General features: G+C 43.7%; 2 protein-coding genes across 7 annotated transcripts; one reads left to right on the top strand and one right to left on the bottom strand.

The window, feature by feature from the left end:
* Nucleotides 1–13697: 13697 nt before the first annotated feature.
* Nucleotides 13698–24912, top strand: LOC121552664. 5 transcript variants are annotated; one of them, XM_041865661.2, is made up of 11 exons: nucleotides 13702–14104; nucleotides 14243–14288; nucleotides 18269–18338; nucleotides 18437–18503; nucleotides 18596–18723; nucleotides 18870–18939; nucleotides 19067–19276; nucleotides 23243–23398; nucleotides 23509–23604; nucleotides 23723–23914; nucleotides 24062–24912. In XM_041865661.2, the coding sequence occupies exons 3-11, from the start codon at nucleotides 18330–18332 to the stop codon at nucleotides 24274–24276; spliced, it is 1143 nt and encodes a 380-aa protein (XP_041721595.1). In that variant the 5' UTR covers nucleotides 13702–14104; nucleotides 14243–14288; nucleotides 18269–18329; the 3' UTR covers nucleotides 24277–24912. The 5 variants fall into 5 exon arrangements, 4 of the variants coding, with proteins under 4 accessions (XP_041721595.1, XP_041721594.1, XP_041721593.1 ...); XM_041865660.2 differs by having other exon boundaries at nucleotides 14228–14288; XM_041865659.2 differs by having other exon boundaries at nucleotides 14198–14288.
* Nucleotides 24913–28259: 3347 nt separating this feature from the next.
* On the bottom strand, nucleotides 28260–71581 carry LOC121552203 (atypical kinase COQ8A, mitochondrial-like). 2 transcript variants are annotated; one of them, XM_041864936.2, is made up of 15 exons: nucleotides 71472–71581; nucleotides 57577–57759; nucleotides 52934–53311; nucleotides 52768–52834; nucleotides 38088–38162; nucleotides 35107–35232; nucleotides 33097–33182; nucleotides 32664–32804; nucleotides 31840–31921; nucleotides 31372–31465; nucleotides 30212–30353; nucleotides 29818–29925; nucleotides 29547–29612; nucleotides 29366–29452; nucleotides 28260–29166 (listed from the first exon to the last, which is right to left on the bottom strand). In XM_041864936.2, the coding sequence occupies exons 2-15, from the start codon at nucleotides 57739–57741 to the stop codon at nucleotides 28885–28887; spliced, it is 1899 nt and encodes a 632-aa protein (XP_041720870.1). In that variant the 5' UTR covers nucleotides 57742–57759; nucleotides 71472–71581; the 3' UTR covers nucleotides 28260–28884. The 2 variants fall into 2 exon arrangements, with proteins under 2 accessions (XP_041720870.1, XP_041720871.1); XM_041864937.2 differs by having other exon boundaries at nucleotides 38100–38162.
* Between the last annotated feature and the right edge of the window lie 508 nt (nucleotides 71582–72089).

The following is a 72089-nucleotide window of genomic DNA, read 5'->3' as shown; positions in this document are numbered from 1 at the left end:
ACAGTTTTATTTGAGACGACTTTACAACCATCTAGATGAATTGTCAGATTTAACAGAAGATCTCTTTGTTTCTTGGGACCTAGAACAAGCATCTCTGTTTTGTCCGAGTTTAAAAGTAAAAAGTTTTCAGCCATCCACTTCCTTATGTCTGAAACACAGGCTTCTAGCGAGGGCAATTTTGGGGCTTCACCATGTTTCATTGAAATGTACAGCTGTGTGTCATCCGCATAGCAGTGAAAGTTAACATTATGTTTTCGAATAACATCCCCAAGAGGTAAAATATATAGTGAAAACAATAGTGGTCCTAAAACGGAACCTTGAGGAACACCGAAATGTACAGTTGATTTGTCGGAGGACAGACCATTCACAGAGACAAACTGATATCTTTCCGACAGGTAGGATCTAAACCAGGCCAGAACTTGTCCGTGTAGACCAATTTGGGTTTCCAGTCTCTCCAAAAGAATGTGGTGATCGATGGTGTCAAAGGCAGCACTAAGGTCTAGTAGCACGAGGACAGATGCAGAGCCTCGGTCTGACGCCATTAAAAGGTCATTTACCACCTTCACAAGTGCAGTCTCAGTGCTATGATGGGGTCTAAAACCAGACTGAAGCTTTTCGTATACATTGTTTGTCTTCAGAAAGGCAGTGAGTTGCTGCGCAACAGCTTTTTCTAAAATTTTTGAGAGGAATGGAAGATTCGATATAGGCCGATAGTTTTTTATATTTTCCGGGTCAAGGTTTGGCTTTTTCGAGTCACTGCCACTTTTAGTGAGTTTGGTACACATCCGGTGGATAGAGAGCTGTTTATTATGTTCAACATAGGAGGGCCAAGCACAGGAAGCAGCTCCTTCAGCAGTTTAGTAGGAATAGGATCCAGTATGCAGCTTGAAGGTTTAGAGGCCATGATTATTTTCATCATTGTGTCAAGAGATATAGTACTAAAACACTTAAGTGTCTCTCCCGATCCCAGGCCCTCGCAGAGTCGTGCAGATCCAGGACAGCTAAGCCCTGGAGGAATACGCAGATTCAAAGAGGAGTCCGTAATTTGCTTTCTAATGGTCATGATCTTTTCCTCAAAGAAGTTCATGAATTTATCACTGCTGAAGTGAAAGCCATCCTCTCTTGGGGAATGCTGCTTTTTAGTTAGCTTTGCAACAGTATCAAAAAGAAATTTTGGATTGTTCTTATTTTCCTCAATTAAGTTGGAAAAGTAGGATGATCGAGCAGCAGTGAGGGCTCTTCGGTACTGCACGGTACTGTCTTTCCAAGCTAGTCGGAAGACTTCCAGTTTGGTGTGGCGCCATTTCCGTTCCAATTTCCTGGAAGCTTGCTTCAAAGCTCGGGTATTTTCTGTATACCAGGGAGCTAGTTTCTTATGACAAATGTTTTTTCGTTTTTAGGGGTGCAACTGCATCTAGGGTATTGCGCAAGGTTAAATTGAGTTCCTCAGTTAAGTGGTTAACTGATTTTTGTCCTCTGACGTCCTTGGGTAGGCAGAAGGAGTCTGGAAGGGCATCAATGAATTTTTGTGTTGTTTGAGAATTTATAGCACGACTTTTGATGCTCCTTGGTTGGGGTCTGAGCAGATTATTTGTTGCGATTGCAAATGTAATAAAATGGTGGTCCGATAGTCCAGGATTTTGTGGAAAAACATTAAGATCTACAACATTTATTCCATGGGACAAAACTAGGTCCAGAGTATGACTGTGGCAGTGAGTAGGTCCAGAGACATGTTGGACAAAACCCACTGAGTCGATAATGGCTCCGAAAGACTTTTGGAGTGGGTCTGTGGACTTCTCCATGTGAATATTAAAATCACCAAAAATTAGAATATGATCTGCTATGACTACAAGGTCTGATAGGAATTCAGGAAACTCAGAGAGGAACGCTGTATATGGCCCAGGAGGCCTGTAAACAGTAGCTATAAAAGTGATTGAGTAGGCTGCATAGATTTCATGACTAGAAGCTCAAAAGATGAAAACGCCATTTTTTTTTTGTAAATTGAAATTTGCTATCGTAAATGTTAGCAACACCTCCGCCTTTGCGGGATGCACGGGAATATGGTCACTAGTGTAACCAGGAGGTGAGGCCTCATTTAACACAGCAAATTCATCAGGCTTAAGCCATGTTTCAGTCAGGCCAATCACATCGAGATTATGATCAGTGATTAGTTCATTGACTATGACTGCCTTTGAAGTGAGGGATCTAACATTAAGTAACCCTATTTTGAGATGTGAGGTATCACGATCTCTTTCAATAATGGCAGGAATGGAGGAGGTCTTTATCCTAATAAGATTGCTAGGGTGAACACCGCCATGTTTAGTTTTGCCCAACCTAGGTCGAGGCACAGACACAGTCTCAATGGGTATGGCTGAGCTGACTACACTGACTGTGCTATTGGCAGACTCCACTAAGCTGGCAGGTTGGCAGACTCCACTAACCTGTTACCACTCATTCTGACATCTTGGGGAGATGAGAATCATAGGCTAAACAATTATAGGATACGGACCTGAGTTTATTCCGTAGGCCCATTGTGTAACGACCGGTCGTAAATATATGGTGTAGGGTAGGTCCCTTTAAGGATAGGTCCCGAGTGGAGGTGTTCCTCTGCGAGATCCATGTAAATATATGGTGTAGGGTAGGTTCCATAAGGATAGGTCCCGAGTGGAGCTAGTTCTCTGCGAGATCCATGAGTGACACTACAGTGTAGGGTAGGTTCCGTGTAGGATAGGTCCCTAGTGGGGTTATTCCCCTGCGAGATCTGTAAGAGGGACGAAAGTCCCAGCCGCAGTGGCCGTGAGGCAGTAGAGTGTATGTGAATAGTGATAAAAGGTTGCCTATAAGTTCTGGAGGAGAGCCACATTCATGGTTAGAAAAGTAAGAAGATATTCGAACGTTGTTTGAACATCATTTGTGTGGATTAACAGTAGCAATAAAGAGAGAAGTTGGTTTATGCTCTATTGGGGCGGGAAACAGTGACAGATTATGTGGAAATAGGAAGACGACTGTGAATAATTTTGGTAATGTGTGTTGTCAACAACAGTGATATTTGAGGCGTAACACTGGTATAAGACATTAAGTCACCCGTAATCTCCAGTAGTAAATTGGCAGACGCTTCAGTATTGGTTCTAATACAAGGTATCAGGTGCCGTGACCAATTAATAGGCACAAATACCATAACTACTCTCCGGGGAAGTGGGTATCTCTACCTTGGAAAAATGTTAATAGAAGGTGGGTATTAGAGCCATGAGTGAGGAAATCTAAACACTCTGGACACCGTTGGGAGAGACGTCGGAATAATAATTATTGAAACGGCGACCGACGGCCACGATTCTCCTTTTAATGCGGGGATAGAAGAAGGAAAGTTTAATAAAGCCATGGATGAGCTAAAAGCAGCGCACAAGCAATCTACCTATTCGGCTCGAATATGGAAAAAACTGAGCAAACTGGATAAAATTGGTCAGCATTTCCCTGCTGAGGGAAAATTCCAATCAAATAAAGAACTGCTGTGGTATGGCACAATGACATCAATGAGAAATCACAAGCTCAATATACAAGCGTTTTGATGTCGGCGTTTTATCAACAGTAGAGTATAACCGATAAAGCTCAAATTAAAGATATGCAGGGTCATCTTGTCCAGGCGGCTGACAAGTATCACAACCGGCTGTGATTAGGAGTCCCATTGGGCGGCGCACAATTGGCCCAGCGTCGTCTGGGTTTGGCCGGTGTAGGCCATCATTGTAAATAAAAATGTGTTCTTTACTGACTTGCCTAGTTAAATAAAATAACAATTAGAAATAGCAGAATGGCGGGCTCATGAATTAAATGAAAATAACCAGGACCTCGCAAGGGCTCTGGAAAATAATCGAAATAAAGTCCAACAATTTACAGCTGTCCTTGCCACTACCCCACCGTTTGTCCCAGGATATCATGTATCCCAGGCTAAACAGGTAAAGTCTGCTATATCCCTCTCATATAGAGGAAAAAGAGCGTTACGGGTTGAGAGAGGCAGCAGGGGGACGTATCACCAGTCTAGACATAGTAGTCCTGGACTGGATCTGTCACGCCCTAACTCAGGGGATGCTTAAATGTTGAGTCAGGGTGTGTATGTTCTATGTTGGGTATTTCTATGTTGGTGATCTATTATGTGTATTTCTATGTTTGGCCGGTGTGGTTCCCAATCAGAGGCAGCTGTAGCTCGTTGTCTCTGATTGGGGACCATACTTAGGCAGCCTATTGGCACTAGTGGGTTGTGGGATCTTGTTCCGTGTGAGGTATGTTGTTTGTTGTACCGTGGACTTCACGTTTCGTTTAGTTTGTTGTTTTGTCGTTGTGTTTATTCATTATAATAAACATGTATGCATATCACGCTGCGCCTTGGTCCGCCCAGTCTGTGAACGAACGTGACAGAAGATCCCACCAAACGAGGACCAAGCAGCGTGCCCAGGAAGAGCGAATTGCCATGTCACAGGTGGGCAAATGGTGGTCATGGGAGGAGATATTTGCGGGGAAAGGGCCATGGGCAAAGGTAGATGCCCAGGCAGGAGAGGAGCAACGGCAGCACAGAGGAAGCCGGTCGAGGAAGAAGCCCGAGAGACAGCCCCAATAATTTTTTTTGGGGGGGCTAAGAGGGTGGTTGGCGGAGCCTAAGTTTAGAGCAGAGCCAACTCCCCGTACTCACGCGAGAAGGCGTATGACTGGGCAAGCTCCATGTTATGCGGAGCTACGTACTGTGTCGCCAGTGCGCCGGCACAGTCCTGTACGTCCTGTGCTAGCACCACGCACGTGCCGTGTGAAGATGGGCATCCAGCCAGGACGGGGTGTGCCGGCTCAATGCTCCTGGTCTCCAGTACGCCTCCTCGGTCCCGCGTATCCTGCGCCAGTTATACGAGCTGTATCGCCAGTGCGCGTGCACAGCCCAGTGCGTCCTGTGCCAGCGCCCCGCACGTGTAGTGCGAAAGTGGGCAGCTAGCCAGGACGGGTTGTGCCAGCTCTCCGCTCCAGACCTCCAGTCCGCCTTCGCAGTCCGGTCCGGCCCGTTCCTGCTCCTCGCACCAGGCCAGTGTTGCGCGTCGCCAGCCCGGTCCGGCCTGTTCCTGCCCCTCGCACCAAGCCAGTGGTGTGCGTCGCCAGCCCGGTCCGGCCTGTTCCTGCTCCTCGCACCAAGCCAGTGGTGCGAGCTTCTCCACTCCGGAGCCAGAGCAGTCCGCTCCACCGGTGTCCAGTTCAGCTCCGGTCAGCTGCTCCACTCCTGAGCCAGAGCAGTCCGCTCCACCGGTGCCTGATCCAGCTCCGGTCAGCTGCTCCACTCCGGAGCCAGAGCAGTCCGCTCCACCGGTGCCTGATCCAGCTCCGGTTAGCTGCTCCACTCCGGAGCAGAGCAATCCGCTCCACCGGGGTCTAGTCCAGCTCCGGTCAGCGGATCCACTCCGGAGCCAGAGCAGTCCGCTCCACCGGTGCCCAGTTCTGCTCCGGTCAGCTGCTCCACTCCGGAGCCAGAGCAATCCGCTCCACCGGGGTCCAGTCCAGCTCCGGTCAGCGGCTCCACTCCGGAGCCAGAGCAGTCCACTCCACCGGTGCCTGATCCAGCTCCGGTCAGCGGCTCCACTCCGGAGCCAGTGGTGCGCGTCGCCAGCCCGGTCAGGCCTGTTCCTGCTCCTCGCACCAAGATAGTGGTGCGCGTCACCAGCCCGGTCCGGCCTGTTCCTGCCCCTCGCACCAAGCCAGTGGTGTGCGTCGCCAGCCCGGTCCGGCCTGTTCCTGTCCCTCCCACCAAGCCAGTCGTGTGCGTCGCCAGCCCGGTCCGGCCTGTTCCTGTCCCTCCCACCAAGCCAGTGGTGCACGTCGCCAGCCCGGCCCGGCCTGTTCCTGCCCCTCGCACCAAGCCAGTGTTGCGCGTCGCTAGCCCGGCCCGGCCTGTTCCTGCCCCTCGCACGAAGCCAGTGGTGCACGTCGCCGGCCCAGCCTGTTCCTGCCCCTCGCACCAAGCCAGTGGTGCGCGTCGCCAGCCCGGTCCGGCATGTTCCTGTCCCTCGCACCAGGCCAGTGGTGCGCGTCGTCAGCCCGGCCCGGCCTGTTCCTGCCCCTCGCACCAAGCCAGTGGTGCACGTCGCCAGCCCGGTCCGGCCTGTTCCTGCTCCTCGCACCAAGCCAGTGGTGCGTGTGTCCAGTCCGGCATGGCCCGTGCCTGTTTCACCGGTGCCTAGTCCGGCACCGGTCAGCTTCTCCACTCCGGAGCCAGAGCAGTCCGCTCCACCGGTGCCCAGTTCAGCTCCGGTCAGCTGCTCCACTCCTGAGCCAGAGCAGTCCGCTCCACCGGTGCCTGATCCAGCTCCGGTCAGCTGCTCCACTCCGGAGCCAGAGCAGTCCGCTCCACCGGTGCCTGATCCAGCTCCGGTTAGCTGCTCCACTCCGGAGCCAGAGCAATCCGCTCCACCGGGGTCTAGTCCAGCTCCGGTCAGCGGATCCACTCCGGAGCCAGAGCAGTCCGCTCCACCGGTGCCCAGTTCTGCTCCGGTCAGCTGCTCCACTCCGGAGCCAGAGCAATCCACTCCACCGGGGTCCAGTCCAGCTCCGGTCAGCGGCTCCACTCCGGAGCCAGAGCAGTCCACTCCACCGGTGCCTGATCCAGCTCCGGTCAGCGGCTCCACTCCGGAGCCAGTGGTGCGCGTCGCCAGCCCGGTCAGGCCTGTTCCTGCTCCTCGCACCAAGCTAGTGGTGCGTGTGTCCAGTCCGGCATGGCCCGTGCCTGTTTCACCGGTGCCTGGTCCGGCACCGGTCAGCTGCTCCACTCCGGAGCCAGAGCAGTCTGCTCCACCGGTGCCCAGTTCAGCTCCACGATACAGCTCGTAGAACTGGTGCAGGATACGCAGGACCGAGGAGGCGTACTGGAGACCAGGAGCGTTGAGCCGGCACACCCCGTCCTGGCTGGATGCCCATCTTCACACGGCACGTGCGTGGTGTTCCTCACACGGAACAAGATCCCACAACCCACTAGTGCCAATAGGCTGCCTAAGTATGGACCCCAATCAGAGACAACGAGCGACAGCTGCCTCTGATTGGGAACCACACCGGCCAACATAGATCTAGAAAACATAGATCACAAACATAGAAAATTACACCCTGGCTCAACAAATAAGAGTTCGCAGAGTCAGGGCGTGACAGTACCCCCCCCCAAAGGTGCGGACTCTGACCGCACAACATAAACATAACAAGGTAGGGGCCGGGTGGGCATTCCACCTCGGAGGCGGATCTGGCTCAGGGCGTGACGACCTCTCACTCTTCGCCTCCCTGTTGCGCCCCTGGTCTGGTCTAGACCTCCGCGCGTTGCTTCCCCTATCCTTCCTCCCACTATACTCCAAGTCCTGTCTGGACCCTGGTGTGGGAGACCCCGAACCTGGAGAGGGGCTGACGTCTGGGTCTGGACTGGAGCCGCTGACTGGAGCTGGACCGGGCACCGGTGGAGCGGACTACCCAGGCTCCGGACTGGAGCCGCTGACCGGAGCTGGACCGGGCACCGGTGGAGCGGACTGCTCTGGCTCCGGAGTGGAGCCACTGACCGGATCTGGACTGGACCCCGGTGGAGCGGACTGCTCTGGCTCCGGAGTGGAGCCGCTGACCGGATCTGGACTGGACCCCGGTGGAGCGGACTGCTCTGGCTCCGGAGTGGAGCAGCTGACCAGAGCTGGATCAGGAACCGGTGGAGCGGACTGCTCTGGCTCCGGAGTGGAGCCGCTGACCGGAGCTGGACTGGACCCCAGTGAAGCGGATTGCTCTGGCTCCGGAGTGGAGCAGCTGACCGGAGCTGAACTGGGCACCGGTGGAGCGGACTGCTCTGGCTCCGGAGTAGAACGGCATGGGCCGTGCCGGACTGGACACACGCACCACTGGCTTGGTGCGAGGAGCAGGAACAGACCGGGCTGGCGACGCGCACCACTGGCTTGGTGCGAGGGGCAGGAACAGGCCGGGCCGGGCTGGCGACGCACACCACTGGCTTGGTGCGTGGAGCAGGAAAAGGCCAGGCCGGGCTGGGAACACGCACCACTGGTTTGGTGCGAGGAGCAGGAACAGGCCGGGCCGGACTGGCGACGCGCACCACTGTCTTGGTGCGAGGAGCAGGAACGGGTCGGACCGTACTGGGAACACGCACCACTGGCTTGGTGCGAGGAGCAGGAACAGGCCGGGCCGGGCTGGCGACGCGCACCACTGGCTTGGTGCGAGGAGCAGGAAAAGGCCAGGCCGGGCTGGGAACACGCACCACTGGTTTGGTGCGAGGAGCAGGAACAGGCCGGGCCGGACTGGCGACGCGCACCACTGTCTTGGTGCGAGGAGCAGGAACGGGTCGGACCGTACTGGGAACACGCACCACTGGCTTGGTGCGAGGAGCAGGAACAGGCCGGGCCGGGCTGGCGACGCGCACCACTGGCTTGGTGCGAGGAGCAGGAACAGGCCGGACCGGGCTGGCGACGCGCACCACTAGCTTGGTGCGTGAAGCAGGAACAGGCCGGGCCGGGCTGGCGACGCGCACCACTGGCTTGGTGCGAGGAGCAGGAACGGGTCGGGCCGTACTGGGAACACGCACCACTGGCTTAGTGCGGGGAGCAGGAACGGGCCGAACCGGACCGGCGACACGCACCACTTGCTTCCTTCTGCTGCCTAACCAGCTCCTCTCGCCGTGCCTCTACACTTTCCTTCTCCCTTTTAGCCTCCTGTAGCGCCTCCCTCTGACTGAATAACTCCTGCTCCCTCTGAACCAATAGCCCCCGTAACATGGTGGCCTCCTCTCCTAACCTGCAGATTCGCCCTTCCACGGCCTCCTGCTGCCTCGTCATCCACCCCGTGTGCCCCCCCAAAAATTTTTCTTGGGGTTGCCTCTCGGGTCTCCGTCGTCGGCACTCTCTTCCCGTGAGGACTCCTCCGGGAGCCCCCACGAGTTAGGGAACAGAAACTCTTCCCTGTTGAAGTCAATATGTTTTCTAGGCATCGTGGAACATGAGAGTGATTATTGTTCCAGAGGAGGGACTGTTGGAAATTGAATAATTGACTTGAGCATGTTTATAATTATATAAGTGGACTATCAGTAGTGACTAATGTGTTATGGGTTAGATGGAATGATTTATGTGCAAATGTATTTGTGGCTGGAGGCAAGGTACATACAGGGCCTGTGTTTGAGACAGAATGTTTGCATAAGGGTGTTAGTTGCCGATTCTGGTAGGACCGATATCAGTGTATTCTGTGGAGTCCCAAACACCAAGGCATTAACATTACAGGGAATTGGGAGAGCGGAATGGAATGTGACTGGAGCGGAGAACTGTGTGGCTCATAAATGAAGGAAGGGGGTATTAGAGTCTCTGGGGAATGATACCACTCTGTGTATAGTGATATCAGGGGATAGCGTAAGAGAGGAAGGACTCCTAACTGTGCACAATATAGAGACTACTATGAAGTCAAACTGAACGTCACACCTACCCAGATCATGGTGAGAGTAGCAGAGACAGTATTGTCATTTCAGACACTATTGTCAACTTTCAATGGGGGGTTCGTCAAAGAAGGTACAACGCTTGAAAGAATAGCCGCAGATCCCTGTATACAGGAGGCCACATCACCGGAAGGGAAGTTTGCGGTAGTAGTAGCATCACATCTCCTACAGAGTGTGATTAAGAAACATGTACTCAGAGTTTTGTACGGTTGGATACTCTTCCAACGCCACTAATATCTCCCCCATTCATAATAGCCAGCAAACACCTGACATATCTCCCAGAAGATTGGGATCGAGTGACAGTAAACGGAAAGTGTCAGAAGGTGGCTGCGTATCAACCGTTGGGACCCAAAGTTTACACTGTAATGAGGGTGTTCACAAAGGGATGGAGTGAATAGGTCGTGGCTCAGGTGGTTGATGTCCTTAATGATCTTTTTGGCCTTCCTGTGACATAGGGTGCTGTAGGTGTCCTGGAGGGCAGGCAGTGTGCCCCCGGTGATTCGCTGGGCAGACCGCACCACCCTCTGGAGAGACCTGCGGTTGTGGGCGGTGCAGTTGCCGTACCAGGCAGTGATACAGCCCGATAGGATGCTCTCAATTGTGCATCTGTAAAGGTTTCTGAGGTAGGGAGTATCTGAAAGATTCAGTCCTAGATCTATCAGTGAACCACAAAGGCAATAGGAGAGCAGGAGACAGATTCAATGCAATAGCTATTCTCATAGCAGTCGCTGTAGGGACAGTAACTGAAGGAGCAGTAGTAGTGGTGAAGGATGCTATAGTAACAGCATGGAACTGGACTATAGCGCAAATTAGGAGTATTTTGAAGTATGCATCATGGCCAGTGTTAGTAGTAGCATTGTTGGGATATCATCTTCTGAGGGCATTGATGTTGGAACGTATATACAGTGCTGAGTTACTTCAAGATGAGGTAAAGTTGATTAGGGCCACCGCACGTGTATATCGGGTGGCCATGGAGGGAGAAGGAGACATGGCATGGGAACACCTCTTGGAACCTGTGGCCTGATGGGGAAGAGTGGGTGAAAGCATGAGGAGGTTGTTTAGGGCCTTCATTTTTGTGGAACCGAGCAGAAAATTATCCCGAAGGCATAGAGTCAGGCAAAGAGAGAGCGGGAATCGTCATGTTATCAAACTTCGGTTTGTCTTTGCATGTATAATTATGCATAGCTTAACACATTATTAATACTTGTTATGTTGTGTGTTTCTTTTTGCTTTTCAAGTCTTGTGCTATCACTCTCTTAGGAACCAGAAGGAGGAAATTGAGAAATTAAAAAGCTCCAGCTGAAATGTAATTATCAGTTGTCAGACGAGAGAGGGTAAGAAGAGTGTGCATAGTGTAATTATAGATCAGAGACCATAAGTCTCTGAGGTGTAAATATACGAATCAACTGTGAATGTTAATCACGTTTTATTTTTTGTTAATGTGTTATTTCTTGTTCATTTACAAGTAATTTCAAAGTTTATGTGATGTAGAACAGTATGGAATTACTATTCAAATAGGAGGGACTGTTGGGTTGTAATTTGAAATACTTGCTACACCAGAAGTTACAAGTAATTTCAAAGTTTATGTGATGTTGAACAGTATGGAATTACTATTCAAATAGGAGGGACTGTTGGGTTGTAATTTGAAATACTTGCTACACCAGAAGTTACTAAGTAAGGGAAAAGACAATCACATGGTTCCGGTCACTGATGAGGGTGGATAGATGTGGATTAGTGAGGAATGGGGGCCGGGGTCAGGTCAGGTCACATGAAGGGAGAAGGAACAGTTTATTACCCACATCACTTTACTTCCTGCCTAGCAACAAATATATAGTGTTTAGAGAAAAGGAGGAGACTCCGCCTAAAGGGGGTGGTATAAATACTTGTATTTTCAGCTGTTGGACATAGTTGGTGAATAAACTTGGTTTGAGCTTATCCTAGTTGTCCGTTAGGTTCTAAATAAACAGAGTAAAAACTAACAATAGTCACTTTACCTCTACCTACATGTACAAATTACCTCGACAAACCTGTACCCCTGCACATTGAGTCGGTACTGGTACCCCCTGTATATAGCCTAGTTATTGTTATGTACTTTTATTGTGTTACTTTTATTTTATTTTTTACTTTAGTTTATTTAGTAAATATTTTCTTAACTCTATTTCTTGAACTGCATTGTTGGTTAAGGGCTTGTAAGTAAGCATTTCACGGTAAGGTGAAACACCTGCTGTATTCGGCGCATGTGACAAATAAAATTGATTTGATTTTATACAGGTTGGAGAGACCCTGCCCTACCTCTTGAGGCAAGTCTACATCTCAATGGTGCAGACAAACTGTAAGTAGTCAAGATCCAGAGGAAGGTGTTGCATGGCCTGCTGCAATCTGTACAGGAGCTTGTCCATAATGTGCCTCCCCATCGCCTGTGAGGACATATACAAATTGTAATTTGAAATTATGTCAACCAACCAGCTGGTATCAGGCAAGATTGGGTTTAGGCTTCAGGCATTGTTATGGAAATAGCTATTTAGGGTTGTCACTGTTTTATCTCTCTCTCACTCACACTCACAAATCTTTCACTACGGCTGGCAGTGGCTAGCTGTGACGTTACATGCATGCAGTGTTGCGATTCATTCCATTTGGCTACCTAGTCTGATACCAAAGCCAGCCAACTAAGCTAATGTACTTCAAAATTGTCAGTCACGGGTCAATAATGTACAGATATTAGAAGCGTGTCAATCTAATACATTTAATGACAAACCATGTAAGTACTTAGGTAAACATATGAATTACCTGTTGCCCAAAGTTCGGCGCAGGTGTTGGTAACTGGTCAGCCATGTTCAGAACATGGGGCCACTGGGGAAAGAGTTGGCGCGTAGTGGTGATGTCAGATCGTCTGGTTAAGTAGCCAATAGAAAACAATCCTGTATATCATGTTCATTGATTGGATTAACATGAACCGTCACTCCAAAACTAGTGGACCAATGGAGACTCATTGTCTACGCCTCCCTCTAAACCTCTCCCTTCACGAAGAAAAAAAGGCAAAACTCGCAATCGAAAATACTGTCAGTGAAAGCAAAAAAAACAGACATTTAAAGCAAAGATATGAGTAGCATAACCAAAAGGTAGTAAATGCAGGCAGATTGGTTGTTGGAAAAGTTTAACTGAAAAATATTTTTGCATTCTTTTTCAAATATATATTTTTAATCAGTTGTCATAGAGTTTTGCTCTCGCTTTAAAATGATTTGCTTGCAAGTTTTGGGGTTTTGCTTTTGATGTCATTATTTTTGTTTACAATTCTATAAATATTACTTTCAATTGTTTGGTTTTTGATTTTAACATCCTCGAAAATATAATGTTGACATTTTCTACTTAATTTTTCATGTTTATGATTTATTTAAATTAAATTAAATACATATGGCGTGAAATCGGCCCCATAGAAAAGCCTTTATGCACAAATATTGATATAATAACCATCATATCAAGGTTAACTTCAGAGTGGTGAAAGTGCATGGTGATATTGATGCTCCTTTCCAATAAATATTGAGGGTCTGATTCTGGTGACATGATGATCGATGCTTGACTGCCGTTTGACAAATAAAAATATTATTGCTCTTATCCATAATAATCTAATCATGTAGACAGCCTACACACACTGTATCTGCGAGCTGTTGGCTAGAGCGCACGTCCCAAGACCAGAGAAGGCACATTTGCTATTTAACGCAACTGTTTTTGTGACAAAACTATCAGTGGAGTTGAAAATGCAATGGAAACCCGTTGAACTTTAGAGTTTTATTTTTGATATTCGCATGAAAATCTGTCGCCAATCGGATGGAAGCCAGAGGCGCGTTTCATAGAAACAGCAGAAGTTGCTGTTTGCTGTCGGTGCATATATATACAGTGAGGAAAAGGGATAAATGGGCCAAAATCTGTCTTCTCCAGCAGGTGGCGATCTTTCGTTTTTTTCACTCACCAAGGGAGGTCAATGAGAGGGTGTCAAATTTGGTTAACAATAAATGTAATGGCTTATTTGCTACGTGCGGCTTTTGATCGAAAATAAGTTCCTTAATGCTTAGGATGTTTCGAGTGTACTGATATAAGTAGGACACGTGACATCCCGACAACTTTGAGAAAAAACACTTTATAAGGAGTTGTGCCTGTTTTCGCATTCGTATCTGCCCTCTCATTGGCTAGAATGGTCCCACCTGAGCTTGCCTCCTCCCGACTGCCCTCCATGTTTGAAGACATTTGTTTTCATTGTTAGACTGGCCAATATAATGTATAATCTGTGATATGTACCTCCCCCGACTTTACTCGTCGATTTCCGTCTACAGTCGGCTACTTTCGGTTTACCTAAAACGCGCCCAGTGCAAGTGTGATGTATTGGAGAAGCAGTTTCTGTATCGTCCACGCTTTTCGGAATCCTTGGGACGTCCAAACTCTGACGTTACACCATCAAAGTTGACATTTTAAATGGTTATGATACTTCTTATTATAGATCAATGTTAAGGTAAGGGTTAGGTAAGGATAATGGTTAAGGTCAGGGTAGGGGGTAGGGTTTAGGGTTTAGGATTTCCCAAGGATTCCGAACAGCACTGTCTTTGGCTTCACTTTCACTTTACCAGAAATCATGTGAGTACGTCACGGATAATTCAATATTGAAAGTATAAGTCAAAGGACACCGAAAATTTGCAGTTTTTGACGTCCAACTCATCAAACCCACAGTCATTGCATCCAACTCTTATCTAAACCCAGTGACTGTTTCTCAAGGCCAGTCTGATCTTGGCAGCGTGATAAAGTTATTCAACAGCAGCAGGTGAGTTGATACTCATAATTTTCATGCCTCCACTCGTGGCCAATGACTAGGCACTAGGACAAACGTATTTTCATGATTTCACTTATATCATCAAAATCAATACATTGTAGCACGTTTTTTGGGCTCATTCAGTAGGTATTACCCATATAAGTAGATTCATGTTGAAAAATAATGTTAAAATAACATTTTATATTCCTAAAACATACGTTGAAAATGATACTGTTTCTGCTTCCTGATGTTATGGATTTTTGATTTATAGCCCAGTGTCAAAACACCGGTTTTAGATGTCCAAATTCATAATCAATATGCTGAAATAAGTCGTGATATGTTGAAGAAAATACATACAAATTACTCCCTACACACACTAGTCACACTTGTGTTCAGATAACTTGTATTTTGCTAAATTAGTAGGCCTACCTTTTGCTAAATTAGTAGGCCTACCTTATACAGTAAACTGCTCACCCACCAATATTTACCAAGTGGTCACTCTAGACTGACATTTTGCTTGTTCTACTGAAATCAATAGATTGGGCAAATTAATCACTGACTTTGTTATTATTCTTTAGCCCGCTATAGACCTTAAACAATTTAAGCTATTAACACAGACCAACTTCTAAATGTCCAGACTACCCCAAATTGGATTGCTTGAGAAAATATTTTTGATAGCATTTAAGCTTTTTGAACTATACCCATATTTAATGTGGTCCTCTGTAGCTCAGCTGGTAGAGCACGGCGCTTGTAACGCCAAGGTAGTGGGTTCGATCCCCGGGACCACCCATACACAAAAATGTATGCACGCATGACTGTAAGTCGCTTTGGATAAAAGCGTCTGCTAAATGGCATATTATTATTATTATTATTATTATTATTATTATTATTATTATTATTAAATGAGCTCTCAATGCATTTCAATGTCAAAAAAAGGCCCATAGACTTGAATGGTAAAAAAATAAGCAATTCTAGACCTATCTCCTCCTACATCGTTTAAGCTATCAACACCAGACCAACGTTGAGATGTTCAGACTGGCCCAACTTAGATTGCTTGTCAAAGTAGATTTGATACTATGTATACTTTTGGAACTATAACCATCTACATTTGCATAAACTAACATGGGTTTGAATGAGATCCATACGAATACAGTGGTAGCTATTCAAAATGGTCCTGCTCAAATCAAATCAAATGTTATTTGCCACATGCGCCGAATACAACAGGTGTAGACCTTACAGTGAAATGTTTACTTACAAGCCCTTAACCAACAATGCAGTTTTAAGAAAAAAAGTGTTAAGTAAAAAATTGATAAGTTAAAAATAACAAATAATTAAAGAGCACCAGTAAAATAAAATAACAGTAGGGAGGCTATATACAGGGGATACCGGTACAGAGTCAATGTGCGGGGGCACCGGTTAGCCGAGGTAATTTAGGTAATATGTACATGTGGGTAGAGTTAAAGTAACTATGCATAGATAATAAACAGAGTAGCAGCAGCGTAAAAAGAGGGGGGGACATTGCAAATAGTCTGGGTAGCCATTTGATTAGCTGTACAGGAGTCTTATGGCTTGGGGGTAGAAGCTGTTAAGAAGCCTTTTGGACCTAGAATTTGCGCTCCGGTACCGCTTGCCGTGCAGTAGCAGAGGGAACAGTCTATGACTAGGGTGGCTGGAGTCTTTGACAATTTTTAGGGCCTTCCTCTGACACCGCCTGATGTAGAGGTCCTGGATGGCAGGAAGCTTGGCCCCAGTGATGTACTGGGCTGTATGCACTACCCTCTGTAGTGTCTTGCGGTCGGAGGCCGAACAGTTGCCATACCAGGCAGTGATGCAACCAGTCAGGATGCTCTCGATGGTGCAGCTGTATAACTTTCTGAGGATCTGAGGACACATGCCAAATCTTTTCTGTCTCCTTTTCAGTCTCCTTAGGCTTTGTCGTGCCCTCTTCACGACTGTCTTGGTATGTTTGGACCATGATAGTTTGTTGGTGATGTGGACACCAAGGAACTTGAAGCTCTCAACCTGTTCCACTACAGCCCTGCTCCTTGGTTAGTTAAGCTACAAGACCAACCTTTTTTTTTACCCCCATTTTCTCCCCAATTTCATGCTATCCAATTAGTAGTTACAGTCTTGTCCTATTGCTGCAACTCCCGTACGGACTCGGGAGAGGCGAAGGTCGAGAGCCATGAGTCCTCCGAAACACGACTCTGCCAAGCCGCACTGCTTCTTGACACACTTCTCGCTTAACCCGGAAGCCAGCCACACTAATGTGTCGGAGGAAACGCTGTACAACTGGCGACCGTGTCAGCGTGCATGCGCCCAGCCCGCCACAGGAGTCACTAGAGCGCAATGGGACAAGGACATCCCGGCCGGCCAAACCCTCCCCTAACCCGGACGATGCTGGGCCAATTGTGCGTCGCCTCATGGGTCTCCCGGTCGCGGCCGGCTGCAACACAGACCGAGATCTAACCCGGATATGTAGTGACGCCTCAAGCACTGCGATGCAGTGCCTTAGACTGCTGCGCCACTCGGGAGGCCAAAGACCAACTTTAAAACATTCATGCTGTTCTTACTTCAAATTCTCTTAAACCAAATTCTCTAAAACTATTTAAATTGGCATAAAATAATTCACCAACAGTAACTCTTTAACCTTTCAAGCTAGAGACACCAAACCAACTTTCTCATGTTCAGGCTATCCTAACTTCAAATTGTTAACTTTTATCAACTATAACTATATAAATTAGGATAAGATAACACAGTAACTCTTGAACCGTTCAAGCTAAAGACACCAAACCAACTTTTGCATGTTCAGGCTATCATATCCAATCAATCAGCCAATCAATCAACACATTTTTTACACCTATATACTTTTTCAAGTATAACCAGTCCCTACCATTACTACTGCAGTCACTATACCACTACTAAAACCTATTTCAAAACCATAAATACTTTTTAAAAAGCTAGCAAGCACACCACATCTTCTTCAGGAAATGTACTTTTCTAGTTTGTATTGAAATCAATGAAACTGGGACAATAACTGCAGAGACATGTACTTCTAACAGACAAACCTCAATGAACTTGAGTATAGTACATATACCAGTCGATAAATGAGAGCCTGTAGTAGTCATTTATTAACTCATATCTCTGTGAGAAAATGTTTACGGCAGACAGCCAATACAAAGAAGGTAACACAACACTTTTTTGACTGGATCATTTCAACTAATCACCACCTCACATCGGTTTCTAAATAGCGACGGGTTGGCTTTCATTTGAATGATAGCTTAATCCCAAAATCTGCGAATTCATGTGAGGCAAGAGACGTTTGTAGGAGGAGCGCCCAAATTGTTTCTTGCCACCGTGGTCTGAAAATCACAGCTTTTTTCTAAGTCCCACTAAGGACAGGCGCATATGACAAAAACACTGGTACTAAACCAAAGATATTGATCTGTTTCAAGCAATCAAATTTGTAAGATCGTGACCGATATAAACTTTTCTACTAACACCACCAATCTGAGGTAAAAAGGATGTGTATTTCCTGTAATTCTTGTGTGGTGAAAACGTTAGTTTGTGTAATGTACTAATACGTTCTGTCTACTGTAGGGAATTTTGTGTATATAAAATGTCAAAATAATTCAATATAAGATGATAGTAAACAATGACATCAATTTCTTACTACTTTTACCATGGAGAAAGTTTAAAAATGCTCCTAACCACAATTGAACCGGGCGCTCTAGACTAGAGCTTCTGTGTGGCAGGCTGAATGTTTGACGTCTCTACGACTGTGTCTACTATACCTTGTCCCTATCATTGGATTCGTAAATTCAATATCCAGGCTTAGCTTACTCAATATTTTGCAACATGAAAACGTTGCAGATAAATTGCATATTGTAGGCTACTTCACAATGCATTTTTTGTTGTTGTTGAAAGTGTTGTAACGTTGTGCCCAGACTAGTAAATATACCTGCATTAATGTGTTGTTACCATAATGACAGGTCATAGCAGAGTGGATCAAATCCTATTTCCCTACAGCAGCATCAGTGTGAAAGTACAAGTATGAGTCAGGTAACTACAATTACATGATACAATAACATTAAGCAGCTGTGTCAACCTGTGAACAATGCTTTGGACTAATAAATAGCATATCAATGTCTTCCTCCTAGGCAAGGACAAAGAGTTTGGAAGAGCAAATCAGGGGCCTCTCACCAGTTGCAGCACATGCCCTGGCAAGTAAGTTAACATGAAACATTTCACTGAGCTTTATGCAATGTGTTGTCAGTCTTTGTCAACTGTGTTCCTAATTACATCATATTTGTTTTTAGGTGCTGAAATTACAGATGACATTGAAATTCAAGAGTTAACAAGAGAAGATCTGACCGAACTTCTGCCAGGTGTTCAGCATTTTAAACTTAGAAAGAAGATCAGTGAACTTCTAACCAAATCTAAACAGGTTGGTATAGCCCCAAAAGCTTATATAGCTACTGTACCACTATTCTGGAATCATTCACTAGTTAATAGAATGATGATGTTTGATTCAATGTGCAATTCCATTGGATGTACTAATCCCCCATTTTCTGTAATATTTCTGTTTCTTAGGACACAGCTACACCTATTGCTTTAGTTCTTAACGAGCTGAGGGAATTCCTTCCGGTTGATGTCATGGAGAGTAAGTCACGTTTCAAAACAATTCAGCATAGCACTCACCCAATACAGTTTTGGTGTATCTTTGGTTTAATACAGTTTTGGTGTATCTTTGGTTGTTATTGTATGCACTGGTCACTTTCTCCTTACAGATGCACTTGTTCCTGGGGGAGTGTTACATGGCTACTTCCCTATTCTTAGAGATTTGGAGAAGCAGCTGGCCAAAGCCCTGAACTTCATTCAGGAACACATTAGAATGCTCGAGAGCTACATTGGAGAACAGTCCATGGAGGCTCAGAGCAGTGCTGAGTCCCCATTAGTTGACTCTGCTACAGCAGGAAACCAGCCTTCAAATGTTGCAGGTAAATGACATAACTGCTGTGTTAGTTGCAGCATAGTGGGTCTCATCCATCCCTCATCCTTCATTAATCAAAAGACGGTAGATGATGGTATACAAATCATAAACACTGTAGTAGATTTCATGGATAGTATAGTTTTGTTGAGAAGGTAAACATTCACAAGGCCTAGGTTGGCTTCAACTAGTGGGACTTTAATGGCGCGCAAACACAGTCTTGTCTTAGCCTGAAAGAACCCCATTCTTCAATACTTTTTTAGTCCAGAAAACATGGCACCTCAGGACCACCAGGTAACTCAACCTTTAACAGGGCACATTATTATAAAAATGTAAGAATTCTATAGATGTTATTAAACTCGTTTACAGCTGGCCAAGCTAACCACAATGACTTGCACAGACTCACAAGAATGTGCTGCAATACTGTTGGAATTTAATTCCTAGTATTTTATGTGGTCCTCAGCCTTATGTGCTGCTGACACCCAGGCCAAACGAGTGTTACTTACAGTGGCTTGCGAAAGTATTCACCCCCCTTGGCATTTTTCCTATTTTGTTGTCTTACAACCTGGAATGAAAATGTATTTTTGGGGGGTTTGTATCATTTGATTTACACAAAATGCCTACCACTTTGAAGATGCAAAATATTTTTTCTTGTGAAACAAACAAGAAATAAGACAAAAAAACAGAACTTGAGCGTGCATAACTATTCACTCCCCCAAAATCAATACTTTGTAGAGCCACCTTTTGCACGAATTACAGCTTGAAGTCTCTTGGGGTATGTCTCTATAAGCTTGGCACATCTAGCCACTGGGATTTTTGCCCATTCTTCAAGGCAAAGCTGCTCCAGCTCCTTCAAGTTGAATGGGTTCCGCTGGTGTACAGCAATCTTTAAGTCATACCACAGATTTTCAATTGGATTGAGGTCTGGGCTTTGACTAGGCCATTCCAAGACATTTAAATGTTTCCCCTTAAACCACTCAAGTGTTGCTTTAGCAGTATGCTTAGGGTCATTGTCCTGCTGGAAGGTGAACCTCCGTCCCAGTCTCAAATCTCTGGAAGACTGAAACAGGTTTCCCTCAAGAATTTCCCTGTATTTAGCGCCATCCATCATTCCTTCAATTCTGACCAGTTTCCCAGTCCCTGCCGATGAAAAACATCCCCACAGCATGATGCTGCCACCACCATGCTTCACTGTGGGGATGGTGTTCTCAGGGTGATGAGAGGTGTTGGGTTTGTGCCAGACATAGCGTTTTCCTTGATGGCCATAAAGCTCAATTTGAGTCTCATCTTACCAGAGTACCTTCTTCCATATGTTTGAGGAGTCTCCCACATGCCTTTTGGTGAACACCAAACGTGTTTGCTTATTTTTTTCTTTAAGCAATGGCTTTTTTCTGGCCACTCTTCCGTAAAGCCCTGCTCTGTGGAGTGTACGGCTTAAAGAGGTCCTATGGACAGATACTAAAATCTCCGCTGTGGAGCTTTGCAGCTCCTTCAGGGTTATCTTTGGTCTCTTTGTTGCCTCTCTGATTAATGCCCTCCTTGCCTGGTCCATGAGTTTAGGTGGGCGGCCCTCTCTTGGCAGGTTTGTTGTGGTGCCATATTCTTTCAATTTCTTAATAATGGATTTAATGGTGCTCCGTGGGATGTTCAAAGTTTCTGATATTTTTTTATAACCCAACTCTGATCTGTACTTCTCCACAACTTTGTCCCTGACCTGTTTGGAGAGCTCCTTGGTCTTCATGGTGCCGCTTGCTTGGTGGTGCCCCTTGCTTAGTGGTGTTGCAGACACTGGGGCCTTTCAGAAGTGTATATATACTGAGATCATGTGACAGATCATGTGACACTTAGATTGCACACAGGTGGACTATATTTAACTAATTATGTGACTTCTGAAGGTAATTGGTTGCACCAGATCTTATTTAGGGGCTTCATAGCAAAGGAGGTGAATACACATGCACACACCACTTTTCCGTTGTTTATTTTGTAGAATTTTTTGAAACCAGTTATTTTTTTCATTTCGCTTCACCAATTTGGACTATTTTGTGTAGGACCATTACATGAAATCCAAATAAAAATCCATTTAAATTACAGGTTGTAATGCAACAAAATAGGAAAAACGCCAAGGGGGGTGAATACTTTTGCAAGGCACTGTATCTCGTGGGCAGAACAGACAAACCTTCAAGGAAGCTCTGGATGAGACCTCAATATCATACTCTCATACTTCACATCCTTCAGGAGCAGCTGGTAACCTATGTAATATTTCAAACACTTCATTTCAAATCAAATGTTATTTGTCACATGCACAGAATACAACCTTACTATGAAATGCTTACTTACAAGCCCTTATCCAACAATGCAGTTAAGAAAAATAAGAGTTAAGAAAATATTTACTAAAAATAGAGTTGCAAAGAAAAAGTCCAGTGTCTGTGTTCTTTTGCCCATCTTAATCTTTTCTTTTTATTGGCCAGTCTGAGATATGGCTTTTTCTTTGCAACTCTGCCTAGGTCAGCATCCGGGAGTCACCTCTTCACTGTTGACGTTGAGACTGGTGTTTTGCGGGTACTATTTAATGAAGCTGCCAGTTGAGGACCTGTGAGGCGCCTTTTTCTCAAACTAGACACTCTAATGTATTTGTCCTCTTGCTCAGTTGTGCACCGGGGCCTCCCATTCCTCTTTCAATTCTAGTTAGAGACTGTTTGCGCTGTTCTGTGAAGGGAGTAGTACACAGCGCTGTACGAGATCTTCAGTTTCTTGGCAATTTCTCGCATGGAATAGCCTTCATTTCTCAGAACAAGAATAGACTTTCAAAAGAAAGTTATTTGTTTCTGGCCATGTTGAGCCTGTAATCGAACCCACAATTGCTGATGCTCCAGATACTCAACTAGTCTCAAGAAGGCCAGTTTTATTGCTTCTTTAATCAGTACAACCGTTTTCAGCTGTGCTAACATAATTGCAAAAGGGTTTTCTAATAATCAATTAGCCTTTTAAAATGATAAACTTGGATTAGCAAACACAACATGCCATTGAAACATAGGACTGATGGTTGCTGATAATGGGCCTCTGTACGCCTATGTAGCCCTATTTGGTAAAATACCAAGTCCATATTATGGCAAGAACAGCTCAAATAAGCAAAGAGAAACGACAGTCCATCATTACTTTAAAACATGAAGGCCAGTCAATACTGAACATTTCAAGAACTTTGAAAGTTTCTTCAAGTGCAGTCGCAAAAACCATCAAGCGCTATGATGAAACTGTCTCTCATAAACAGTGAGTAGCAGCAGCGTATAAAAAGGGGGGTGGGGGGATCAATGCAAATAGTCCAGGTAGCCATTTGATTAGCTGTTCAGCAGTCTTATGGCTTGGGGGTAGAAGCTGATAAAAAGCCTTTTGGACCTAGACTTGGCACTCCGGTACCGCTTGCCGTGTGGTACCAGAGAGAACAGTGAATGACTAGGGTGGCTGGAGTCTTTGGCAATTTTTAGGGCCTTCCTCTGACACCGCTTGGTATAGAGGTCCTGGGTGGCAGGAAGCTTGGCCCCAGTGATGTGCTGGACCGTACGCACTACCCTCTGTAGCGCCTTGCGGTCAGAGGCCGAGCAGTTGCCATACCAGGCGGTGATGCAACCAGTCAGGATGCTCTCGATGGTGCAGCTGTATAACTTTTTGAGTATCTGAGGACCCATGCCAAATCTTTTCAGTCTCCTGAGGGGGAATAGGTGTTTTTGTGCCCTCTTCACAACTGTCTTGGTGTGTTTGGACCATGATAGTTTGTTGGTGATATTGACACCAAGGAACTTGAAGCTCTCAACCTGCTCCACTACAGCCCTGTCGATGAGAATGGGGGCATGCTCGGCCCTCTTTTTCCTGTAGTCCACGATCATCTCCTTTGGCTGTTGGCTGTGTACCTGGTATTAAAATACTTTGCAAAAGTGTTTGATTAGAATTTACAGGTATGCTATGTGGTTCTCATCCTTAGGCTCTGACACCCAGTTACAAAGAGGAATAAGAGGTGCTCCTCAAAGTTCCACTGGTAGTGGGCCAACCAAGCCACGAGGCATACTAGAGAAATCACACTCTGCAAACCCTCCAGGAGCAGTAGGTTTGAAACAGCCTTTTGCAACATCCTACACAGGTCAATATCAAAACCTAAAAACTGTTCAGTCGTAAACTCCTTTAATGATATTTGGAATTGGACACAATTATTGTGTTGAGAAAGTGTGTGATTTAAATTCATACTTTCAGATATGAAGTCCTCATCTGTAGATTGTAGCTTCCAGCCCAAACAAAAAGCGGAAGGTTGGCTGAAGAGAATTGGTTTGCAAAATGAGAAACAACTAGGTGAGACTCTTAATGAATATGATACTCATCTTACCTCATAATAAATTTAATTATTATTATTGTTATTATATTATCTTGGGATTGTACAAAGTGTAAAGTAATTTTTTGTCTTGAACAGTTAAAGTCCATTCACGAGTCTGTGGAAAAACCCTGAACTATCACCTTGCACTCATGAAACAAGTGGATGATCTGGGAGTAGGACTTCAGCGAGAGGAGACCAGTGCAGAGGACTGCCAAGTCCTAATACTCTTCTGTCCTGTTACATCTCGTGTGGGAACAGACATTGATGCTGCCATGAGCCAAGTTCCAAGTAGGAAAGCCCTTTCAGATTACACAATGAAAGTAACTCAACAGGATGTATTGGTCCATGTTGTAGAATTACTTTTTATGTCTCTAATTAAAAATATATTTTTAAGTGGAAGTACTTTTCTAAAGCTTTGATTTTGTCTCTCAACAGGTAACAGATATGCCATTCTAGTGGTGATGCACCATACTTTTGATCCCAACTTTGTCACAAGCCAGAGATCTGCATCTAACTACAAAAACGTAGTGGAAGTTCATGTTCTCTTTCATGACTCTGTGGGACTTCTGCATTGTCAAACAAATGCTAAAGCAGTGACTCTCATACATAAGGCCTTACAGAAATACAACAGCATTACTGACACACGTTAAGTGCCCCATGGTGGCAACACAAAGTAGTCTGAAGTCTAACGCGCAAACATGATTTAAAAACCTCAAATTCTATAACGTCCATTCAAGGCATTGGTCATTCATTCTAGTTCAGAATAAAGCAAATCACAATCTGTGTAGTGAACCAAATTAATGATTATGTTGATACTCAATCGGGACTAAATTAGATGTCTCACTGTAGAACAGCTGCTATGAATGAATCTTTGAAGTGGCTGCCCTCCAAGCATGTCCAAGCATGTCCTCAAACACTATGTGGGATGCCTCATATTTGTGAATTTCAGATTTTCCTTATTTTAGTATTAGAAGCACTTATTTTGTTGTTGGAGGTACTTTTAACAAATGCTTGTCTTTGTGACTACTCAATCATAAGAGATTGAAAAGTTGTACCTACAGTATCATTAATGATAATGTTTTGCTTACACATGTTCTGAATTATTTTCATAGATTAAGAGAAGGAAAGAAGTGTTCCATCAAATATTGAATAACTTAGTAAGAATGACATTGAGATGTTTTTTCCCCAAAACTCTTCTGATAACATACAGTAGTACATACAGTGCCTTCGGAAAGTATTCAGACCCCTTGACTTTTTCCACATTGTTACGTTACAGCCTTATTCTAAAATTGATTAAATAGTCCCCCCCCCCCAATCTACACACAATACCCCATAATGACAAAGCAAAAACAGTTTTTTAGAAATGTTTGTAAATGTATTAAAAAATTAAAAATATTACATTTACATAAGTATTCAGAACCTTTACTCAGTACTTTGTTGAAGCACCTTTGGCAGCAATTACAGCCTGGAGTCTTCTTGGGTATGACGCTACAAGCTTGGCACACCTGTATTTGGAGAGTTTCTCCCATTCTTCTCTGCAATTCCTCTCAAGCTCTGTCAGGTTGGATGGGGTGCGTCGCTGCACAGCTATTTTGAGGTCTCTCCAGAGATGTTCGATCGGGTTCAAGTCCGGGCTCTGGCTTGGCCACTCAAGGACATTCAGAGACTTGTCCCGAAGCCACTCCTGCATTGTCTTGGCTGTTTGCTTAGGGTCGTTATCCTGTTGGAAGGTGAACCTTCGCCCCAGTCTGAGGTCCTGAGCAGGTTTTCAAGGATTTCGCTGTGCTTTGCACCGTTCATCTTTCCCTCAATCCTGACTAGTCTCCCAGTCCCTGCAGCTGAAAAACATCCCCACAGCATGATGCTGCCACCGCCATGCTTCACCGTAGAGATGGTGCCAGGTTTCCTCCAGACGTGACACTTGGCATTCAGGCCAAAGAGTTCAATCTTGGTTTCATCAGACCCGAGAATCTTGTTTATCATGGTCTGAGAGTCCTTTAGGTGCCTTTTGGCAAACTTCAAGCCGCCTGTCATGTGGGCTGCCTTTTACTGAGGAGTGGCTTCCGTCTGGCCACTCTACCATAAAGGCCTGATTGGTGGAGTGCTGCAGAGATGGTTGTCCTTCTGGAAGGGTCTAATTATGGCGTAATGTGTGCAGATTGATGAGGAAAATGTTTTATTTAATCCATTTTAGAATAAGGCTGTAACGTAACAAAATGTGGAAAAGTCAAGGGGTCTGAATACTTTCCGAATGTGTCATTCATTCATGTTTCGTGAGGAATTTCTGTCTGCAGATGGACTAATAAAATACAAATGTATTTAAAAGCTAAATAAATAATATGTAAGTTGCTCATAGTTGTTCTTATTTTCTTTTTTTTTTTTAAGTGTACACATGCAATGCAACATTGACTGGGACAAGAGTTGAATCAAATATTTAATATTTTCATATTTATCACAACCCTTGTATTAAGAATGCCATTGATTAGAAAATTTAAAAACCATGTTTTTCAAACTCTTCTGATATCAATATAAAGAGACATAGCGTCGTTCATTTCTAAACATCCTAGAAATACTATAGGCACATTTGCATTTATTTCCACAATAAGTGATTTAGGATCACTTTCATCTTGCCTCAACTGTCTTTCCACCACAAAGTAAATGACAAAACATTAGTTAGTGTTTTTTTTTTTTAAACGGATGCAAACCCTGCTGTTGTCACTCCCCCCTGATAATAAAGGACAACATACTCAACATGTCACAGGCCCATCAGGACACAGGAACAACACTGGTGCTAAAACACTCCATTTTGGTGCTACATGTCCAGAGTAAAGTAGATCAGTCAATGAGAACACGTTCTTATTTTCTCAGGCACTGGAAGTAAACCCATCTCCCATGATCCAACCACCTCCACCTCTCAGAAACAACGGATGTCTTGACACAGTGCCATCTCATTGATACATCTACTATGATATTTCAGGTGGCACAAAATGTCATGCGTCTCTTATACGGACAGGCTAAATAGGAGATTGTCCTCAAATCTTCTCCCTCAACAGGAATTGGTCTGTACCCTGGTAACGTGTGCACTATGCATACAGTGTGGGAAAAAAGTATTTGATCCCCTGCTGATTTTGTACGTTTGCCCACTGACAAAGAAACTATCAGTCTATAATTTTAATGGTAGGTTTATTTGAACAGTGAGAGACAGAATAACAACAACAAAATACAGAAAAACACATGTCAAAAATGTTATAAATTGATTTGCATTTTAAATGAGGGAAATAAGTATTTGACCCCCTCTCAATCAGAAAGATTTCTGGCTCCCAGGTGTCTTTTATACAGGTAACGAGCTGAGATTAGGAGCACACTCTTAAAGGGAGTGCTCCTAATCTCAGCTTGTTACCTGTATAAAAGAGACCTGTCCACAGAAGCAATCAATCAATCAGATTTCAAACTCTCCACCATGGCCAAGACCAAAGAGCTCTCCAAGGATGTCAGGGACAAGATTGTAGACCTACACAAGGCTGGAATGGGCTACAAGACCATCGCCAAGCAGCTTGGTGAGAAGGTGACAACAGTTGGTGTGATTATTCGCAAATGGAAGAAACACAAAATAACTGTCAATCTCCCTCGGCCTGGGGCTCCATGCAAGATCTCACCTCGTGGAGTTGCAATGATCATAAGAACGGTGAGGAATCAGCCCAGAACTACACGGGAGGATCTTGTCAATGATCTCAAGGCAGCTGGGACCATAGTCACCAAGAAAACAATTGGTAACACACTACGCCATGAAGGACTGAAATCCTGCAGCGCCCGCAAGGTCCCCCTGCTCAAGAAAGCACATATACAGGGCCGTCTGAAGTTTGCCAACAAACATCTGAATGATTCAGAGGAGAACTGGGTGAAAGTGTTGTGGTCAGATGAGACCAAAATCGAGCTCTTTGGCATCAACTCAACTCGCCGTGTTTGGAGGAGGAGGAATGCTGCCTATGACCCCCAAGAACACCATCCCCACCGTCAAACATGGAGGTGGAAACATTATGCTTTGGGGGTGTTTTTCTGCTAAGGGGACAGGACAACTTCACCGCATCAAAGGGACGATGGACGGGGCCATGTACCGTCAAATCTCGGGTGAGAACCTCCTTCCCTCAGCCAGGGCATTGAAAATGGGTCGTGGATGGGTATTCCAGCATGACAATGACCCAAAACACACAGCCAAGGCAACAAAGGAGTGGCTCAAGAAGGAGCACATTAAGGTCCTGGAGTGGCCTAGCCAGTCTCCAGACCTTAATCCCATAGAAAATCTGTGGAGGGAGCTGAAGGTTTGAGTTGCCAAACGTCAGCCTCGAAACCTTAATGACTTGGAGAAGATCTGCAAAGAGGAGTGGAACAAAATCCCTCCTGAGATGTGTGCAAACCTGGTGGCCAACTACAAGAAACGTCTGACCTCTGTGATTGCCAACAAGGGTTTTGCCACCAAGTACTAAGTCATGTTTTGCAGAGGGGTCAAATACTTATTTCCCTCATTAAAAAACAAATCAATTTATAACATTTTTGACATGCGTTTTTCTGGATTTTGTTGTTGTTATTCTGTCTCTCACTGTTCAAATAAACCTACCATAAAAATTATAGACTGATCATGTCTTTGTCAGTGGGCAAATGTAGAAAATCAGCAGGGGATCAAATACTTTTTTCCCTCACTGTAAGTGTGACTAAAAACTTAAACTCACTTTCACACGTCTGTATGCATCACAAGCATTTGTTTTGTCCTCATAGGACACTAAAACTACTGCCACATTCTGGAAAATATAGGTCATCAACAGTAAGTAGGTCACTGTTCTTCGATACATTAACTTGTGTCTCATCACCACTTGTGTTTTATGCCCATTAGATAGTATAATATCCCCACGTCAAAAGAAACCAACTGTCTCGATTTCAAAATCGCTTTACAATTCTCTCAGACACACATCATGGCATTCATCCCTGTTAACTCAACCTATACAACCAACCATCTCATACATCTTGTGAATATGTTAACTGGACAGCCATGGTTAATATACTCAGAATAACAACAAAAAATATACAGATTCTGATTCGGGGGAGGAACGAGGAACAAAGTGCCATTCATATACATTCAATTCACAGCAGAGCAAGTCTGGCTAGGCTGGTTCAAAATCACTCCCTTATAGTCCACACACCCTCTCTAACCCTGGTGCCGTAGCCCTGCGATTGGCCCTCTGCAGTGTCCGTCACTGGCTTGGTCAGTTGGGGCGGTCCCTCCAGTAGTTGTTATAGGCTTCCTGGAACATGTTCTTGCAGCTGAGTTTGGCGTCAAGGCGGGAGCAGATGAGGAAGGAGCCGCCCATCTTGCGGTGGAGGGAGTAGGTCTCCTCGGGGGGCGGGGTGAGGCGCTGCTTCAGCATCACAGGGATCAGGTTGTGGATGCGCTCCGTGGTGCTCTGGGCCCCGAAGTTAAAGGGCTCCGTGGAGGCGAAGGCCTCACCCAGGATCATCACTGCGTCCACATGGGCGTTCTCCATGGACTGAGGGACGGGACGGGCAGAACAATATCAAAGAGGTTAATAACCTGGGTGTGTGTTAGTGTGTTTTGTAATTAAGTTGAGTATTCACTACTAAGTTTATGCCATAGAGTAATGAAGAGCCTTCTCAATTCATTGTGACTAAATAAAAAAGTATATAGCATTATTGATGCATGTGTTGAGAACGAATGAAGTGACTCACCTTTGACTCATAACCTGTGAGGAACTTCATGTCTCTTGATCTCTTCAGAACCCCCTCTCTGTCTCCCTCTGCCGCAGACTTGATGAGCTGATTAAAACAATAAATAGTGAATGTCACACACATCAAAATAAATCATTTTGATCTGTTATGTTTTGTTGGGGGATATAGCCTAATATCTCACCTCAATGTAGATGTCAGTGAAGTCTTCACTAAATCCTCTCGTTGCTCCGAAATCCAACAACGCAACCTAAGGATGAAACAGTAGCAATGTTTAGTCATTTTAAGAATTCAGCAAAACCGTGGTACTGGAAAGGGGTTACTGCATAGGCTTGGTGTGCTCCACATAAGACACCAAGTATTTACGTTTACACGGAGAGGACCTTTAGGAGTGTCATCAAAATCAGTGGACTCTAATGATGAAGTTGATAACAAGAGTTAAAAGGCAGACTCACCCGGTGTGTCTGCGGGTCGTAGAAGAAGTTGGACCAGTTGGGGTCAGTCTGCATGTATCTGAACTCAAACAGCTCCCTCAAACACAGCTTCAGGATATTCTCACAGATCTGACCGAGAGAGAGATCTTTAAGAACACATTTCTCAGTCTGCAGTGTCGCCACCAAGGGGCAGTATTACACTTTTGAAGGTGTTTTGGTGGGTGAGGCGACAAAGGAGGTTGTTGTGGTGGTGGCGTTTGTCTTACACATCAAAACAAGCTTGGCAAGAAGAAAACACATCATATTCCACATTTACACATTATGCAGTAAGTAAGTAGTAAGCACCAGAATACAGAATGGTGTCATTCTTTTGTGTATTTATTTGTTATTGAATACAGTTGCAGCATGTACTGACCTCATTCTTGAGTTCCTGGGAGAGTTGTTCAGCCTGGTCCAGAGGGAAGCCGGGGACCAGCTCTGTGGTGAGGACGGCGTTGCTGCTCAGCTCGTCTATTACGTCTGGTACGTAGAAGAACGGGTGGTCCTTCAGCAGCTCCCTGTACCAATCACATACATGCAACACTCGTCAGACACAGGAACAATACAACATACAGCTCTGAAAACTACTGCTGGATAACTCAGCAATTAGGACTAAATGGGAGTACATGTTCATTATTTGTGTCATAAAGATTCACAGGATCTTTAGTGTTTTCAAATAGCATTACAGTACTATACGAGTTACACTATATGATCCTCTTTTCAAACTACACAGATTTATCAGTGAGTGACCTCAACAACAACTAATTGCATCGCCACAATCCCTCAAATAATCCTCCAGTGTCTGCACTAACACAGTGTGCTTGGGCTGTATAAATCACTGTTTAATGGGGAGGGTGAACCATCTACTGTATGACTATGCATAGAAGGGAGAGGTGTCACTGTCCGTGGTCAAGGTGAAAAGCACGTCATCCACAGCTGGTGCGTACTGCGTGTGTAACAGGAAACCCGCTCTGGACATGAACCCTAACCCTATCCCTCACCCTGCCTGCCTGCCCGTCAACAGATCATGGAACGGGGACGGGGGACATGAGGAGAGGGCATGGGGAGGGGGTGCTTGTTGTCTTCTTGTATTATTTCCAGTATGGCTATATTTAAAAGCTGGCTGCAAGCGACCGGTGTGCCTTCATATCAAGTCATCGAAACCTAACGCTCCCCAGAGGGCTAGAGTGGCTATTCTTAGCCCCTACAGGCTACAGTACCATTCCTGATCTGGACCACTGAGGAACTGTGTTTAAGCGATTCATTTAACTTGGCCCCCTGGGGAGGGAGGGATTCATTAAGTGCTAATACTGTACTCTGCATCTCTACAAAACACTGAATACTACAAGTTGTGGCCATTAAAAACAACTGTTGACTCATAAAAAATTAAATCCAACTTCATCCAAAATATAGAGCAATTTTACCCCCTATTTTTCATTTCAGGAGCGGAGCAGTGACAGTTAGGTTAGATGATAAAAGTAGTTACAGGGAGGTGGTCTTTAAGAAGAAGCTCATCTTGTTGTTTTCATTACTCACTTGAATTTCTTGGCACATTTGGCCTCTCTTATGTAATCACATTCCAGCGCCAGCTCTCTGCTCATCACCTCAATCAGATGCTCAGGGAAGAGACCTGCACAAGATTTAAACAGAGGGAGAGAGAAAGGGAGGGAGAGAGAGGGTGAGCAGAAGAGAGAGAGGGGTTGATTATAATTTATCTTTCACGTAGAGGAGGATGTGTGCTCCAATCATTCAGTGGAAGCCCTGACTGATGGGTATGAGTCACCCTACCGAGGATCAATGATGGTCTCTCGCGGCTGTCTGTGACACTGCATGTGTGTGAGATCAGGATCAGAACAGGATAATAGCGTTTGCTTATAGGGAGGGGGGCTGTAAAATCCCCATTATTGTACATAATGTGAGCCATGTCATACATGTGATTAGAATATCTCATACTATGTCAGATGGCCCATAAATAACTAATTCAATCCCTCCAGGGGTCGTCACCTTCAGGCAGCGCGTTGCTCATGGTGAGGAGGGTCATCAGGTTGTTGACGTCACTGTCGATGCTCTTAGCCACTCCGGGGTACTGCATGGGACAAACAGAGCAGGAGTAACAGCATGATAAAACAACCATGTTTACCAGTTTGACACAAACCAGCCCTGATGACAAGCTCTGACGTGAAAACAAAACACTGCCATGATATTGTATATGGGAAATGCTAATGGAGCACTTAGCACTAAGAGCCATGTCTATATACAATTTGAGATAAACCTATACAGTTTATGACAACAAACATGCTTTCCATGCTGTAGGTCTTTCGACTGGTGAACATGTGGGAAGTTTACTCTAAGATAATTTAAGATAAACAATACTGAATTGACACATACGATTCCCATGTGCTTAAAAAGGTCATGAATAAAATAAAAAAACGACAGACTTGTTTTATTTCTTCTTGAAAAGACGAGCACTGCCTTAAATGCAGCCATGAGAACAGGAGAAAAGCAAATCAGATTGCAGAGACAATGCTGGTGGTCACTGCTGACATTCAACATCTGTCATCTCTACAATGTGGACTTTCACAATGTGACGATGCAAGATGCCTTTAATGAAGACAGGAGGTTGTAGAAAGCCTATACTGTGTGCGTTAATGTGAACTCGTACTTCTACCAGGGGATTATTTAGGAGGGTGCGTTACAGAACGTTCAGATATAAATGTATTGTTTCTAAAAGATAGTCTGTCATATAGAGTAGGGAATCATGTCAGCTCTATTCCTTATATTTCTATCTGCAACTCCAGAATAAGCAGCAGCAGGTTTCTCCATCTCACCTGGATCTTCATGGCCACCTCCTTGCCGTTCTTCATCTTAGCTAGATGAACCTGTCCGATGGAGGCCGCAGCAAACGGACGTTCCTCAAACGACTCCAGCTTGTCTCTCCAGTTAGGGCCCAGGTCGTTATTGATGGACTTCTGCAGGGACAGGGACACAACCACACATACACTGTTGAGGGAGTTGCCATTGGTTTGTCTGTCACTGAGATGGGCATTAGTCTTCAGTTATGGTACCTCATTAAAAGACGGGTTCAACAGATCTGATCATAATCCGTTTTTCACTTTATTGTCTTACTGACTGACGTATTAATGATTCAGAGAGCAGCTTGATACTAATTTGTTTTCTAGTACTAGTCCCTCTTTATAGCAAGAGGCTGAAGGGCTAGTGATGAGGGGACTTAAGAGCAGGCTATTAAAGGTGAAACCTTACCGTCATCTGTTTGATGGGCATGAAGTCTGCACTCTGTCTCACACGCTCAAAGATCTTGGCCAGCTGGGGGTTGATGAAGGCATCATCTGAAGGAGAAGGACAGAGGAGAGAGATGAAAGTGAATGACTGATCAAATCAGAGTCAGACTGACATACAACAGTCAGAACAAAACATGAAAGACAAGCCATCTTGTTCCTGTCTGTCAACCTGTTTATTACGCGATGCACCAATACGGGAAAGGAAATTACAGGTCTTAATCACAGTATCCTGTTCAGTTCAACTCCAACATGTTGAGTAATAAATGAACAATCACAGGTCTATAAATCATCTTTAAAACCTTGGTGCCTCTGGGCATTTAGACAGAGATCATCACAGTAAACAGTTAAATCACAGAGATTATCACAAGTCCTCGCCAGTGTTCACTAAATGTCTCTGGGAGGCTAACATATTTCGCACAGCAACAACTTTCACATAGCTTTAGCTTTAGACTGCAGAACATTGTTGGAAGGATCTACAACCGTGTCAACATTCCGACAACAAGTGGAAAAAGGTAGTGGAGGAGAATGACAGCAAACACAGATGAAATAGAACCCAAAACACGGTAGTCAGAGGGGACGTGAGGTCTTTGCTTTCTGATACTGATAGGGTAGAGATTCCTGCCAGACCTGGCTGATTGTGAGTGAGGGTGACTTTAGTATTTAGTTAGGCAGAACACTCACCTATTCTCTAAATCACATCCGTCGGCCTGTTTTCTGACCTGAGAATGACTTCTCTCATTTAAGCATTGGCTGCACTTAATAATGGAGGGATCAACCGAAGTAATTGTGATTTGACCTATGACTTACTGTAAATTAGTGAATATCATCATGGATGTTTATCATAACTTGTCTGAGGAATGCTGAAGAGACACGTTTTTCTGTTATGATTAGACGGCCATTGATATGCAACACCTTCCTAGAATACCAAGCCAGTTTGAAAACCAGTTTTATCTAAAATCATGCAACACCTTTTAGAACAAAGGACATTAGCCTAGTCACCTCTATCAGTTTACATAGGGAAATATATGCGGTTTTCTAACATGCAGCGATTATGGAGCTTTGGCAGAGGCCGGACACGTCAAACTCAAAGGTCGCAGTTCTGACATAGTTGGTGGCTTATTTTTAGCCCTGGCAATGCCTTGGCTGTTGCTGTCCTTCAATAGTACATTTGGTACGTGTCACACAACTGACATGGGAATGGCGGGAGAATGCCAGTGCCCTGTGCATTGAGTTGCATTAATCTTATGCTGGGTCTGTGACATAGTTCACCAGCTAGCTGCAGCAGTTGGGAACCCTTTCTCCCCTATATCCTACACATTACAATGACCATACAGACCTATAGGCGGGGCTTGGTTGGGTAGCTACTAATTAAATTAGGGGCTCGATGGGTAAGCGTCCCTCTAAAGCTGTACCTGCTTGCCAAACTTAGACAGAGCACTAATCTCTGACTCAGCGCCAGGGAGTGCTATGAGAGAGGTTACCGCTTTGCGTGCCAACACTCAGAAGGGCGGGCAAGGCTGTGTGCAGGGGGCAACATGAGTCGATAGAGGGCCTGCTATTTTAAAATCAGAACCCCACTCACATTCCCAAACACAAACAACCAGCCCAGATAGACAAGCTGGCAAGCTAGGAGGCCAGTTAAAAGGCAATGACAAGGGCAACACAGCAGGGTCCAGCCAGGCTAAAATAAGTGCTGTGTGTTGGTGTGACCTGACTGGAGATGTGGTGAACTGGGAGATGCATGAATAGATAGATGCCGGTGAGGTGGGAGAGGCCAGAAATAACTCCTGGCTCCTTCACACACTCATCTACAGAGGCTGGAGGGAGGCCCAGTGGAGGTTATGAAGATGACTCATGAGTGCCCTGACACATACTGCAGCACAGTAGACACAGCTGAAGAGGGCAGTAAACAGAGGGAACGGCCAAGACACAAATAAAAACACACACAGGATCAAGGTTAGCCAGTTCTCACCTTGAATGCTGAGCATCTGGCCCAGTTTGAGTGCGGCTCCGCGGACCTTACACAGTGTCCTGACGATCCTCTCTGCATTAGCCTCTGACAGGAACGGACTGGAGTCCAGAACGGCCTTCTTGTCAGCTGAGGGGAGAAATAACAGTCAGCTCTATGCTAAACTCTGAGGTTGGCATGGGAAATGTAGTTGTAGTGATTTTCCTGGTGAGACTCAAACTAAATGTTGACTCATGGGTTTAGTGGATAGGTAGTGCAGGTATGGCTTAAGGGAGATAACGCTTTAATAAATAGCATCTAACGGCAACTCGTTTTGGGATCTTTTGAGGTAAAAGTGGCCGCCTATTTATTCAAACCAGTGGTGATTCCTGACTGAGGAGGAGAAGGCCTAATGTGGTGAGAGATGTGTCACTTCCACGCTATTGATACACTCAACACATGGTAGACAACGCCAGCGCTCTTCCTCACACCCTGTCCAGAGCACCCCATTCCCATCAAGAGAGAGAGAGAGACAACTAAAACGTGTTTACTAGAAGACTGCTGAGACCTGAAGTGTGAATGTCTTTCCTGACAGTACTGTACAGTTTGTTTAGTCCATATTCTGTTATTGTATCAGCTTGTACGATGTAACATATTAAATTATAGAAAACCAGGCATTTTCATAAACCAACTGATTTAAATAAAAATCTGGCAAAAAAAATATTCCCGCTCTAGGCAGTGCTTTGTGTAGCAGAACCAGTCTGTCTGGTTTGATGCCCTCAAGCAGGGAGAGAGAGGCACGCCTGCCAGGCAACCCAGGTGGAGTGAAGGGGAGAATGTGTGTCAGTGGGCCACACTGTGCCATCAATAGCAAGAGTAGTGCGTACTAAGGCTTTAGGAGCAGAAGAAGATTTAAAAAGGACTGTTACCTTAGGCACACTACTGCTACTGTTTCCCCCAGAGCGTTCTTCATTACCATAACGTTAGAGAGCAGTGCACTGGAAAAAGTGTAGATCAAGATTTTTTTTCTTATCTGCTCTGATGACAAACCACTACATACTCTACCACTACATACGCACTCGGTATTGTGAAGAAATTGTGCACATTTGAGAATGAATGTGTATTTGAATACCATCTCGGATTGATCATTTCTAATAGATAAAACCTTGGATTAAATGTTGATCTCCATTCAAAGCCCTAGATTCAATGTACTTCCAGGGTATTAAGGAGACTGAGTATGGTTACATGCACACAATAATATGATTATTGTTGATAGTCAGACTAATATAATAGTATGTTTAAAACGTTTACATGCTTTGCAAGAAGAACGACTTCCCTAATAATCCTGTTTACATGGACACATCTGAAATCAGGCTACCTGATGAGACTTTTGATAAATGCAGAACATTGCCAATCATGTTATTTTTGCAAAGCCTATTTGATTTGGAGTTTGGACAAATTTGCATGTGAAAACTATTTCTAAGATGCATACTACTCATTTCACTCGCGCATAAGAGGGAGGCTTACACTACCGGTGCTGGCACATGCGCAGATCAAATACACCACTGGAATGCTGGCTAAGGTATTTACATGTCCTAATTATTTGAAAGATTGCTCAGAAAACCAGGTTTTAATCGGTGTACGCTTACTTCGATTTTGACCTTCCACCAATTAAGATAAGCAGAGTAAGGTGTTTACATGACTATGTCCATAATTTGCCTACTGCCATAATACATTTAATATCGAAATGATTAGTGTGCATTGAAATGCACTCAGTGAGTACGTTTACATGCACAGTAATAATTCAATATTACAATTATTATGGCAGTAGGCAGATTATGCAATAGTCATATAAACACCTTACTCTGCTTATCTTAATTGGTGGAAGGTCAAAATCGAAGTAAGCGTACACCGATTAAAACCTGGTTTTCTGAGCAAACTTTCAAATTATTAGGACATGTAAATACCTTAGCCAGCATTCCAGCTGTGTATTTGACCAGCGCATGTGCTAGCACCAGCAGAGCAAGCCTCTCTCTTTAGCGCGAGTGAAGTGAGTTCAGAACAACTGAATGTATGCATTTTAGAAGTCGTTTTGACATAGAAACTTTATATGCCTGAACTCAGAATCAAACATGCTTCCCAAAAATAACATGGTCGCTGTAGTAGAACATTTATTTTGATTGCCGATTTTCTGCCTTTATCAGAGTGCCATCAGGTAGCCGGATTTCAGATGTGTCCATGTAAACAGGATTATTAGGGAAATCGTTCTTCTTGCAAAGCATGTTAACGTTTTAATCAAACTATTATATTAAATCTGACTATCCACAATAATCGCATTATTATGTGCATGTAACCATACTCATTGGCTCTGTGAATGGCTCTATAAATGTCCATCTCCCCTGCACTAGATTAGACTGCCACACCACCTCCAGAGGTCCAGCAGTGGCATGGCGGCAGACTAATTTAAGAGTGGGCTAGAAAGGTCAGCTCAATAAATGGCCCGCTCCAATTCTTCCCCCGACAGCTGCAGGCCCAGGCGTTAAAGACTGCTGGAGACCACACCTGTCCACTGTGAGTTCCATAAGGCCTTGTGTAACATAGAACACCATTTCATAAAAGCCTTGTGTAATATCATCACAGTTTCATTAAGGGTCTTTTGTAAGAGCTAAGACCACACTCATCAACTGAGCCCAACTACAGTGGAGTCTAAGAACTATAGCCTAGAGTGTTCAACTACAATGAATTATGATATGAATTATTATGCCTCTGCATGTCTGTTTAGGTGAAATCATATCATGCCCTCGTCCATTGCATGCAAATTAAAAAAGGTTACAATGTAATTCTTAGATGAATTAAATAATGTGAGAAATGTCAAAAAGGGGCATTGCCTGCATGTTACTGCTGGCTAAGTGTCTAGTATGTGAGTGTGCATGCTTGTACACGTAATGTCAAAACATAAGTCTGTTTCCAGTTACCATAAAAAACAGTTTATGTTAAACAGTTACCGTTTTCCTCACTTGGCCTCATACTCTTCTTGGCTACCTCCGCCAGCGCTCCGAAGCCCAACCCTACAGCAAGACCTGTAGACACAACCCACAGTGTAAACCATCACACAACAACCCATCCTGACATAACATGATGTTAAGATCTGGGTCATTCAGTAGGGTGCAATGTTACGGAAAGTTCAGATAGAAATATATTGTGTAGAACAGACATGGTTCTCGGTCATGTAGCTTTAGGAATCATATCAGCTCTATATATGTAGGGTGTCCAATAAAAAAGGCATCTTTTGACCAATGGGTAAAATAATGTTAATTGTGTAGATAATCCTCTAAGAAAACCAATGGTCCAAACCTTACGTCTGTCATTATCCCTTTACAGTGAAGGAAAAAAGTATTTGATCCCCTGCTGATTTTGTACATTTGCCCACTGACAAAGAAATGATCAGTATATAATTTTAATGGTAGGTTTATTTGAACAGTGAGAGACAGAATAACAACAACAAAATCCAGAAAAACGCATGTCAAAAATGTTATAAATTGATTTGCATTTTAATGAGGGAAATAAGTATTTGACCCCCTCTCAATCAGAAAGATTTCTGGCACCCAGGTGTCTTTTATACAGATAATGAGCTGAGATTAGTAGCACACTCTTAAAGGGAGTGCTCCTAATCTCAGCTTGTTACCTGTATAAAAGACAACTGTCCACAGAAGCAATCAATTAATCAGATTTCAAACTCTCCACCATGGCCAAGACCAAAGAGCTCTCCAAGGATGTCAGGGACAAGATTGTAGACCTACACAAGGCTGGAATGGGCTACAAGACCATCGCCAAGCAGCTTGGTGAGGTGACAACAGTTGGTGCGATTATTCGCAAATGGAAGAAACACAAAGAAAACTGTCAAATCTCCCTCGGCCTGGGGCTCCATGCAAGACCTCACCTCGTGGAGTTGCAATGACCATGAGAACAGTGAGGAATCAGCCCAGAACTACACAGGAGGATCTTGTCAATGATCTCAAGTCAGCTGGGACCATAGTCACCAAGAAAACAATTGGTAACACACTACGCCGTGAAGGACTGAAATCCTGCAGTGCCCGCAAGGTCCCCCTGCTCAAGAAAGCACATATACATGCCCATCTGAAGTTTGCCAATGAACATCTGAATGATTCAGAGGAGAACTGGGTGAAAGTGTTGTGGTCAGATGAGACCAAAATCGAGCTCTTTGGCATCAACTCAACTCGCCCTGTTTGGAGGAGGAGGAATGCTGCCTATGACCCCAAGAACACCATCCCCACCATCAAACATGGAGGTGGAAACATTATGCTTTGGGGGTGTTTTTCTGCTAAGGTGACAGGACAACTTCACCGCATCAAAGGGACGATGAACGGGGCCATGTACTGTCAAATCTCGAGTGAGAACCTCCTTCCCTCAGCCAGGGCATTGAAAATGGGTCGTAGATGGGTATTCCAGCATGACAATGACCCAAAACACACGGCCAAGGCAACAAAGGAGTGGCTCAAGAAGAAGCGCATTAAGGTCCTGGAGTGGGCTAGCCAGTCTCCAGACCTTAATCCCATAGAAAATCTGTGGAGGGAGCTGAAGGTTCGAGTTGCCAAACGTCAGCCTCAAAACCTTAATGACTTGGAGAAGATCTGCAAAGAGGAGTGGGACAAAATCCCTCCTGAGATGTGTGCAAACCTGGTGGCCAACTACAAGAAACGTCTGACCTCTGTGATTGACAACAAGGGTTTTGCCACCAAGTACAAAATCATGTTTTGCAGAGGGGTCAAATACTTATTTCCCTCATTAAAATGCAAATCAATTTATAACAACATTTTTGACATGCGTTTTTCTGGATTTTTTTGTTGTTATTCTGTCTTTCACTGTTCAAATAAACCTACCATTAAAATTATAGACTGATCATTTCTTTGTCAGTGGGCAAACATACAAAATCAGCAGGGGATCAAATACTTTTTTCCCTCACTGTAAACGTTATTGCAGTTTTTACCCTTGTAGGATGGCCAGAATTAGGGTGACCAAATAAAAAAAGGCCAGATAAAAAATAAATAAATAAAAAGTGGCCAATAATCTGGAAAATTACATAGCGCCAGCTAGGCTGGATTCTGTGCAAGAATAAGGATACTGGCTACTTGACATGCTCACTGTCCCCGTTGAACTCGTCATCTTTCTACTTGAATACGAAGGACATAAAACAATAGAGGAAAGATGGATATCGAGACATAACATGTAGTATTTTCATATTTTAGTATACGCTTTTCATATGAATTCGAAATTCCTGTTCTTTTTAGAAGATTCCTCACAAAAACAAGCGTATCTGTGAAATGTCAATGGAGCACTGAGCGTATACCAAGCTTTTTCTTTTCAAAGCCTTTTACATGTAATTCAGCTCGTGTCATGCTAATTTTACGACCAGCAGAAACAACTTTTAAGACGACGACCACAAAATGTAAATCCTTAAAAGTTTTTACGGAAACCTGCACCGCTATGTCAATAGAGCTCGGTGCTTATTATCGGATGTATTAGTTTACGAAATCTGACTGTTTTGATATAATGTTAATGATATGTTAGAGAATGACCCCACTGAACAATTCAGAACATGAATAATCATATTTGTCTTGGTAAAATGTATTGTATAACATAAGGAAGTAAAATGTCATAATCAAAGCGCATTTTCACCCACTCTGGGCAGAGTGGTAGACACCCTAATATATGGCATTTCTATCTGCAACATTCAGATTATAGTGCACTCCTGAAAGCAAACAAACTTTTGATATTTACATTTTCTTTTCCATATTGTACAGAACATCCCAGGTACACATGTAATTTGCTTCCCACAGCCTTTTACTTCCCCACGATACATCAGTCAGGTCAAATCAGTTCCTGGTAGCTCTAGGGACAGTCACTTATGCCACTCTAGTCTATTTAAGACACAGATTGAATTCAGTTCAGTCTTTCAGTTACATACAGATGTTATCTTAAGAAATTAACATAAGTATAGTATAAAAAAATATGTAGAAGGTATTTTGTGTCAGTGATTATTTTACCTTTTTCTATAACGGTTGCCTATTAAATAATCACCCTTTTTCTCTTTGGATAGTACATCTAGAATCAAATCACATTTTATTTGTCACATGCTTTGTAAACAACAGGTGTAGACTAAGAGTGAAATGCTTACTTACAGGCCCTTCTCAACAACGCAGAGAGAAAGAAAATAGAGAAATAATAGAAAAGTAAAACACACAATAATAAAAGTAATAATAAATACACTATAAGTAATGATAACTTGGCTATACACACGGGGTACCAGTACTGAGTCGATGTGCATGAAGGAACAGGACAGCAGTTACAACACTAAATCCCTTTGGGATTCATTCTGACATAGTTCTCTACTTTCTAGTCAATAAGCAAGTAGGAATTTGGGCACAGAAAAATAATGTGTCACTGTTCTGAGAATACGGGGGACATCCATATCTACAGCACAGAATGAAAATCACAGCTAACTAGCTCATTCCATGCCATGTAAATGTTATCCAAGTAATGCAACCAAAATAATAAAATCAATAGCGCTGAGCTCAGCACATTTTGTGCCACAACCCACATGGCACAGAAACAAAAACAAGCTTGGGCACAGGCGAGGCAGGACAGCCTTCCTACACTACAATAGCATTACATTTTAGTCATTTAGCAGACGCTCTTATCCAGAGCAACGTACAGTTAGTGAGTACATACATTATTTTATTTTTTTCATACTGGCCCCCCGTGGGAAACGAACCCACAACCCTGGCGTTGCATACACCATGCTCTACCAACTTAGCTACATCCCTGCCGGCCATTCCCTCCCCTACCCTGGACGACGCTGGGCCAATTGTGCGCCGCCCCATGGGTCTCCCGGTCGCGGCCGGCTACGACAGAGCCATGTTATATAACGCCACTATAACATAATATTCTCCATAAGAAATCACTGTGCACAAACCAGCTGAGGACTTCCCTGAAATGCTGTTAACTTAATGTGGTCGACAAGCTGAAGTGCGTGCACCATTTGAACCAGTGACCTTCGATAGGTATCCAAAACAAGCCCAGTCTTTTCCCCTTTGTAAGGCAGAATTCTAGGTCATATCATGCCAATGATTAAAAAGTCTTATCAGACAGTCAACCAATCATACCTGTGCTCCCAAACACCAGTGTGGGTAGTGTGTAATCTCGTCAATGATTGAGTAGCACTTCCTACACTGCAGAGATCCCTAAGTGTGCATATATATATATATATATATATATATATATATATATATATATATATATATATATATATATATATATATATATATATATACACACTAAATCAATCAAATTTGGCTTTAGATAATTTTTACTCTGAAATATGTTCAGTAACTGATTTCTTCACTAACGTTATGTTGCCCTCTAAATAAATCCAAGCCAAAGCAACAACACATTCAGAAAGCTTCACCATGATATGAGGATATCTTGTTTACACCCATTGACCCCCTCAGTATTTCTCCTTTCTTGGTAAACAGCATTCAGTCAGTCAGCTACTGCTCAGGAAGTTGAGCAAAGTCCTTCTGTCAGTCAAGTCAAAGAATCCTGCAGAAGTTCAAAGGGGTGACACTGAGTGGCGCCGTCAGCTCCTGGCACAGTCATACTGCCAAGCTGAAAACTCACCCTGATCACCTTACAGAAATAGAAAGTTGTGTTTATGGCGAAAAATAGATGGCTTGTTTAGGACATGACAATAACAGCGGGGGCTGGGGGTTTCATAAAAAGACAACCGGTCAGACAACTTCTAAACATCCTTCTAACTTCCATGGTAAGACAACAATCTCTCCATGGAAGCATCCATTCGTAGTGTTTCCTGAAGCATTATGTGTACCTGTCTAAGGGAACTGAAAGAGAGCATGGTGTTAATTTATGTATCCATGTTCCAATTCACAATAACAACCAGGAGAGAACAGAACAGGAAACCTGCATGGCTTGGTGTTCTCTCGCATTGGTACACTCTGTGTGTTCGTGCCGTGGGAGGAGGGTTTGGTTCGTTGGCAGAGAGCAATCGCTAGGTAGTATGCTAACTATTCTAGCTAACTAACTGGCTGAATAAGTTGACTGAATAAGTTGACTCACTCAAACTGTCAAAACTAACCCAAAACTTCACACAACGTTAGACACGGACACGAATGATCTGCTTGGCGTGTTAACACACTGGTGGTTTGTTGTAACCGAGTATTGGTGCTAAACCGTGTTATTGGAGGCTGGCATGCTAGTTGGCTATGGCATCATAGGATTCGGTGCCCTGGACGGTTTTCACGGAAGAATACTGTACCAAGTTAGCTAGCTGAATAAACTAAGTTATAGTCTATTCCTAGAAAACATTGAACCACTGTAGTTTACAACAATTATAATTTCTAAAGTGGAAGTTGGGAGAGTTATATTTGAGTGTTTCAGTGAAACGTAAGTGAGGGAGGCCCCGCTCTCTCGCTTTCCCAGATGTTTAGTTCATTTCATTGCGATCTCCTTTGCATTATTGTAGCCTTTTTCTGTAGCCTGTCAACTATGTGTCTGTCTATCCCTGTTCTCTCCTCTCTGCACAAGCCATACAAACGCTTCACACCACGTGGCTGTTGCCACTCTAATCTGGTGGTCCCTGCACGCACGATCCACGTGGAGTTCCAGGTCTCTGGGAGCCTCTGGAACTGCCGTTCTGCGGCCAAACCAAACCAGACCAGTCAGGTTTCAAGACTGGTCATTCAACTGAGACTGCTCTTCTCTGTGTCACGGAGGCTCTCCGCACTGCTAAAGCTAACTCTCTCTCCTCTTATCCTTCTAGACCTATCCGCTGCCTTTGATACAGTGAACCATCAGATCCTCCTCTCCACCCTCTCCGAGTTGGGCATCTCCGGCGCTGCTCACTCTTGGATTGCGTCCTACCTGACAGGTCGCTCCTACCAGGTGGCGTGGCGAGAATCTGTCTCCGCACCACGTGCTCTCACCACTGGTGTCCCCCAGGGCTCAGTTCTAGGCCCTCTCCTATTCTCTCTATACACCAAGTCACTTGGCTCTGTCATATGGTCTCTCCTATCATTGCTACACAGACGACACACAATTAATTTTCTCCTTTCCCACTTCTGATAACCAGGTGGCGAAAAGCATCTCTGCATGTCTGGCAGACATATCAGTGTGGATGTCGGCTCACCACCTCAAGCTGAACCTCGGCAAGACGGAGCTGCTCTTCCTCCCGGGGAAGGACTGCCCGCTCCATGATCTCGCCATCACGGTTGACAACTCCATTGTGTCCTCCTCCCAGAGTGCAAAGAACCTTGGCGTGACCCTGGACAACACCCTGTCGTTCTCCGCTAACATCAAAGCGGTGACCCGATCCTGCAGGTTCATGCTCTACAACATTCGCAGAGTACGACCCTACCTTACACAGAAAGCGGCACAGGTCCTAATCCAGGCACTTGTCATCTCCCGTCTGGATTACTGCAACTCGCTGTTGGCTGGGCTCCCTGCCTGTGCCATTAAACTTTACAACTTATCCAGAACGCTGCAGCCCGTCTGGTGTTCAACTTTCCCAAGTTCTCTCATGTCACCCCGCTCCTCCGCACACTCCACTGGCTTCCAGTTGAGGCTCGCATCTACTACAAGACCATGGTGCTTGCCTACGGAGCTGAGAGGGGAACGGCACCTCCTTACCTTCAGGCTCTGATCAGACCCTACACCCAAACGAGGGCACTACTTTCATCCACCTCTGGCCTGCTAGCTCCCCTACCTCTACGGAAGCACAGTTCCCGCTCAGCCCAGTCAAAGCTATTCGCTGCTCTGGCACCCCAATGGTGGAACAAGCTCCCCCACGACAGCGGAGTCACTGACCACCTTCCGGAGACACTTGAAACCCTACCTCTTTAAGGAATACCTGGAATAGTATAAAGTAATCCTTCTACCCCCCATAAAAAAAAAAGAGAATAAAAAAGTGGTCGTCCCACTGGCTATCATAAGTTGAATGCACCAATTTGTAAGTCGCTCTGGATAAGAGCTTTTGGTAAATGATGTAAATGTAAACAGACTAAACAGACATCAGGAACTGGATAGCCTATCAGCAACTCTACCTCAACGTGAGACCAGTTGATGATCAGTCCTCGGGGGACAGTATAGCAATTTAGCCCTGGAGGAGTGGGCCATGGGCTGGGTTGCCAGCCTACCAGGTATCCCCCTGAGCCATGTTGGGGAGGGAGAGCAGACCAATAAGGCTCCAGAGTGCTGGACTGACAGGTGTCCGTCTATTGAGACCCACATCACTCAAATGCCCCCAAACCTGGCAACCCTGATTTCCAGCTGAATGATGGAGTGATCCAGCAGATCCCTCTCCGAGACCTGCCCCGCCCCACAACCTCCCATGATGCCTCTGGTAGTGTGGTGCCCTGAATGCCGGAGCTGGCCCTGTAATGTATACAGAAGGTGTCAGGGCCATGTATGGACCCAGAGTGAACAGGTGCTCCTGAGTGGCTTTCCTCTCACTTGTGTATCGGCTCGCTGTGTGGATCTGATAACCTCCCAAACAGCCACAAAATGTGCAGCATGCTGGCAGAGAGATGGATGACCCAGAACGGGGCAGGCCGGGGCCAGCTGTCAGTCCATATCCCAGAGACAGATGTACCCAGGCCAGGATATCGGCTAGAGATGCTGCTCACATTAATCCCTCTACCTACCTTTATCATGACATGAGCTCTGACTCCTTCAGCTTCTGCCGCCTACAGCTATAGTGTTCTGTCCTCCTCCTGTTCACACAGTCACAGGCCCAGGGCAAGGTGATGAGGTGGGACGCTCAGATATCATAGTGCTTACATGAGACAGATCGTTGCGTCCCATCTACAGCTATAGTAGATGGAATACTGTACATACAATGCATTCGGAAAGTATTCAGAACCCTTTACTTTTTCCACATTTTGTTACATTACAGCCTTAATCTAAAATGGATTAAAAACAAAACAAAAATCCCCTCATCACAATACCTCAATGGTTTTTAGAAATGTTTGCAACTGAAATATCACATTTACATAAGTCTTCAGACCCCTTTACTCAGTACTTTGTTGAAGCACCTTTGGCAGCGATTACAGCCTCAAGTCTTCTTGGGTATTACACTACAAGCTTGTCACACCTGTATTAGGAGAGTTTCTACCATTCTTCTCTACAGATTCTCTCAAGCTCTGTCAGGTTGGATGGGTAGCATCGCTGCACAGCTATTTTCAAGTCTCTCCAGAGATGTTCGATCGGGTTCAAGTCCGGGCTCTGGCTGGGCCACTCAAGGACATTCAGAGACTTGTCCCGAAGCCACTCCTGCGCTGTCTTGGCTGTGTGCTTAGGGTCGTTATCCTGTTGCAAGGTGAACCTTCGCCCCCATCAAGGATCTCTCTGTACTTTGCACCGTTCATCTTTCCCTCGATCCTGACTAGTTTCCCAGTCCCTGCCGCTGAAAATCATCCACACAGCATGATGCTGCCATCACCATGCTTCACCGTCGGGATGGTGCCAGGTTTCCTCCAGACGTGACGCTTGGCATTCAGGCCAAAGAGTTCAATCTTGGTTTCATCAGACCAGAGAATCTTGTTTCTCATGGTACAATAGTCCTTTTAGGTGCCTTTTGGAAAACTCCAAACGGGCTGTCATGTGCCTTTTACTGAGGATTGGCTTCCATCTGGCCACTCTACCATAAAGGCCTGATTGGTGGAGTGCTGCAGATGGTTGTCCTTCTGGAAGGTTCTCCCATCTCCACAGAGGAGCTCTGTCAGAGTGACCATCGGGTTCTTGGTCACCTCCCTGGCCATGGCCCTTCTCCCCCGATTGCTCATTTTGGCCGGGCGGCCAGCTCTAGGAAGAGTCTTGGTGGTTCTAAACTTCTTCCATTTAAGAATGATCGAGGCCACTATGTTCTTGGGGAACTTCAATGCTGCAGAAATGTTTGGTACCCTTCCCCAGATCTGTTCCTCGACACAATCCTGTCTCGAAGCTCTACGGACAATTCCTTCGATCTCATGGCTTGGTCTTTGCTCTGACATGCACTGTCAACTGTGGGACCTTATATAGACAGGTGTGTGCCTTTCCAAATCATGTCCAATCATCCACAGCTGGACTCCAGTCAAGTTGTAGAAACATCTCAAGGATGATCAATGGAAACAGGATGCACCGGAGCTCATTTTCGAGTCTCATAGCAAAGGGTCTGAATACTTATGTAAATAAGGTATATTTTTTGTATTTTTAATAAATTAGCAACATTTTCTAAAAACTTATTTTCGATTTGTCATTATGGGGTATTGTGTGTAGATTGATGAGGAAAATGTTTTATTGAATCCATTTTAGAATAAGGCTGTAACGTAACAACATTTGGAAAAAGGGAAGGGGTCTGAATACTTTCCGAATGCACTGTACACACACACACACACACACACACACGTGTGTGATGGAATGTATAGACATTATGGACAGTATGTACAGTGGGGGAAAAAAGTATTTAGTCAGCCACCAATTGTGCAAGTTCTCCCACTTAAAAAGATGAGAGAGGCCTGTAATTTTCATCATAGGTACACGTCAACTATGACTGACAAATTGAGAAGAAAAAAAATTGAGAAAATCACATTGTAGGATTTTTAATGAATTTATTTGCAAATGATGGTGGAAATAAGTATTTGGTCACCTACAAACAAGCAAGATTTCTGGCTCTCACAGACCTGTAACTTCTTTAAGAGGCTCCTCTGTCCTCCACTCGTTACCTGTATTAATGGCACCTGTTTGAACTTGTTATCAGTATAAAAGACACCTGTCCACAACCTCAAACAGTCACACTCCAAACTCCACTATGGCCAAGACCAAAGAGCTGTCAAAGGACACCAGAAACAAAATTGTAGACCTGCACTAGGCTGGGAAGACTGCATCTGCAATAGGTAAGCAGCTTGGTTTGAAGAAATCAACTGTGGGAGCAATTATTAGGAAATGGAAGACATACAAGACCACTGATAATCTCCCTCAATCTGGGGCTCCACGCAAGATCTCACCCCGTGGGGTCAAAATGATCACAAGAACGGTGAGCAAAAATCCCAGAACCACACGGGGGGACCTAGTGAATGACCTGCAGAGAGCTGGGACCAAAGTAACAAAGCCTACCATCAGTAACACACTACGCCGCCAGGGACTCAAATCCTGCAGTGCCAGACGTGTCCCCCTGCTTAAGCCAGTACATGTCCAGGCCCGTCTGAAGTTTGCTAGAGTGCATTTGGATGATCCAGAAGAGGATTGGGAGAATGTCATATGATCAGATGAAACCAAAATATAACTTTTTGGTAAAAACTCAACTCGTCGTGTTTGGAGGACAAAGAATGCTGAGTTGCATCCAAAGAACACCATACCTACTGTGAAGCATGGGGGTGGAAACATCATGCTTTGGGGCTGTTTTTCTGCAAAAGGGACCAGGACGACTGATCCGTGTAAAGGAAAGAATGAATGGGGCCATGTATCGTGAGATTTTGAGTGAAAACCTCCTTCCATCAGCAAGGGCATTGAAGATGAAACGTGGCTAGGTCTTTCAGCATGACAATGATCCCAAACACACCGCCCGGGCAACGAAGGAGTGGCTTCGTAAGAAGCATTTCAAGGTCCTGGAGTGGCCTAGCCAGTCTCCAGATCTCAACCCCATAGAAAATCTTTGGAGGGAGTTGAAAGTCTGTGTTGCCCAGCGACAGCCCCAAAACATCACTGCTCTAGAGGAGATCTGCATGGAGGAATGGGCCAAAATACCAGCAACAGTGTGTGAAAACCTTGTGAAGACTTACAGAAAACGTTTGACCTGTGTCATTGCCAACAAAGGGTATATAACAAAGTATTGAGAAACTTTTGTTATTGACCAAATACTTATTTTCTACCATAATTTGCAAATAAATTCATTAAAAATCCTACAATGTGATTTTCTGGAAAAAAAAATCTCATTTTGTCTGTCATAGTTGACATGTACCTATGATGAAAATTACAGGCCTCTCTCATCTTTTTAAGTGGGAGAACTTGCACAATTGGTGGCTGACTAAATACTTTTTCCCCCCACTGTATATATTTATATTCTGGACTCCGACATTGCTTGTCCTAATATTTCTTAATCCCACTCTTTTACTTTTAGGTTTGTGTGTATTGTTGTGTATTGTTGTGTACTGTTAGATATTACTGCACTGTTGGAGCTAGGAACACAAGCATTTTGCTACACCCGCAACACAATCTGCTAAATATGTGTATGTGACCAATATTTGATCTTCTCAACACCATATCAACACATCCATCCATCTACTGTATCTACAGGTAGCCAGATAAAACTGCCTGTGATAACATAAGACACTGCTAAAACCAGGAAAATAAATATTCTTCACACTGAGAAAACAGGAGCTTTAAGCTAGTGCAGTACACGTCAGATTGATAAGAGTAGAGAGGTGTCTCTCTCTGTGTTTCTCTGAAGAGGCAGAAGCTGACTGGCAGGCCACTAGCAGACTAGTTAAGAACTCCCACGTAGCTAATCTGCAGTCTGCTTTGCAGGCCTACAGGCCTATTACTGGTCAAAGTGCAGATTAACCTCCAGGCCTCAATCTGGCCCTTTGGCTGTCGAGGGGAGAGGACAGGTCTCAGAGGAGAACTCACTAACAACCCTGAACCACAACTTATACACTACAGGATCATGCACAGAGCATATATAACTCAACATAAAATGCACAGAATGTGATTCATTGACACCATTATATGTTCACACTGTCGTCACAACACTCTAGACAACTACTTTCACGTCACCTGGCTCTGTCCACCCACCCTACATTTCTGGAAAGAAACAATACAAACTATCCACCCTCTTGGGTCACCACATTAACATCTCCCCATCACTCTGCCTTCTTGGAGAGGTCTCATCATCAGACCATTCTTGATGACAGCTTTGCACACTCTTGGCATTCTCTCAACCAGCTTCATGAGGTAGTCACCTGGAATGCATTTCAATTAACAAGTGTGCCTTGTTAAAAGTTAATTTGTGGAATTTCTTTCCTTCTTAATGTGTTTTAGCCAATCAGTTGTGTTGTGACAAGGTAGGGGGTGTATACAGAAGATACCCCTATTTCGTAAAAGACCAAGTCCATATTATGGCAAGAACAGCTCAAATAAGCAAAGAGAAACGACAGTCCAGCATTACTTTAAGACATGCAGCTCAGTCAATACGGAAAATGTCAAGAACTTTGAAAGTTTCTTAAAGTGCAGTCGCAAAAACCATCAAGCGCTATGATGAAACTGGCTCTCATGAGGACTGCCACAGGAATGGAAGACCCAGAGTTACCTCTGCTGCAGAGGATAAGTTCATTAGAATTACCAGCCTCAGAAATTGCAGCCCAAATAAATGCTTCAGAGTTCAAGTAACAGACACATCTCAACATCAACTGTTCAGAGGGGACTGTGTGAATCAGGCCTTCATGGTCGAGTTGCTGCAAAGAAACCACTACTAAAGGACACCAATAATAAGAAGAGACCTGCTTGGGCCAAGAAACACGAGCAATGGACATTAGACCGGTGGAAATGTGTCCTTTGGTCTGGAGTCCAAATTGGAGATGTTTGGTTCCAACCGCCGTGTCTTTGTGAGACGCGGTGTGGGTGAACGGATGATCTCCGCATGTGTATTTCCCACCGTAAAGCATGGAGGAGGTGGTGTTATGGTGTGGGGGTGCTTTGCTGGTGACACTGTCTGCGATTTCTTTAGAATTCAAGGTACACTTAACCAGCATGGCTACCACAGCATGCTGCAGCGATACGCCATCCCATCTGGTTTGGGCTTAGTGGGACTATCATTTGTTTTTCAACAGGACAATGACCAAACACACCACCAGGCTGTGTAAGGGCTATTTTACCAAGAAGGAGAGTGATGGAGTGCTTCATCAGATGACCTGGCCTCCACAATCCCCCGACCTCAACCTAATTGAGATGGTTTGGGATGAGTCGGACGGCAGAGTGAAGGAAAAGCAGCCAACAAGTGTTCAGCATATTTGGGAACTCCTTCAAGACTGTTGGAAAAGCATTCCAGGTGAAGCTGGTTGAGAGGATGCCAAGAGTGTGCAAAGCTGTCATCAAGGCAAAGGGTGGCTATTTGAAGAATCTCAAATATAAAATATGTTTTGGTTACTACATGATTCCATGTGTGTTATTTCATAGTTTTGATGTCTTCACTATTATTCTACAATGTAGAAAATAGTAAAAATAAAGGTGTGTCCAATCGGTACATCAAAAATCTAAACTGGAAAAAATTACAACATCCAGCAAAGACAAAATTGGACCACACTCATCAACTCCTTGCCGCTACCGATCAGCTGATCCCACCTTAGGGTTTCCTCTAACAATCAACTTGCTATTACTATTTATTTTGTATTTAATATATTATTACAACTTATTTTGAGCCAATATATTATATTTTTAATGATTTATTTACTTTTGTATCTAATCAGGTTGACAAAACCAAATAAGATTCACCCCCTAAAACAATATTTTCCCAATATACACTCCCCTACGTATTTATTTGGCCAGTGAAGCTAAAACGTTTAATTTGGCTCTGTACTCCAGCATTTTGGATTTGAGATTAAATGTTTTATATATGAGGTGACAGTACAGAACATCACCTTTTATTTGAGGGTATATTCATACATATCGGTTTGACTGTTTAGAAATGAATGCACTGTGTCTAGTCCCCCCATTTGAAAGTGTCATATGTATTTGGACAAATTCACTTATAGTGTGTTAAATTTAGTAAAAAGTTTAGTATTTGGTTCCATATTCCTAGCACTCAATTACTACATCAAGCCTGCGACTCTACAAACTTGTTTGATGCATTTTCAGTTTTTTTGGTTGTGCCCAATAGAAATGAAATGAAATGAAAGGTAAATAATGTATTGTGTCATTTTGGAGACACTTTTATGGTAAATGAGAATATAATGTTTCTGAACATTTCTACATTGATGTGGATGCTACCATGATTACGGATAATCAAAACTGAATCGTGAATAATGATGAGTGAGAAAGTTACAGACGCACAAAGATCATGCTCCCAAAACATTTTGGGGCTATGATATTTATGCGTCTGACTTTATGTAATGACATAAGAGGGTTAAAAAATACAGGCTCTAATTGTAAATTTTGACACTGGTTACAGCAATGATGGCCACTAAACGTTTTTTGGCAGGAGAGAAGGTTTGGCTTGTGTTGATCAGTTGTATAATGCTGTTCCTTTAATGTGCATTTCGCTACATCTGCAATAACATCTGCTAAACACGTGTATGTGACCAATAACATTTGATTTGATGTTTGGATTAAATGAAAAGGGAGATCAAAGGTGAGCTCAAGCAAGAAACAAAGATTAAATAAAGCACTAGTTTTGTCATTATGCTGATGCCACCAAATCAATATTCCCAAGTTAAGAGGATCAAGTTCTTAACACTCATAGCAATGTAGTCAACAGCAACATCTTACTGAGCCAATAAAATGTTCAGTACTTTCCCCACCTAAAAAACAACATAATACACTTGACATTTGTAATGGTAGCACTTTGTGTACCAAACTCAAAAGACAGAGCACAGTAGAAACCAAAATAATGTATAGCCTTACCTCCAAAATTGGCCAGTCTCCCTAACCGTGTCACTGGTACCTTTCTCTCTCGTGCTCTTTCACTGAGCTACAAAAGAGAGAGAACAACAACACAATGGTAGACAACATACACACTCAGCACATCTCTGAGTCACAGGTAACAGTGAGATGAGATGTGTAGATGTACCATTTGTTTGTGTGGTTTCTCGTTCCTCTTGGCCTCCCTGGCCTTCTCCATGTCCTCAGCCGTGAGGCCTCCAACCCCCGAGCTGTCCTGGTGATAGGAGCGGTAGGAACGGATCTGTCCTGAGAACTGGCTGCTAGGGTCCTTGTAGCCCTCAAACAGCTTGGATTTTACTGAGACCTGGTCATTGTACTTCCCGCTGGTCACTCCGTCTGCGCTCTCCGTCCCCTCCGATGAGATGCCCCCCTCATCCCTGAACCCTGACCCCACGTGTTCCCCACTGTCCACGCTGCTCCCTTCTGCTCCAGAGAAGTCATACTTGCTGTCCATGTCTGCTGGGAAGTCATCAGACGCACTCTGCTGATGCTGACCACCAAACTCCTTTAACAGATACACAGAAGTGTAAGAGGTCAATGAGGTGCTGTGGTGTGGTTTCACTGGTATGCATAGGGCCAGAGTTATTCTTGACCATGTTTACTGACTAGGTAAAAACTCAGCCTGAGATATTTTTAGGTCATGTGGTCAAAGAAATATATACACACACACACACATATACAGTTGAAGTCTAAAGTTTACATACACCTTAGCCAAATACATTTAAACTCAGTTTTTCACAATTCCTGACATTTAACCCTAGTAAAAATTCCCTGTCTTAGGTCAGTTAGGATAACCACTTTATTTTAAGAATGTGAAATGTCAGAATAATAGTAGAGCGAATGATTTATTTCAGCTTTTATTTATTTCATCACATTCCCAGTGGGTCAGAAGTTTACATACACTCAATTAGTATTTGGTAGCATTGCCTTTAAATTGTTTAACTTGGGTCAAACGTTTTGGGTAGCCTTCCACAAGCTTCCCACAATAAGTTGGGTGAATTTTGGCCCATTCCTCCTGACAGAGCTGGTGTAACTGAGTCAGGTTTGTAGGCCTCCTTGCTTGCACACGCTTTTTGAGTTCTGCCCACACATTTCCTATAGGATTGAGGTCAGGGCTTTGTGATGGCCACTCCAATACCTTGACTTTGTTGTCCTTAAGCCATTTTGCCACAACTTTGGAAGAATGCTTGGGGTCATTGTCCATTTGGAAGACCCATTTGCGACCAAGCTTTAACTTCCTGACATGTTGCTACAATATATCCACATAACTTTCCTACCTCATGATGCCATCTATTTTGTGAAGTGCACCAGTCCCTCCTGCTGCAAAGCACCCCCACAGCATGATGCTGCCACCCCCGTGCTTCACGGTTGGGATGGTGTTCAAGCATCCCCCTTTTTCCACCAAACATAACCATGGTCATTATGGCAAAACAGTTCTATTTTTGTTTCATCAGACCAGAGGACATTTCTCCAAAAAGTATGATCTTTGTCCCCATATGCAGTTGTAAACAGTAGTCTGGCTTTTTTATGGCGGTTTTGGAGCAGTGGCTTCTTCCTTGCTGAGCGGCCTTTCAGGTTATGTCGATATAGGACTCGTTTTACTGTGGATATACAGTAGATACTTTTGTACCCGTTTCCTCCAGCATCTTCACAAGGTCCTTTGCTGTTGTTCTGGGATTGATTTGCACTTTTCGCACCAAAGTATGAAAATCTTTGGAGGGAGTTGAAAGTCTGTGTTGCCCAGCGACAGCCCCAAAACATCACTGCTCTAGAGGATATCTGCATGGAGGAATGGGCCAAAATACCAGCAACAGTGTGTGAAAACCTTGTGAAGACTTACAGAAAACGTTTGACCTGTGTCATTGCCAACAAAGGGTATATAACAAAGTATTGAGAAACTTTTGTTATTGACCAAATACTTATTTTCCACTGTAATTTGCAAATAAATTCATTAAAAATCCTACAATGTGATTTTCTGGATTTTATTTCCTCATTTTGTCTGTCATAGTTGACGTGTACCTATGATGAAAATTACAGGCCTCTCTCATCTTTTTAAGTTGGAGAACTTGCACAATTGGTGGCTGACTAAATACGTTTTTTTCCCCACTGTGTGTGTGTGTGTGTGTGTATATATATATATTACATTACACACACATAAGTGAGGGAAATAAGTATTTGACCCCTCTGCAAAACATGACTTAGTACTTGGTGGCAAAACCCTTGTTGGCAATCACAGAGGTCAGACGTTTTTTGTAGTTGGCCACCAGGTTTGCACACATCTCAGGAGGGATTTTGTTCCACTCCTCTTTGCAGATCTTCTCCAAGTCATTAAGGTTTCGAGGCTGACGTTTGGCAACTCAAACCTTCAGCTCCCTCCACATATTTTCTATGGCATTAAGGTCTGGAGACTGGCTAGGCCACTCCAGGACCTTAATGTGCTTCTTCTTAAGCCACTCCTTTGTTGCCTTGGCCGTGTGTTTTGGGTCATTGTCATGCTGGAATACCCATCCACGACCCATTTTCAATGACCTGGCTGAGGGAAGGAGGTTCTCACCCAAGATTTGACGGTACATGGCCCCGTCCATCGTCCCTTTGATGCAGTGAAGTTGTCCTGTCCTCTTAGCAGAAAAACACCCCCAAAGCATAATGTTTCCACCTCCATGTTTGACGTGGGGGTGGTGTTCTTGGGGTCATAGGCAGCATTCCTCCTCCTCCAAATACGGCGAGTTGAGTTGATGCCAAAGAGCTCGATTTTGGTCTCATCTGACCACAAAACTTTTACCCAGTTCTCCTCTGAATCATTCAGATGTTCATTGGCACACTTCAGACGGGCCTGTATATGTGCTTTCTTGAGCAGGGGGACCTTGCGGGCGCTGCAGGATTTCAGTCCTTCACGGCATAGTGTGTTACCAATTGTTTTCTTGGTGACTATGGTCCCAGCTGCCTTGAGATCATTGACAAGATCCTCCCGTGTAGTTCTGGGCTGATTCCGTTCTCATGATCATTGCAACTCCATGAGGTGAGCTCTTGCATGGAGCCCCAGGCCGAGGGAGATTCACAGTTCTTTTGTGTTTCTTCCATTTGCGAATAATCGCACCAACTGTTGTCACCTTCTCACAAAGCTGCCTGGCGATGGTCTTGTAGCCCATTCCAACCTTGTGTAGGTCTATAATCTTGGAGAGCTCTTTGGTCTTGGCCATGGTGGAGAGTTTGGAATCTGATTGATTGCTTCTGTGGACAGGTGTCTTTTATACAGGCAAAAAGCAGAGATTAGGAGCACTCCCTTTAAAGACACCTGGGAGCCAGAAATCATTCTGATTGAGGGTCAAATACTTATTTCCCTCATTAAAATGCAAATCAATTTATAACATTTTTGACATGCGTTTTTCTGGATTTTTTTGTTGTTATTCTGTCTCTCACTGTTCAAATAAACCTACCATTAAAATTATAGACTGATCATTTCTTTGTCAGTGGGCAAACGTACAAAATCAGCAGGGGATCAAATACTTTTTCCCCCTCACTGTATGTATGTATACACACACACACACACACACACACACACACACACACACACACACACACACACACACACACACACACACACACACACACACACACACACACACACACACAAACACACACACACAACCGTTCAAAAGTTTGGGGTCAGTTAGAAATGTCCTTGTTTTTAAAGAAAAGCAATTTTTGTCCATTAAAATAACTATTTAATGAAGCTGCCAGTTTAGGACCTGTGAGGCGTCTGTTTCAAACTAGACTCTAATGTATTTGTCCTCTTGCTCAGTTGTGCACCGGGGCCTCCCACTCCTCTTTCTATTCTGGTTAGAGCCAGTTTGCGCTGTTCTGTGAAGGGAGTAGTACACAGCGCTTTACGAGATCTTCAGTTTCTTGGCAATTTCTCGCATGGAATAGCCTTCATTTCTCAGAACAAGAATAGACTGACGAGTTTCAGAAGAAAGTTCTTTGTTTCTGGCCATTTTGAGCCTGTAATCGAACCCACAATTGCTGATGTTCCAGATACTCAGCTAGTCTCAAGAAGGCCAGTTTTATTGCTTCTTTAAATCAGCTCAACAGTTTTCAGCTGTGCTAACATAATTGCAAAAGGGTTTTCTAATGATCAATTAGCCTTTTAAAATGATCAACTTGGATTAGCAAACACAACGTGCCATTGGAACACAGGACTGATGGTTGCTGATAATGGAGCTCTGTACGCCTATGTAGATATTCCATTTTTTTTAAATCAGCTGTTTCCAGCTACAATAGCCATTTACAACATTAACAATGTCTACACTGTATTTCTGATCAATTTGATGTTATTTTAAATGGACAAAAAAAAATGCTTTTCTTTCAAAAACAAGAACATTTCTAAGTGACCCCAAACTTTTGAACGGTAGTGTATATATACCCTCAGTAAGGGCCACCTTTCTGATCTCCTCAAGTCAAACTGTATTTACAGCCACAGCATGTTTTGCATGGTTCTCTATTGTACTTTTCCAATGCTGTGAAAACAAATAACTCAGCCATGATAATATTCCAAAGCTCTATGAATCAACCTTTTGTTGCGCTCACTCTAAATTAGATAAGGCACAAAGGAAGGCTGGAAGCTATTTGACACTGAAGCTCTGTCATCCATTTTAGATCTGGCTACTGGAGGTGGTGTTGTCTGACAATGACAAATACAGAATCTTTGTAACAATCTCGGTTGTCCACAACCCCCATAGAAGAGCCCCATTCATCTCCTGCTGTGCCCACCTGCATCTTCTGCATGGCTACTCCCAGGCTCTGCTCTGCAGTCATCTGCATGCTCTGGGCCATGGCCTGGGCTCCTCCATTACGCAGGGTGTTGGCCTGAGTCTCCATGATGGACTGGCTCAGCTTGGCCAAGCCACGCATCACCAACATCATGTCGCCTGCCATGATGGGTCTCCCTCACACCTAGAAAAGAGACGTGGAAACATTTATATATTTAGTTTAGGTTGGAGTTACATAAAGTCGACAGTATGTACATACAACATAGTCTGAGGTTAAATGTACTGAATGTTGTCGTGCTGAAAGTGTTCTTGTATAATCAAAAGAAAAACCTTCATAACAGTAAATGTCAATTCAATAGTGAATATTACAGTGTGACAAAGGGAAAGGAGATTACTCATACTGGTCGAATAAAAATTGTGTACAGTCACCAATGGCCTATCGGAGAACGTGAAAGTCACACCACTATAGGCCATTGGCTGAGGTTTAAGTATCACAGGCTAATAGCCAGCTATCCAGTCAGCACTGCTGTCAGTCAACAACTAGAGAGTGCCTGGTCGGGCAGGCAGCAAAACACAGCTGTTATCAAGGCTCACCACAGCCAAGACAACCTTGCAAAGGTTAAACATGTTTTCACTCAGACAAGGGGACAAACCATTAAGTAACGACTTCCAACACCAGGGCTATACTGAGAATAACAGGTGTTACGTTACAACAAACATGAGCATGTTTCTGCTTTACCAAACTTGATTTACAGTAAGATTCTCTGGAAGGAAACGTGAACGCTTCGCATGGGAAGTACCATTGCCTGGCTCTCAGTGCCGGACCTTAATAGTATCCACTGGTGGTCAGTTATTTTGAGCTATAAATGTAGAGTCTTACTCACAAGTTTCTTCCAGCAGTGAGTGAAATAGAGAAAGGCCACTGAAAAGTGGAATATTTGCCTTTTCAAATCTCATTGCTGTAAATTACATAACTGGGCTGGCTGTCTATCTCAATATCAAAATCATTTCTGGGTAACAATTAAGTACCTTAGTGATAAAAAAAAAAAAAACATATTTTTGTATTGAAAACAATAGCTTCTTAGTGTAACAGGGTTGGTTATGTTTCCACTTGACACTGCAGAAATAAGTATTCAATGTTTATGTATTCCCATTGGTTGGTTGAAGTTACATACAGTGCATTCGGAAAGTATTCAGACCCCTTCACCTTTTCCACATTGTTACGTTACATCCTTATTCTAAAATGGATTTAAAACAAATATAATCCTCAATCTACACACAATACCCCATAATAACAAAGCAAAAACAGGGTTTTAGACATTTTTGCAAATTTATAAAAAATTAAAAACAGAAATACATTATTTACATAAGTATTCAGACCCTTTGCTATGAGACTCGAAATTGAGCTCAGGTGCATCCTGTTTCCATTGGTCATCCTTGAGATATTTCTACAACTTGGAGTCCACCGGTGGTAAATTAAATTGAGTGGACATGATTTGGAAAGGCACACACCTGTCTATATAAGGTCCCACAGTTGACAGCGCATGTCAGAGCAAAAACCAAGCCATGAGATCGAAGGAATTGTCCGTAGAGCTCCAAGACAGGATTGTGTCGAGGCACAGATCTGGGAAAGGGCACCAAAACATTTCTGCAGCATTGAAGGTCCACAAGAACACAGTGGCCTCCAGCATTCTTAAATGGAAGAAGTTTGGAACCACCAAGACTCTTCCTAGAGCTGGCCCCCCGACCAAACTGAGCAATCGAGGGAGAAGGGCCTTGGTCAGGGAGGTGACCAAGAACCCGATAGTCACTCTGACAGAGCTCCAGAGTTCCTCTGTGGAGATGGGAGAACCTTCCAGAAGGACAACCATCTCCGCAGCACTCCACCAAATCAGGCCTTTATGGTAGAGCGGCCAGATGGAAGCCAATCCTCAGTAAAAGGCACATGACAGTCCACTTGGAGTTTGCCAAAAGACACCTAAAGGACTCTCATACCATGAGAAACAAGATTCTCTGGTCTGATGAAACCAATCTTGAACTCTTTGGCCTGAATGCCAAGCGTCACTTCAGGAGAAAACCAGGCACCGCTCATCACCTGGCCAACACCATCCCTATGGTGAAGCATGGAGGTGGCAGCATCATGCTGTGGGGATGTTTTTCAGCAGCAGGGACTGAGAGACTAGTCAGGATCGAGGGAAAGATTAACGGAGCAAAGTACAGAGAGATCCTTGATGAAAACCTGCTCCAGAGCACACAGCCAAAACAACACAGGAGTGGCTTCGGGACAAGTCTCAATGTCCTTGAGTGGCCCAGCCAGAGCCCGGACTTGAACCTGATCGAACATCTCTGGAGATCCTTGGAAAAAAGCTGTGCAGCGACGCTGCCCATCTGACAGAGTTTGAGAGGATCTGCAGAGAAGAATGGGAGAAACTCCCCTAATACAGGTGTGCCAAGCTTGTAGCGTCATACCCAAGAAGACTCAAGGCTGTAATCGCTGCCAAAGGTGCTTCAAGAAAGTACTAAGTAAAGGGTCTGAATACTTATGTAAATGTGATATTTCAGATTATTTTTAATACATTTGCAAAAAATTCTAAAAAGCTGTTTTTGCTTTGTCATTATGGGGTTTTGTGTGTAGATTGCTGAAGGAAAAAAAACAATTTAATCCATTTTAGATAAGGCTGTAACGTAACAAAATGTGGAGAAAGTGAAGAGGTCTGAATACTTTCCGAATGCACTGAATCATTAAGGTGTTATGCCATTGGTAATGCTTACAGATAGGGGGAGATCACAAATGTAAAAACTCTTCCCAGACTGATATTGACATGCAAGCGGTAGGTCACGCTCTGAAATACTGTTCTCTATTTTCATATTTACAATGTGTACGAGTTCACTATCTACATGTCCTGATGTGTGTGTGTGTATGTATGTATATACACATTTCTCCGATTTTTTTATTTCAGCTCATGAAACATGGGACTAACACTTTACATGCATTAGCTCTCTGCTAATTCACAGTTATTTCCATACTAACAGACAAAAAACAAATCTACAGCCATCAACATACTATTGTCCTGCACATCTTTTCTCCCCAAGTTCGCAATATCCAATTGGTAGTTACAGTCTTGTCTCATTGCTGCAACTCACCTACAGACTCGGGAGAGGCGAAGGTCGAGAGCCATGCGTCCTCCGAAACACGACCCTGCCATGCCACACTTCTTGACACGACCCTGCCATGCCACACTTCTTGACACACTGCTCACTTAACCCGGAAGCCAGCTGCACCAATGTCCAACTGACGACCGAAGTCAGCTTGCAAGCGCCCGGCCTGCCACAAGGAGTCGCTAGAGCACAATGGGACAAGGAAATCCCGGCCAGCCAAACCCTCCCCTAACCCGGACGACACTGGGCCAATTGTGCGCAGCCTCATGGGTCTCCCAGCCTGGGATCGAACCCGGGGCTATAGTGACGCCTCAAGCACTGCGATGCAGTGCCTTAGAACGCTGCGCCACTCGGGAGGCCTTGTCCTGCACATCTAATGTGCTTCCTTGTGTCTATCGTCAGAGTAAACTACCAATCAACTGGGCTCACTGGCTGGACAGTCCTTTATTTAAAAACACAATGCGAGAGAGTTACGAAGTACGATAACATCTGTTACATTAGTAAAGAGCAATTTCTCAAGCAATAATTTTGCTAGGACTGTCTGGGAGTGGTCAGAGTGTGGAGGGGAAAACTGAAAACTAGCTGTTATTGGCAGAGAGGTTTGGAACTCTTTCTTATTGGTCTATTAACTAATTTACACCAGGCAGGCCAAAACTCCATCCCACCAAAACCGGCTGAAATTTGAGGCGGTCTATTCAAAACAGCTCTTACACTAACAGGGCATTATAATCATTTCACAATATTATTCCAACCTCAGTGCGGAAATATATACAAAACACAGGAAAATCATGTTTTTGACTGCACTGGGCCTTTTATCAAACACTTTTAGCAGTTAGCTTAGTGGGTAAGAGCGTAGTGCCAGTAACCGAAAGGTCGCTGGTTCTAATCCCCGAGCCGACTAGGTGAAAAATCTGTCGATGTGCCCTTGAGCAAGGCACTTAACCCTAATTGCTCCTGTAAGTCGCTCTGGATAAGAGCGTCTGCTAAATGACTAAAATGTAAATGTAAATGTAAATACTTTCACCAGGTAGGCTAATTTCAGACATTGATCCATTATTGATCAATTAAATGGGTCTAAAATGCAAGGCCGAACTGGGACACTCAGTCCAGTCATTTTCTGCAATTTCTCTGGCTGGTGATAAGGAGGCAGTGGACACTGAGTGATGGCAGAATCACAGCCTTTAGTGAACAGAGGAGTTAGGCTAGTCAAAGGGAGGATTGTTTGTGCTTAGTGACAGCTTGGCCATCCTGGGACTCAGAGGTCTTTAGAATTGGCCTGTGTCCTGAGGTAGCTGGGAACCAAGCAGGCTGCTTACTCACTGTGAAGAAACAACAAGGTCCCCTTTAAAATATATCATGACTAAACGTTAGTAATGGCATGTATGATTATTCATAGCTGGTGAAGAATGCAAAACACCAAGGAATGATCTCCTGCTTATATCTTTCTTCCCAGATACCATTTATGGGTCTGATATTCTCTTTACAAATCAGGGACCATAGAAATCAGTCTGTAATGTTACAGAGGTATGGATCAAATGGTTCTTCATATGATAGAGATGATAACAAAATGGCTATCTACAGTGCATTCACAAAGTATTGACTTATTCCACATTATGTTGTGCTACAGCTTGAATTCAAAATGGATGAAATATATTTACACACAAGACCCCATAATGTCAAAGTAAGTTTTTTTGTTGAAATTTTAGCAAAATGTATTGAATTGAAATACAGAAATCTCATTTACATAAGCATTCACACCCGAGTCAATACTTTGTAGAAGCGCCTTTGGCAGAGAGTACAGTTGTGAGTCTTTCTGGGTCTCTAAGAGCTTTCCACACCTGGATTGTGCAACATTTGCCCATTATTCTTCAAGCGCTGTCAAATTGGTTGTTGATCATTGCTAGACAAGCATTTTAAAGGTCTTGCCATAGTTTTCAAAGTAGATTTAAGTCAAAACTGTATCTCGGCCACTCAGGAACATTCACCATCTTCCTGGTAAGCAACTCCAGTGTAGATTTGGCCTTGTGTTGTAGGTTATTGTCCTGCTGAAAAGGTGAATTCATCTCCCAGTGTCTGGTGGATAGCAGACTGAACCAGGTTTTCCTCTAGGATTTTGCCTGTGCATATCTCCATTCCATTTATTTTTTATCCTGAAAAACCCCTCAGTCCTTAACGATGACAAGCATACCCATAACATGGTGCAGCCACCACAATGCTTGAAAATGTGGAGAGTGGTACTCTGTATTATGTTGTAATGGGTTTGCAAGGCATTGGAAAACCTCTTAGGTCTTTGTGGTTTAATCTGTGTTTGAAATTCACTGCTCGACTGAGGGACCTTACAGATAATTATATGTGTGGGGTACAGAGCGGAGGTAGTCATTCAAAAATCACTTATTGCACACACAGTGAGTCCACGCAACTTATTATGTGACTTGTTAACCACATTTTTACTCCTGAATTTATTTAGTCTTGCCATAACAAAGAGGTTGAATACTTATTGACTCAAGACATTTCAGCTTTTCATTTTTAATTACATTTGTATACACTTTCATTTCCGGGACACCCTCACTCCCTGAGACTTAAAATCTGGAAACAACGTCACCACCATAACGTGGCCTCATTTATTTCACAATAGAGTATCTACTGCACACTAGCCAACCAGACTCCCCCTGCACTCACAATCACACAAACCACCCACACTACACAGGCTACTCTGCTCCAGATAAATCTCACAAGATGACTTTCTGGCTGGCACTAAAATAATCCTACCTTAAAATAAATAAATACAGCTCAGACCTGACCCCGACTCTCACGTCTGTGCATGATGAATAAAACAACAAAATGGAGGAAGGTGGGGAATTGCAATGCACAGGCATGTAGTGTGTGTGCGACCGCGCTTGCTTAGGGGATGTGGGGCTGATTTGAGACGACTGCAGTGCATGTGAGGCTTGTTTAGTATGCATGTGATTGGCACACCCTTCTCCTAACTCAATAAGTACAAGTCTAGTCTGGGTTGCATTAACTGTGTTCTGTATCCCTAGTTCTCCACAGTGAGGCTACCTTTTGAGATCAGATACAGTAGTAAGAATCTTGACTGAGCCATTAGTTCCTTAGAGTTCCAGTGAGATGCACCCATGCCAGTGAAGTGACAGGCTCTTTCAAGCCTGATTTAAGTCCTACTCTTGGAGTTTGGCAGAGAGAGCAGCTCCGGCACTTTCATTCAAATCTCAAGACTTATTATGTGACACCAGCTAGAAATAAAAAGCAGAGGCTGTATGCACTGTAACTACAAGTAGGTTTGCAGTAAATAATCTGCCTCAGGATAGTGAGGTGTAAAACTATTGTGAGCTGCTGTGACACCAGCTAGAAATAAAAAGCAGAAGCTGTATACACAAGTAGGTTTGCAGTAAATAATCTGCCTCAGGATAGTGAGGTGTAAAACTATTGTGAGCTGCTGTGGTAGAGTACAAAGGGAGCAGGGCATAAAATTAACTTTTTGGTCCACCAGCCACTGTGGCAAGTAGATTTAAAAAAATCTACCAGCCACTCAGATTTTTTACAAGCCAAAATATATTTTTTCCCTCTAAAATGACACCAACAAAACACAAAAAAAACAGATGAGCATGCTTTGTAATGTTTTTAAAACAATAAAATGTTTTACTAGTAACAAGTAATGTGGTATATTGTTTAATTTCATTTTTTAACCAAAATATCACAGATGAGTCAAAAATGTTCACCTGCCCCTTTAAGGGCGGGAGGTTACCATGGTAGCGCGACTAGACATGTTTGGGCCTGTGAAATTGAGTGAAATGCTCGCACTGTGGAGCCCTGACCACCCGCCAATGTGGCTGGTGAAATAGATATCTACCCGCATTCGGTAGGTGGTGGGTGTTAATTTTACACCCTGAAAAGGGAGGCATATGAAAGATGCAGCACTAGCCTATTGAATAGGCTAGGAAACTGAAAATCATATATTATCCAATTAATTAATTATTAATTCAAAAGGTAACCTAACGTAGCAGGCATAAAATAAACGCCAGAGCAGCATTTCTTTCTTTCTGGTCCTGACAAGAAACAAACAACTGTTGGGGGAGGTTCTGCACTGTTCAACCAATCCAGTAAATGTGGAGGAGGAGTTTAAATAGAGTGTCGCCTTGTTAACATCCAGAAGCGGTAGTCACGTCACAGGCCCTCTTTCAATTTCCCTTGAAAACCGGATGCATCTGGTTGTTCCCGACCCGCTGAGGGTGATTCAAAGGGAGTGTGAGGAAACACCTTTCTGTACCTTGGCAGTTCAACTCACAATTACTTAACCTGTTTAGGCTAGGCATGTGGGAGTGCCATAACATTCCACTGCTTTAGGATTTAGCCTAGTTATTCAGTAGGCCTATTTCTTACTGCTGTATGGGTGATACCAAGCCTCAACACAACTGCTTTTGGACCAATAGGAAATGTTGCTGCTCAAGTCAAAGGACAAACCGTTTAGGTAAATAGGTGTGAGAGTACCTGTGGGAAGGCATTGGTTAAAATGCAGAATGGCAGACATGCTTAATCCTCTACTGATTTTGTAAAGGAACTTCTCACACTACTCTGCAATGCATCACCCACAACATTTATTTAGCCTTTAAGTAGGAGTAGTCCCATTGAGACCAAGTTCTCTTATCCGAGGGAGCCCTATATCACAAGCCCAAGCAGTTACACAATCAAGGCAGGAGCCTAGGAAACACAAAATAAAAATATTGAAAACACAATAATAATAAAATGACAATAAAAAATACATTCCTCAGAGAAGAGGTCCTCTACCAACAATCCGAATTGCCAGAAATGCACCAATACGTCCAACTGTAGGGTATTCTGAAGATTGATCCATAAGTGAGGTGTGAAGAAACTAAAAGGCGTTTTACCAAAATCTGTAGTGACTGAAGGAACTTCAAAAGTTAGCAATCCCTGTGACTGGGTATGGCATCTCATACTTCAATAGGTTAGTATCGATAGTAGGTAATGTTGGACTTTTTGCAGAAGACCTTTGTAAATAAACAGAATGCAATGTTTCGATCTACGCAACGTCAGAGAAAGCCAGACTACTTTCTGATAAAGAATGCAGTGATTAGTGCAAAACCTGTTGCCTGTGACAAATCGAAGTACAGCGTGGTAAACTGCATCTAATGTCTTTAATGCAGAGGAAGCAGCATTCATGTAGGTGATGTCACCATAGTCTAAAACCGGTAGGAACATCAACTGAATGATCAATTTCTACTATTAAGAGAGAGGCATGACTCATTTATGTTTTTTAAAAGACAACTTACTGTCTATCCAAATGCCCAGATATTTGTAGTAGGGCTGTGACGACACCAGTATCGCAATATTTTTTTTATGCCAACAATTTTAAACGCGAAGCAGACCAAACTCTTTGGTCCTTTAAAAACCTGCTGTATCTCAAATATTGTGTGCATGACAACAATGACATTTGTTTACATAAGGACTTTTTTCCTAAAGAAGTGAAATCTGCTGTGTTTTGTTCCCTTGCCACGATACTTACGAGTATGGCGATACTGGCATCGTCCCGGCCCTAATTTGTAAGCAGTGACTACCAATTTGGGCACCATCTGAGGTGCATTTACTTAAATAGGAGTCATTGTTGATCGGTCTAGAAAACAACACTGTTTGTCCGGCATTCAATATGAATTTAAAAAGGCCCAGTGCAGAAACAGGTACAAAAGTATCTATATCCACAGTAAAACAAGTCCTATATCGACATAACCTGAAAGGCCGCTCAGCAAGGAAGAAGCCACTGCTCCAAAACCGCCATAAAAAAGCTAGACTGCGGTTTGCAACTGCACATGGGGACAAAGATCGTACTTTTTGGAGAAATGTCCTCTGGTCTGATGAAACAAAAATAGAACTGTTTGGCCATAATGACCATCGTTATGTTTGGAGGAAAAAGGGGGCTGCTTGGAAGCCGAAGATCACCATCCCAACCGTGAAGCACGGGGGTGGCAGCATCATGCTGTGGGGGTGCTTTGCTGCAGGAGGGACTGGTGCACTTCACAAAATAGATGGCATCATGAGGAAGGAAAATTATGTGGATATATTGAAGCAACATCTCAAGACATCAGTCAGGAAGTTATAGCTTGGTCGCAAATGGGTCTTCCAAATGGACAATGACCCCAAGCATACTTCCAAAGTTGTGGCAAAATGGCTTAAGGACAACAATGTCAAGGTATTGGAGTGGCCATCACAAAGCCCTGACCTCAATCCAATAGAAAATGTGTGGGCAGAACTGAAAAAGCGTGTGCGAGCAAGGAGGCCTACAAACCTGACTCAGTTACACCAGCTCTGTCAGGAGGAATGGGCCAAAATTCACCCAACTTATTGTGGGAAGCTTGTGGAAGGCTACCCAAAACGTTTGACCCAAGTTAAACAATTTAAAGGCAATGCTAACAAATACTAATTGAGTGTATGTAAACTTCTGACCCACTGGGAATGTGATGAAATAAATAAAAGCTGAAATAGATCATTATTCTGACATTTCACATTCTTAAAATAAAGTGGTGATCCCAACTGACCTAAAACAGGGAATTTGTACTAGGATTAAATGTCAGGAATTGTGAAAAACTGAGTTTAAAATGTATTTGGCTAAGGTGTATGTAAACTTCTGACTTCAACTGTAGCTTGAAAGCTTGACTGCTGACATGCAAAACATTTTGGGACTGTATTAACAGTGGACTAATTTTAAAAAATACCAAAATATTGTTGAGTGGCTTATTCCTTTAAGGTCAATTAATGTTTTTGTAAGACAATGAATTGAAAGCAGTCTGTAGGTCAGAGCCTGATCCACATGCACTTTGGTATTCAGAGAAGGAATGTGTTTGTGTCAATCTCTTGCAAAACATAAGGATATTGCCAAGCTACAGTTGATTATGAAATAGAAGGCTGAATTGTGCAAGTTCCCATTTGATAAAGAGGAACAGCTAGTCTAACAGAAGATAATATTTTTAGCAGTGGAAATTGTTCTCCTCCACATTTGTGATGTTTACATTCACCTGCTGAACTGTTTATTACAGCACTTTTTGTACATAGTCCCCCTACTACGGGGGACCAAAAGCATTGGGACAAATTCACTTATATGTGTATTAAAGTAGTAAAAAGTGTAATATTTTGTTCCATATTCCTAGTGCGCAATGATTACATCAAGCTTGGGACTCTAGTTGGAAGCATTTGCTGTTTGTTTTGGTTGTTTCAGATTATTTTGTGCCCAATATAAATTAAATGGTAAGTAATGTAGTGTCATTTTGGAGTCCCTTTTATGTAAATAAGAATATAATGTTTCTAAACACTTTACATTAATGTGGATGCTACCATGATTACGGATAGTCCTGAATAAATTGTGAATATTGATGAGTGAGAAAGTTAGAGGTATAAATATCATACCCCCAAGACATGCTAACCTCTCACCATTACAATAACAGGGGGGGGGGGCAGCATTTTTTGGGGGGTATGATATTTATACCTCTAACTTTCTCACTCAACATTATTCACAATCCATTCAGGATTATCCGTAATCATGGTAGCAAGATAAGATAATCCATCCACCTGACAAGTGTGGCATATCAAGTAGCTGATTAAACAGCATGATCATTACACAGGTGCCGCTTGTCCTGGCGACAATAAAAGCTACTAAATGATGTCTCAAGTTAAGGGAGCGTGCAATTGGCATGCTGACTGCAGGAATGTCCACCAGAGCTGTTGGTTGAATGTTCATTTCTCTACCACAAGCCGCCTCCAACATCGTTTAAGAGAATTTGGCAGTACGTCCAACCGGCCTCACAACCGCAGACCACGTGTATGGCGTCGTGTGGGCGAGCGGTTTGCTGATGTCAACGTTGTGAACAGAGTGCCTCATGGTGGCGGTGGGGTTATGGTATGGGCAGGCATAAGCTATGGACAACGGACACATAATTTTATCGCTGGCAATTTCTATGCACAGATATATCCTGACGAGATCCCAAGGCCCATTGTCGTGCCATTCATCTGCCGCCATGACCTCATGTTTCAGCATGTTAATGCACAGCCCCATGTCGCAAGGATCTGTACACAATTCCTGGAAGCTGAAAATGTCCCAGTTCTCCCATGGCCTGCATACTCACCAGACATGTCACCCATTGAGCATGTTTGGGATGCTCTGGATTGACGTGTACGACAGCGTGTTCCAGTTCCCGCCAATATCCAGCAACTTCGTACAGCCATTGAAGAGTGGGACAACATTCCACAGGCCACAATCAACAGCCTGATCAACCCTATGCGATGGAGAAGTATCGCGCTGCATAAGGCAAATGGTGGTCACATCAAATACTGACTGGTTTTCTGATCCATGCACAGAACTTTTTTTTAAAGGTATCTGTGACCAACAGATGCATATCTGTATTCCCAGTCATGTGAAATCCGTAGATTAGGGCCTAATGAATTTATTTCAACTGACTGATTTCCTTATATGAACTGTAACTCAGTCAAATCTTTGAAATTGTTGCATGTTGCGTTTATATTTTTGTTCAGTATAGTTAAAATATCATCACAGTTAGGCTAGTAGATAAGGTCCTTCTATAAACTGCACGTCCTAAAATTGGATATTTTATCAACAGTTTTGTCTCTGCACCTCGGGATTCTCTTATATCATAGTAATTTAGAATATGCTGTAGGTCTACACACTACTAAGTGATTACTAAAGATAATTAAGGACAACTAACTACCCGAGCCACTGCCTGTTCACCCCGCTATCATCCAGAAGGCAAGGTCAGTACAGGTGCATCAAAGCTGGGACCGAGAGACTGAAAAACAGCTTTTATCTCAAGGCCATCAGACTGTTAAACAGTCATCACTAGCACAGAGATACTGCTGCCTACATACAGACTTGAAAATCACTAGTCACTTTAATAATGTTTACATATCTTGCATTACCCATCTCATATGTATATACTGTATTCTATACTATCTATTGCATCTTAGCCTATGCCGCTCTGACAATGACATCGCTCATCCATATATTTATATATTCTTATTCCATTCCTTTACTTAGATTTGTGTGTATTAGATATTTGTTGTGGAACTGTTAGATATTACTGCACTGTCGGAACTAGAAGCACAAGCATTTCGCTACACTCGCAATAACATCTGCTAACCATGTGTATGTGACCAATACATTTGATTTTAGTCTTTAGACAGAGGTGAGCTAGATACACTGAGACATCATCTATATCTTATATAGGCCTACATACCATCAATCTTATTTAATGACACTTTGGATTGGACCCTGACCTATAGCACATACCATAGCTGCCACCTGATGTTCAAAATAACAAGATAACTATGCCATTCATTCTCTCTCTTTCCTTAAGGTGGCCTCTGCACCAAAACAACATGAGAGACTTCCTTTGCAGCTACAGTATGATTGGATATGATTTCATTAAGTAGGTCACTGCTTTCTATATTGGTCACATGGATAAAAGCAACCATTGATAAGAATACGAGACAGATCTTAACTTAAAGCCAGAAGTTAAAGTTACAACCATGAAAAGAAGGCAAAGCAGTTGGTTAACAACCAAATCAAGCAAACTTTCACAGTATGACATTCAAAGCTTGTACTGTACAATTTAATGTCCTCACACTGTACAGTGTGCAATTGCATAGTATCCATTTCACTGATAGTAAAGGACAAACCGTATCTGGCTTGCTACAGTACATTTTAACATTTAAGTCATTTAGCAGACGCTCTTATCCAGAGCGACTTACAGTTAGTGAGTGCATACACTTTCATACTGGCCCCCTGTGGGAAACGAACCCACAACCCTGGCGTTGCAAGCGCCATGCTCTACCAACTGCATACAAATTTAATGTAGCCTATTTGCAGACACATACTGGTAGGTAGTCCTCCACTTTGAAAATAACCAGGCCTGTAGTCTGCATGTGGCACAGCTGACACTGGTACAGAATGCTGTTTATGGGCCAGCTGAGCTCCTCTTCTAGGCCTGGCCTTTGTGACCGTTGACAGAGTTTGTCCTTCAGGCAAAACTACCAATTTAGTGCAGATTATTATTCTTAATGCTCATGATTACCCTGCCTATTCTGGAAATTGACTGTTTCAAAACACAGATGTAATTCACTTCTACAAGCTGATTGAAATGCATTCAGGAAAATGAGCACAAAATACCTACTGTTAGCCAAATGTCACACCAGCTTGCAGAGAATGCATTAGCCAGAAAATTCCGACCTTACTGTACGCTTGCTTTCTGGCGCACATGAAAGTTTGATGCCAGTAGTTACATGTTGTATTACTTCCATTGTTGTTGTTTTTTTTTTGTTTTTTTTTGCAAGACTGCATCATGACTGAGTCTAGACAAACAAGCAAACAACAAAATCGATTAAGCAGGTGAAGTGGCCAGTAAAAATGTTTGGATTTCGTCAAAGATTTGCATAGAATATTTCAGTACGATGTCAGTAAAATGTTGTTTGTGTTCACCGACATTCGGATAAACTATAAAGCTATTCTGATAACATTAGCCAGCTATTCTCAACTCAGATGTGATGTAGGTAGTTAGCAACATATTGTGGAGTTGAGAATTAGGTGACGTTTCAAGGCAGATTACATGTGTTTTTTTCGCCAGTGCTGCAATGTCCAAATTGTCAAAGTAATATGTATTTATTCCATTATGCTACTTGTAATAGGGGGGAAAAGACACTTACCCCCAGTAATTGCGAATGTCTGGTTGTCTTTTCAACGCTGCCTCGTCCCCTAAAGGCCTAAATAGTGTGTCTCGTCTTCCACCATGAGGTAAACGCTGTTTACCAACTCTGAACCGTGATTGTGAGAGGGCTTTTACCCCGCCCCTAAACACCTCCTATTGGTCGTGCGCTAAGCGAAGCAGTTTTGGAGAGGTGGTGGCTGAATCCTGATCCCTCATTGGCCAATTTTCCAAGAAAAGGGTGTACTCGCCAAGTTTAAAGCCAATGAAAATTCAGAACCATTTTGAAAGGGCGGTCTTTGCTCTGGACAGAGAAAAATGAAGAACCTACATTTAACAATGTACATTAACACATGAGAATAGCTTGACCTTCTCTATCATGGATCTAAAAGTCCTGGTTCACAAACTAAATGTGGCTATTAGAGAGATACAAGTCACAGAGGATCAGTTGATTTTATTAGTTGTCTTACAGAAATGTAGTAGTCTAGAAGACCATCAAATTAAATTAGACCCTCAGAGCCTGGTTCCTCTCTAGGTTTCTTCCTAGGCTCCTGCCTTTCTAGGGAGTCTTTCCAAGCCTTTGTGCTTCTGCATCTGCATTGCTTGCTTTTTGGGGTTT

Source organism: Coregonus clupeaformis, chromosome 36 (assembly GCF_020615455.1).
Source record: "Coregonus clupeaformis isolate EN_2021a chromosome 36, ASM2061545v1, whole genome shotgun sequence".
Lineage (NCBI taxonomy): Eukaryota > Metazoa > Chordata > Actinopteri > Salmoniformes > Salmonidae > Coregonus > Coregonus clupeaformis.
The sequence above is the reverse complement of the archived record's forward strand: the minus strand, read 5'-3'. Positions and strand labels throughout refer to the sequence as shown.

Bases quoted from the DNA above. Each gene is read 5' to 3' on its own strand.
- LOC121552664 (XM_041865661.2), top strand. The intron at 18,504-18,595 runs GTAAGTTAACAT...ATTTGTTTTTAG, and splicing joins TGCAGCACATGCCCTGGCAA to GTGCTGAAATTACAGATGAC. The intron at 18,940-19,066 runs GTAAGTCACGTT...TTCTCCTTACAG, and splicing joins TCCGGTTGATGTCATGGAGA to ATGCACTTGTTCCTGGGGGA.
- LOC121552203 (XM_041864936.2), bottom strand. From the start codon at position 57,741: ATGGCAGGCGACATGATGTTGGTGATGCGTGGCTTGGCCAAGCTGAGC. The intron at 38,163-52,767 runs GTAAGGCTATAC...TTGTGTCTACAG, and splicing joins GAGACTGGCCAATTTTGGAG to GTCTTGCTGTAGGGTTGGGC. The intron at 29,926-30,211 runs GTCAGTACATGC...TCTCTCGGTCAG, and splicing joins CCCAGGAACTCAAGAATGAG to ATCTGTGAGAATATCCTGAA.